General features: G+C 41.0%; 1 protein-coding gene across 1 annotated transcript; it reads right to left on the reverse strand.

Annotated features, from left to right (window-relative positions):
• Positions 1-27,874: 27,874 nt before the first annotated feature.
• HTR1B (5-hydroxytryptamine receptor 1B) lies at positions 27,875-31,368 on the reverse strand. The gene is made up of 2 exons (XM_030448601.1): positions 30,113-31,368; positions 27,875-29,026 (listed from the first exon to the last, which is right to left on the reverse strand). Exon 1 carries the CDS (start codon positions 31,313-31,315, stop codon positions 30,176-30,178), a length of 1,140 nt encoding a protein of 379 aa, XP_030304461.1. The 5' UTR covers positions 31,316-31,368; the 3' UTR covers positions 27,875-29,026; positions 30,113-30,175.
• Positions 31,369-72,089: the final 40,721 nt, after the last annotated feature.

The raw sequence follows: 72,089 nt of genomic DNA on the forward strand, positions 1-72,089 counted from the left end.
GTTGGTGCTGCTTCACTGAGTTTGGATTTGAAATGTTCAGCATGCCATTCAGGAAAGCTATAATTATTAATAGGTATTTTTTTAAAAAAGTCATTGGTGTCATGCTTTATTTTTTTCACAGCTTTAGTTCTGATGACTAAGGAACTGCCAGAAAGAAGAGAGAGACTGTTTTCACAGTGTCACACTTGGAAATGTTTAACCAGAACTTTTTGTCTTTGACTTGAAAAAAGCATTCTGAAAAGTCCCGCTTTTAATGGGTTTTATAGTCACACTGACTTATGTACAGAGAGTAAAGGTCAGGTAACAGCTATGTCCAACTAAAATTAGAGAGTGATGACATCAGAATCTATGACTTAGTTCTGAGTCTTTTGCCCAAGCCATTCACTATCAGGGGCTATATAATTCCATAATATTTTACACAATAAATGCAAGCATTGTGCTTCATTGGCACATCTTACATCTCTATTAGAAGAAGATAATTAGCCCATATTTTTTGTGTACAGGATGAATATGTGCTATCTGAACCCAGATACATGGTGTATATTACAGTTATTAACAGTGGATTTGAATATTTTGGATTTGAACTTCACTGGTAACCATTCTAATGATTTACAATCATTCCATTTATCCACTGAGGTTTTTGGACAGTCAACCAATAACTGAAAGGTATTTACTTTCTGAAGATGTAAAGCAATTAGTATATGTACTGATCCTAGTGTAGGCTCATTCTTGATTGCTCACCCAAGCACTTCCATATGCAAATATTAATCTCTAAAACAAGTCAGCAGATGCCTCACTTACTAATTCTTTATGAAGTGTGGACACATCATAAACCACATGGCAAATACTTAATAGGGTTTCAAGTACATTTGCAAAGCAGGCTGCTAGAAGCAGTTTGTTGCATTTAAATGGTGGAAAAGGTTGAGCTTATTCTAAGCTCTATATTATGTTTGACATTTGGAATTTAATACAAAACAACAGGAACAAACTAGAAGATAGCTCTGGTACCTATTTTTAGCTGGAAGAATTCCTTAACACACTGCAGCTTACTTGACAGGGCCATTTCCTGTTGCAGGACACTCCCACCAATAAAGAGAGAAAGACTGGGAAAGCCAGAGATGAGAAATTAAATCCCTGAAATACTTTTTTTTTTGAGAGCAGGACAGGAAGCAGTGAGGACAGGCATTTATTTTTGTTCTGAGTGTCTCGGTTCTAGGGAAATGAGCAAATGTAGTGTGAGTTGTATTGGCAAGCAGTGAGTCATTGATCCATTTTCTTGATAAAAGTATGGAAAAAGTTCCCTTCAAGAAGGAAATAAACTGCTGAATTTGAAGCTTTACCCTCAGCTTGACTAAAATTCTATTTCTGCAGCTCTGTTGTTGCACCTGACCATGTGAGTCACTGTAAAAATTAAAAGTTTAAATATATAATGGAAAAGAAATAGTCAAGGAATGACAGCTAATCAACACCATTTTCCCAATATCCCTTTTTACATTGCATTTGTGGTACCTGATTTATTGTTATTAAAGGCAGTATGTGGTCTCCTGGTTTCACAGACTCATTCCACTGAGCTCTGTAGATATTTGCTGCATACTTTGCCTTTTAGAAACATAAAAAAACTATAGGCATGGTTCCCTGGCAGCATGACATGTATGGAAAGCTCTCTCTTATGTGTTTTTCTTGCCATTACTTGAATCCCCTACAACACCCTACCACCTTAAGGCAGTGCTTCCTACTCCGGGAACTTACCCATGGGCCTGCTAGTGACAAACTTACGGCCAGAAGAGAGGTCATCAGGACCCAACCTGCACCCTCGTGCCATGAGCTTTCACCAAGGAGCCCTGGTGAGGAAGAAAGGTCCCCTGTAGCTGGTGTTTCCCATTAACCCAGAGAAAGGTGAGCCCCAAATTGTACCATTGCCTCCTTGACCTCCTCTAGGACCTGTATCTTACCAGTTCCTCCAGGTGTCTGAAAAGTGGCAGTGCTAGCTCTGACACCACAGCCTGGGGTCCCACTATCATTTCATTAATCTTATTTGCAGCCTTGAAATCCAGACCAAGCCATAAGACTATACAATTTGACCTTTCTCAGGCTATTGAGGCAAAGGAAAAAAAACCAACAAAAAAAACCCAGACCAAACATTCGACACAGCTCAGACCAAGGTGGGGGCTTTTTTGCTTTGTGATTTCAAATCTGTATAAGCAAGGCAGGATTCAGAATCCGACATGGGATTTATCTACTCCTCAAAACAGTGTTTCATGTTTCTCTCTGAGCCTCCCTTTACCATAGAAAAATAATGAAAAAGTAACTAGAAATAAGCAAAGAGAAAAACACATCCTGGAGAGAGAAGGAAAGCACAGAGGAGGAAAGGGAAATGTCAATATAATCAGAGCTGCAGAGATGGAGCTGTTCCAAGCCTGTATCAGGGCAATTGGTCATTCAATTTGATCTTGGATTTGTCAGGAGCATAAAGCCTAACCCATCACTCACTGAGAATACCCTGTTTCTTCTACACTGGCTGCATTTTCAGAAAAGTCAGCATTTTCCTTGAGAAAACTTTTACAGATTCTCTTGGGTACTGAAGAATACCAGCCTTACCAAAAAGAGTCTTCCGTTTCTTGTTATTCCCAGCCTCTGACTCCTCAGAGTGTCATCTGACATCTCTCAAATAATTTTTTGTCAGAATGTGACTTCTTGATTAGGGTTTTTTCCCCTTTTATCCTGTTGCTTTTGCCTTTTTGTCCTTCACACTGAAAGTTTTCACTCGTTGTTTCAGCACAGCTCCCTTTATGTTTTTCTTTCTATTCCAGCCATGTCTTGTATTTAATAGGAGACATTTCCAAAAGGGCTGAGGGTCAGACTTTCAAGTTTGCAGCACTTAGCAATTGTACATGTTTCAACTGAACATCCATTCTGACAGCTTAAAGGTTCCTGGTTTCACAGCCCTTCTGCAGACAGACCATGGCCAGACAACAGGATGCATTGCTGCAGTACAGATTGCAAAGGAAACCCTGGCAAGCAGGAGCAGTCATCTGAACTTTAAACCCAGAATTTCTGTGTCAGTGTCTGGGCAACATGATCTTGCCCCTGCCAAGCAATTCAGGTCAATATTGTGGTGGAGTTGTCCCCTCGAGTGGGGAACTTGAATTACATCTTGACTTGAGGCTAACGTGGAAGAGGGATTTTTCCTTCTTGGCTCGCTGCACATTTTGAAAGAGTGTGACTTTTGCAACAACATTCACTTTCTGGTTCTGAAGTTAGCACAGAAGCTGTGTTCTTTAAATATGCCTGGTCAGCTGTCTTGGCACAGAATCTCTTACATGGAGCTGGAGTATCTGTTAATGTCACTGTACTTCACCAGCAGCCTAACTCTAAATCTTCGTAGTTCTTGACGACTTTTATTATTATTTTCCTTAAGACTGAAAGTGAAAAATTCTATAGGCAGATCGGGATCAAAGTCGTCACCTTCAAAGCAAAAAGAGATTTGGAGGCCCAAATTCAGTTCCTGAATGAAGTTCAGCTTTGGGAAGTTTTCTTTGCCATTTTCGAAAAACATGCCAAGTATGTTTTGCAATGGACACTGCCCATTACAGATTTGTTGTCACATGTCATAACCTTTTCTGCATTTTTGCTGCTACCTATATAAAATGATCAACATATTTTGCATAATGTGTCCACAAATAAAAGCAAAAACTAAGTGTTTTATAAATCATCTGACATTCCACCAGAATGCTGTTTTCTTAATTCAGATGACTCACTGTCATATTAATTTGTTAGCTTGTTCATCTAATAAATGTAACATGATCTATAATAAGCGACCCATTTAATTTTCAGTTCTAATTTTGACTTTTCAGAGCCTCCTATTCCATTTTTTTTTAATTCTAGGTGCCAAAGGTTAACATCTTACAATTAGACATTTAAACAGAAGTGGGCCATAGTGACTGCTAAATCAACGAAGCAATTATAATTGTGCTACTTTAAGCACTTCTTCTAACTTTCTATAAATACAAACTTTCCTCAAAGGTTTCAACACAGTTCAGTTCTAAACTAATAATAACTATAAGTTATTAAAATAATTTCAAATAATTCTGAAGTTATGAGTAACAAGACAATTACCAGAGAACTCTATAGCAGTGTAAATTCTTTAGGTATTTTGCTCAAATTGGAAGACCTTCGGATTACATAAAGACAAAAAATTTACCCAGAAAGTACCTTCTTAGATCAGATATTCTTGCTGATTAGTACATCTTGGTTAATCATATACTGATGGAATGTGCCATTGATGCCATTAGAAAACATCTACACTTTAATAGTGTTCAAGATTGTTGCTGTCTGACAAGCTCTATAACTGCTTTAATATTTTATAGTAATAGTATTGCATTGATTCCTTGTAGGTATTTTTCTCTTTATTGAGCTTGTGGATCTGCTACAGGTTCTTTGTTATTTGTGTCCAATGCCTTTGAAGATGTGTGTGCCTTTCCTCTTATTCTACACATTTCAGCTCTTCTCCCTCTCTTCCAAGAAGGGCAGCGTAAATAAACCATTTCTGAGGCCATAAAAGCTGTGTAAAATGTCTGAATGACAAAGCAATGAACACTTTGTGACTGGAGTCAGCACAAGTATTTATTGCTAAGCAACAAAGACTGATGTCAACGAGTTTTGTCAAATGCAGATGGTGAGTAGGTTTGTTGAAAAAAATGAAATCAGTCCAACATAACTCTTTAAAGTGGATTCTAATATAATAGAAATAAAATGCACTCAACTGGTCAGAGTGAAAGGTTTCACAGAGAGGAATGATGTTAATTTAATAATGGTTGCTGCTTGCTTGGCCTGTATTTTAGAGAGTTGCTTATATATGAGATTATTCCTAATTTATGTCAGCAAGTCTTAGGGAAAGAAAAACATCTTCAAGGCTTCCCCTTAAGTTCTTGTCTTATCAAAAGGTGTAATTCAGGACATTTTTGAGAACAAAGGAAGGACATAATGTGTGGTACCTGATTGTTGGAGAGGGGAAAATTTGGAATATTCAAATACAATCCTACTGGTAATTTTTGTCTCTTACAGTGCAAAAAAATTCTAGTCCTGTCCAGTAAATGCCTCCATGTTCTTTCTTTGAACAACTCCCCAGCTGTGACTGGTGAACTGAGATTGATTATGTCACTGAAAGGTCCAATGTCTATACAACTTAAATACCTCCAGGGATGGTGACTCCACCACTGCACTGGGCAGCCTGTTCCAAAGCCTGACAACCCTTTCAGTGAAGAAAGTCTTGTTAACATCTAATCTAAACCTCACCTGGTGCAACCTGAAGCCATTACTTCTTGTCCTATCACTTGTAACTTCATTGAACAGACCAATCCCCACCTCTTTACAACATCCTTTAAGGTAGATGTAGAGAGCAATAAGGTCTCCTCTACACCTCCTCTTCCCCAAGCTAAACAACCCCAACTCCCTTAGCAGCTCCTCTTAAGACATATGCTCCAAACCCTTCATCAGCTTCACTGACCTTCCTTGGACATGATCTAGTAGCTCAATATCCTTTGTGTAATGAGGTGCCCAAAACTAAACACAGTACTAGAGATGCAGTCACCAATAGTGAGTAAAGATCACCTCCCTGGTCCTGCTGGCCACACTATTCCTTATCCAGGCCAGGATGCCATTGGCCCTCCTGGCCACCTGGTCAAACTGCTGGCTCATGTTCAGCTAGCTGTCAATCAACAGCCCCAGGTCCCTCTCTCCTGGTCTGCTCTCCAACCTCTCCTCCCCAGGCCTGCAACACTGTTGAGGGTACATATCTGCCACAACAGAGAACTTATTTATCTTCTTATTTATCATTTGATGATAAGTATTTCTCACTATAAACACTTATTTATCATCTTTGAGCATGCTGATGAAAAGATGGCAGTCATTACACAGACCCTTTAGGCAGAGCTCACTTTCAAAATCAGATGCCAATTTTCCTTATTCCCACAGAGAGTTGATCAGAGCAGCCTCAGTCTGAAGTCACGAGAAGTCTTGTCTCTCTGCAGGCTGGGTTGGAATAATGCAAAACCAAATAACACTTGATTATGCTGGATTCAATCTGCTGGAGTTTAGTTCATCAAACTGCTAAAATAGTTTGCTGTTCCTCACCTCAGGTGCAGCCTTCTCCAGGAAGGAGCTAGCTTCTTTCCTGGAAGCCATCTCACCCACATACTTTGCTCATCATCCCAGAAACAATCTGCTGGTATTCAGTTTGGGAGATCAGGTCTGCTGCCCTGCTCCCAGGTGTCCCTCATCTCCTGTGTACAAAAACCCAGTGCTCAGCACAGAATTCCTGCTCCTTGGCCCTAAATGAGGTGATATGGAAAGACAGGCACATTCCCATGTTCTCAGCCTACACACACACAGCCAACCCTACATCTTGTTATAGAAGGTGTCTTAATTTGCTTCACAGTAAGGATGTTGCACCTCCGACAACTCATCAAAATAGTCTGAATGAAAAAATGTAACAAGTATGAAAATTACTGTCTTAACTCAAGTGAAAGCAAGATCAGCCAAAGCTCATGTGGGGCTCAGATGGGAAAAATTATTTTAGTTGAAGGTATTTTTATTTCTCTTAGTTGTTAGGCAACCAGCCCTCTCGTATCACAGAGCCACAGCAGAAAGACATGAGTGACTGCTTAGAATTAAGTAAATGCACCTAGTAATAATATTAATCAGTTTTGAATAGTGACAGCATTTGAAAAGGATTTTAGGAAAAAATTGTACTCTTTTGCCACTTGCTTCACTGCTTTGATTGCCTTGAGTTTTGGGCTTTTGAGGGGCTCAGATCTTGCCATTCAAGTTTACTTTCGTTGCTTGTAGATATTCATAAGCTAGTAACAATAAATGATTTTTCAAAGCTTGAGTTATTCAGATAGCTCACTTTTAGCAGCTTACTGCTGCATATTTGACCACGTGATGTGTTTCTGGTAAGTGATCAGGCAGGGAAAAATCCAAAGCAGCAAAATGGTGAACTGGTGAAAGTGGTAGTGACAGATGCATACTAACTGATACAACTTGAGAATTGATATTTTTTGGTGTGTTTGGATCTAAAGATATTTTCAGGAACATTCAGCCATTGAGATATTTAGGATATAGTGAGAAATATCAGTTGGGCAATGCAAATGTCGTTTGAATTTCAGGTGCTTAATTGCAAACTTCTTTAGGAATCTGTTTGGATCAGGAAAACTCCTGATTTTTGAACAGACCTATTCACTGTGCTTTTTCTCCTGACTTCCAGGCATGTACAAAAAGCCACAAAATTCTGTTTTCTCCATCTCTAATGCAGTGCTGAAATATCTAGCCTTCATATCGTTTAGTCTTAAAAGCTATTAATGCACTTGGTAAAGATGAAAAGTGAAATATTAAATCTTGTCAAGCCTACTGAAGGCTGTAGTCCATCTTTTTTAAAAAATGTTTTCCAGAAACTCAGTTTTGTCTATGATAAATGCACTTTTCCAAGTGTAGAACTGCAGATCTAGTACTTAGAAAAATCTGTTGTCAGCAGATGGATTCTGAACTCTTTATTTATCTGCAACACATCCAGAGACAACATAAACTTTTCATCTCCATCAGAGTTCTTTGCCCTTAGACAGGTCAGATCATCCGTGGATGTGAGAGCAAAACTACTTTTTCTGTGTCCATTTGGATTTCAGTCTTTCTGCTGAACCTGCCAACAAGGACTTGAATTACTGTCAAAATATGACAGTGAGTATTAAATATTTAGCACTGTGGGCTTGGATTTTTAATTCATAAACACTACCCGAGTGGCTAGGCTATTAATTGTCCTTTGAACCAACATGGAGGTGCAGGTTGTTTTTTAAGAAAAGGCATGACCTCACCAGGCCAGATCAGGAGATAATGATTGCCCAGCCACCAGCAGCCCTGGGTACCCCCACCTGGCTGTGGGCAGAGATGATCCTGATGTGGGTAGAACATCATCAGCTTGAGCCTCCACTTCCTAAATCCCAGACAATTTCTCGTCCTCCTTGCAGGGCTTGGGTTTCTCACTCCTCCCCCCAGCCATGTCCTCTGTGTTGTTTCAGCTCCTTCTGACTGTGAGAGGATTGCAGTCCAGCTTGGGCAAATTCATTGCAACCAAGCACTTACAAGTCTGTTGTCACACAGGGTGCCTCATGATGTCCCACTGAGTATATTCCTTCTCTAAAGTTTATTGCATGTGCAGAGTATCTTAATCTACCCTTTCTTACAAGTCATATTCCCCTATAATTTGACTCCTGTACCTCCTGGATCTCAGCTGTAAGGGACATGAAATTCATACTTGCATTTGGTAGAACATTATCTAGAACTTTATAGTTCATTCTGCTCTTTAATTTTGATTGTAGTAAACTTGAATTAGAATACCCAAAGACCTTAACAGCTTTATGGAATATAGAAATTTTCTGTCATTTTGCTCTGAATTCTGAATTAGTTCACTTCATTTTGATTTCATAATGAGATTTTTTTTAAAGGCAAGCCCTTCAGTCCTTGGGAAAAACTCCAAATTTAAGTTATTATATTACTATTATTATTTTAAATAGACTTCAGCAATCAAGAGGTAAGTTGAGATGAATAACCAGTTTCAATTTACTAGCTTTCCTATGGTTATTCAAACCTATCTAGATCTTTTAAATTGCAACCATCTATAATGTTAGCTGCAGGCTGAATATACCATAGATTAGGCAACCCTTGTCTGTTCAGAGCCCTTTTTATTTATGTCATATTATTGCCCCACAGCTATTGAACTCTTGAGCAGATACTACAGTGTTATTTCAACCAAAATCACACGTAGCAAATGGAATATCAAATCTTCCCTCAGAATAAGGCAGTCTGGAAAATTCCACTGAATATGGAAAGATCAAATTCCAGGGAATATCTTTCTTATGTATTAATTGAAAACAGTGTTGGTATATTATAGTACCCTTATAACAATCTAATAGATTAAAAAAACATTAACACATTATGAGCTATTAAAGCCCTGATGCTGACGTGGTGTATGTATTTCTTGGCAGCTGGCCTGTGCTGTGAAATGATCTTGTTCTGGTGCGGAGATGGAGAAGTTTGACAGTCTTGGTCTTATTTCATCCTTTTCTTTTGTCCAGTATGTGTCTTATCCCCCATCAAATTAATAGAGGGGTTCTAATACACACAGTAGTGTTAAGAAATATGAATACATGTCCCTTGGAGAAAACAGGGAATATAATTTCAGGATACAACTGTTAGTTGCTCCTGGATAATGCTTCTAGTTGCTTCTGGTAAAATTCAAACTTTCAGCTACATCAAGATGTATCAAATGAAAGTGCATTTATTTAGTTTCTTGAATGTACTGTATATTGAATTGTCTTGTATCTCAGTAACAAATTCATATCTTGTCTTTTAGAGGAAAATAACAGGCCTCAAAGGAACTGCCTTTCAGAACAAGCATGTTTTCCTAGAGAAGGAAACGAGGAAAAGTAAGTAGAAGGAGTTGGCATTTTATTTCAGAAATCCATCTCTCAGAAGTCTGTCATCTAAAAACTCAGAAACTCGAGTAATTCAGGTAACCCTGCTACAGGATTTTGTTTGCTATTAGGCCCATGATCTCCCATATGTATTGCTGTGAAAGGTTTGAGAGAAGTGTAGTCAGGATGTCACACCAAAATCAGTGATATCTAATAATCAGTAGTGACAAACGTTTTCTGTGCTTTCCCATAGAAATCTTACTTGACATATATCCAGAGATCTTTTTAACACTCCATTCAGCTTCTGGAGAAAATAAAATACCATAAACAGAGATGGATGGTAGTATTGATCTGTATGGTGATGAAAATTAGGACACTGAAATGCCAGATACATTGAAATGCCAAAATTTTGATTGACTTTAAAAAACAAATTCTGGGGCTTTAAAACTTTTTAATTCAATCACTTAAAAAGGTCAACAGAATTTAGCTGCTCTTTAACACAAGAAAAAGGACAAAAAAATGTCAATGGGTCTTTTATATCACCACTAAGATCAGCCTTTAAAAATATGCATCTTGCTTAATAATTAAGATGCTATATCATGCTTTTACAAGTTGCTTGTGTGCTGACATGCACAAATGGGTTTTAATCTGTGTGTGTATATTTATGATTTTTCTTTGTGCCTTCTCTACTGCCTTATCACCTACAAAGAAATAAGCTAAGAAGCTTCAGCTCAGGAAAGATTCAGAAAAAAAATGAAATAATTGTAATTTGTTATCCAAAACCAGCACAAGTGAATACTGATGTGCTAAGGTAAACAATTTGTTAAGACAAGACCTATTCTGTCATTGACATTCATTGACATAATAAAAAATGTGGAAAAAAAAACCAAACCACAACAGAATTTTAATGTTCTTTTAATAATCTGAGCTTCCTTATGACAATACCACGCAGACAGTAACAACACATAGATGATGGCACAAAGCTCTTAATAGTGTCAGTGCAAAAAAAAAAACCTCCAGCAACTCTATTAACGATAAGCACTATTGAGTCTGATAACTCCAGTAACGCATTTACTCAATTGCATGTCTGCTAATTCTGAAAAACACCTCCATATGAGATCAGCATAAAAGAAATGACAAAGTACAGAGATTACAGCAAAGATTTTAAAGAGGAGTAGCTGCTTCTATACTTGCCTGGAACTGCCTCAGCTAACAAGGTTTGGTAAGATGCTATAATGCCGTTTACTGAGACCAGTTATGGTTTCCACAATGATACGACTTTATTTCTGAATTTTGTACATTGTTTGTGGTGCCACAACAATAGCTGATCATCTGCCTTCCCAGAGTCACTGAAATATCAAAATCTCTTGAGTCCATCACTGCTCTCTATTCTCCTTGGATGTCACTGTGCAGTGGGAGATTACTACAACACGTTTAGTAGAAGCTTGTTAGGGTCCCATCACCCCAAAGTAATTAATCACCATTGTGTCTGTTTTCAGCCAAGAGTCTATTTATCATAGTTAGGTATTTCTATTGGACATGTTTGTCATATACCAAGTGTCAGATAATATATAGTAAATTTAAGCTACATTTCACCATGTCAGAATCAAAAAAAAGGAGGAGAAATAGGGAAAGCATCCCCACTCATAGAAGCAATGAGTTAATAATTAGCTAGTCAAGGACTTTGCTCTAGCAAGAGACATTTGTATCTCCAAGGAGCTGAAGTAAAAACACTTATTTTAATTGAAAAGAATGATCTGATAGTCTCTTAGATAATGAAACAAAATAATAAGTTTCAGGAAGAAAGATGAGATCTATCTGGGCTCCCTAGATGATTTCAAAGGAGAAATTTCTTATAAGAGATAAAACTTTGTCCTAATGGTGAAAAAAGTATATGTACAGCATAGGATTCACTGGCTGCTCAGGGTATGCTGCAGGCCTGCTCTGTTGGGTGTACCCTAGGCATGTTTCAGCTCTTTGTTAGGAGACCTAGGTACCACCCTGGTTCATTGCTGAGCTGTGGGGATGTTGCCTTAGTCTTCTACTGAAAAAGTATTTTATGAGGGCCACACAGAGTAGATGACCAAAAAGGCAATAGCATCACAGACATTAGCCATTCCATGTCTAGGACCATGTAAAACCAGAAGATTTTTTACTCTCCTGAGAAAAGGGATCATTTGTGGGGTTAACAAATACTGCTGGGGTGAGAGAAAGCATCCATCATCAGCCCCATTCCTCCTGTCCCCCTGGAGCAGGAGTAGCAGCATGCCCAAACCCCAGAGCTGTCTCGCTGTTGCTGCATGGGCTCCACCTCAATGCCACAGTGGAAGAAACCAGGCTCAGCTCACTCAGCCTTGGGATGTCAAAATTAACTTCTGCCTACTCAATTAATGAGCCTTGAGCCATTGATTGAAAATGTATCAAGTATCCCTAGTTCCTCATTTTAAAAATCTGCTTTTGCAGATCTCAAATGATTTATGCATCTCGTCTGAATTTTCTTTACTTCTTCACCATGTATTTGAAGCACAAGCAGTGTTCCAGTAGTAGCATCAAGGCTGTAGATAGGGTCATTTTTTACCTTCTCTGCCCAGGTAACCAAAGAACCTTCACCTTTACCTTTTTCTTCAGGGCAACTGTGCTTATTTTGGTAATTTATTGACACCACTTTTTCTTAGGTGTCACCTCAATCTGGAATGTAGTTGTAGCATATTTAAAAAGCTTTTTGTATTGTGTTTTTTTTTATTCTGGTGAAGTTATGTTGCCGATCTCTTCCACCAGGGAGACAAAGAAGCAGCTTGCAAAAGGAAGACCAAAGCAGTATGAAGGCTCTACAGCTTCAAAGTGGGGCTGCTTAGCTCCACAACACCTTCCTGAGGTTGTTACCAAGTCCATTAGAACAGCAGTTCAGCTACTGTAGTGCTGCTTGCTGACTATGATATGGTCAAAATTGCATGCGATCCAAATAAAAATATAACCATTTATAGTGGGAATGAAACAGGACCTGTGACAGGAACGCTCTTTGTTTGTAGTTCTAGAAAGAGCTACAAGATAAGACACCAGGACGCAGAGTTTGGGAACATGTAGCTTGGTTCTTTGTGTTAGGGTCAATAAAGTGTGTACACTGAAAAGAGGGTCATCTGTGGAGATCTTTGTGTCAGCTCCAGTGATTCCTCTGAGCATTGATAGGGTCTTCAGAATATCTCATAAGTCAAAGGAAAAGGTAACAAAGCAGAAAGCAGAACAGAAATGGTTAAAAGTAATTAGGAATTTCTTCACTATTCAGGAACTCAACAAAAGTTTCTTAGAAGACAACAAATCTCTGAGTAGGAACTGCTCTTTTCTACCTGGGATGGATTTCTGAAAAGCTGAATATATCTGTAAAGGTGGCTTCCGAAGGTCATAAGAGATATCTTTAAAGAAAGCCCTGGTGTTCTGTCTTACCTTTACTTACTGTATGGTGAGCTCAGGCACTGTCATCCCAAAACACTGCATGACAACCCCAGAAAACCAGCTATGAAGACCATAGGAAGGAGTTGTCTTTGGAGCTCTACTGATGCATGCTGAACTCAGCATCTGCAGATAGTTTGGGGTTTTGTTGTTGGTTTTTTTTTCTCGCCAGGCTAATTATCCATGAATACTAAATTTAATCATGATCAAATATTTTCAGATTCTGATAGCTCTCCTTCAAAACAATATAAATTAAAAATGAGCCTAAACACACACTCCTGAGGCCTGGGCAGGTGTCCTCCTACAGAACTGGTTTAAGAATAATTTTCCTTGGTGATTTAAGGTGACCCAGATGGCCTTTTGCTGAAACAGGCACTCACATCATCCATTGTGGGTTGATGGGAATGCCTCGTGACTTCAGGAAAGTCAACTTAACCTGACAGAAGTACTTCATACAGTGTTTCAAAAAGATCCCCAAGAGAAATGTCTCACTGAGTGATCTAAGAGAAGTCACATCTTCTTCACAATCAGTCACTGCTTAAATTAAAAATCACAGTTTTAATAAAAAAACAAAGAAACAAAAAATAATCATCAAACAAACAAGGCCTAGTGAAAAGTCTTGAGTCTACACCCATAAACAGAAGACCTGAGGGCCAGAAGCACACATAGGATCAGACAATCCGGTAGTTGAATGTCCATACTTATAAATTATTTGGCCTGAAAGATGAGTATTTTAATCCCTCTAAATCTGGTTTATAGCTCTACTGTCTTTGTTAATGATGCTTTAAATACTATCAACTTAAGCTATAAACTTGGTTTGTTTCAGTGGAACAGACACACAAAAGCTCCTGCTTGTTTAAATCAGAAACAAGATTGGGACATTTATATCTCTGTAGAAGAGCTTCTGGAAAAATGTGCAGGGAATTGGTTATTAAAAGGTAAACAGATTGATTTAGGATGCCAGTTGTTCTTTATAGTCCAATCTGGGTCAGAGTTAACAGAGCATCTGGAGCTGACGTCCAGTTTCCAATTCACTTCATTGCTCCTCCTTATGCACTCACAACACTCTTGGATGTCAGATGGAATGCCAGATTGTGTTTAGGAATGATGCTGAAGAGGGTACATAAGGAGACCTGCTGTCACCCTTGGGAACAGTCAGCCACAACAACAGTCCAGACTGCAGATACCCCTAGGAACTGTAGGGGTAGGCACCACTTGATGCTCTCTTCACCTTTCTTTGGGACCTGTGATGCTGCAATGCAGGCACTCATGCTGTAGGTCTGTGTTGCCAGACCCAGTATATGCAGCTGGCAGGCAATGCAAGCCATCCCAAAAGAGAAAGAACAGCAGGATGTTTGCCTCTTCTGTAAGCAGGGCCTGCAATAGGAACATCACCTTTTCGTATAGGCTTGGTGCTCTTCAGACTCCGAGCTGTAGATCGCTGCAGCTGTGATGGTTACTTCTAAGGGCTTCACAAAAACAACACTTAAAGGCAAGGTTGTTGCCAGTAGGTTTAAACTCAGTATACACAACCTAGAAAATTTGTAGCGTATCCACACAACAACAACAAAAAATCACTGAGCTCTGACTTATCAGGGCAGAAAAGCATTTCATTCTTTCATGACTTCAATACAAAGAGAGGAAGAAGGTATTGCAACTTTCCTGACACTATTGAACTTTCTGAAGGAGCAATCAATAGGGTTTCACACAGCTTCCCTGCCAATCTGATCTTGCTGGGGGAGGACAAGCTCAGGTTCCCACAGGCTCCCTGTGCTGAAGGCCATGGAGGAAAGAAACATTTGCCAAGCAAGCATTTATGCAACAGAGACGAGACAGATAAAAGTGCCATTTTAGCCCTGTTTTAGTCTCTTGTTTAGCTCCATGTTTTAGTCTCTTGTTTTACTGAAAGTCATAGCTTACTCCAACATTTTCATCACTAGCAGTCCATCTTTCAGTGCTGTCTACAATAGCTAGCTGACATTCCTCTACTCTAAAATGTGTGTCTTTTGTGCTCATCTCAAAATCCTCTCAAGACAGTCTCTAATTATTTCCTTGGTCAAGTGGCAAAACTGGTACTTAACCCATGCTACTATTTTCTTCTCATCATCAGCAGAAGCATTCTCAGTTGGTGTCTGAAATTTGGTCTTCTCCCAGTTAACCTTCTCCCTCCACAACTACTTCTGTTAGCAGAGCTCTGGAGATGCTTATTCCTCTTCTCCATGTCCTAGGACTCAGCAGAAACTTTGTGGTCTTATTCCCTCTATGCTTTTTGTCTATAAATAAGCTGCACCAGTAAATAATAAAATCATATACCCTCTCCAGGTCACTAACCAACAGATTTATTACCCATCCATACATTTCTCTCATTTAGCTTGAACTAAATTAATAATCCGTAGTGCTGACATTTCCTCTGAGTGCTTTGACTTAAGGCTTTAAGCTTAAGTGCAACCTATCCAAAGCAAAATCCTGCCTTCCCATTACGTTTAGCTTTACCATGGTGGGAAATGCCACAAAGACTTACGATCAGGAATCATCTTAGATTTGGCCTCCTTATCCTTGCCTACCTTGCAATTCTTTCTGCAGAACACTTCACAGCTGAAACTTCCAACTGCATCACTCACTGTCTCAGAACTTGCTTCCCTCAACTTTCATTTCTATGGCTTTGACAAATATCATCTTGCCTTGCTTCTAGCCTGTCAGCTGCAAAGTTAGTTTTCTTTAGCTCATTGTTTTGACTATGCCATTCTTCTTGTATTCTGTAACAAACACAAGCAATTCAGAGGGTTTTCAAGGCTTCCTCACTGATCTAACCTCCCTCATTTACTGCATTTTCACATTTGAAGGCCACATTCAGGGAAACAAACTTACCTCACCTCAGATTTCCCCTGATGCACCCCACCTAAAGGAATAAATTTCAAATATCCAGTGATGTGTGAAGCCAGATGGCTAACAACTGAACAGCAAAACCCAGCTTGCTTGCTTGTTTGGTCTTTTCTACAGGCTCAAGTGTGGAATTATGCTTTCCACCTCAACTAGAAACCATGTGATGCCAGACTGGCCAAGCCAAAGGCTATCATAACAGTTCTTACAGAAGGATACGAGTGCTCCTGTAGTCCAGTCATAGTATAAATTTGCTGATTTAATCTCTAGAAATGAATCAATAAATATAAATTCCCCATATTCCTAGCATTTCCAGATGTGGTTCATACTTTTCTGTTGTTGCTCAAGAAAGAGTCAGACATATTCTTACTTATTTACTGCTTTGTACTGTGGAAGTGAGCGAAAGTTTCATCATTGACCTCAATAGGGCTACAGTGGGTTTACATATTTAAAACTTTGTTTAGGACTAAAATCTATACCTTAGAAGACTGTGCAAGAAGGGGCAGCCTTTCTGCTAGAGTCATAACTTCCTGACAATGACAAATCTTCTCTTGATGACACTTTTACTGACATTTTCTGTTGTCTGATGCATAATAGCAGTCATATTCAACCCCTTGGGGTATAGAGGTCCAGATGTCTCCCAGAGCCAATAACCATTAGATTGTCTGTCACTTGATGTCTTCACTTTTTTTTTTTTTCTTCACTGGAACAAATTAATCTCAGTCATCAGAACTCCATTCCCCTCCGTCAGCTATCAGTTTTCAGTATTTTCCCTGGATTAAGCACATGGCATCTTTCCAGTGACACAAATCAAGCCTTCCATTGACTTTGTGGGAGTAGTTGTTTCTCTAGCTGGTAATTACAAGCCCAAATGGTGAACGCAAACATGAGGCAAGAAGCTAAAATAATCTTTATTATATGGGAAAAAAATTAAGAAAACCAAGAGCTCAGCTGAAAGAGGGCTCTTTATTAATAGGCATAGTTTTAAATAAAATCAAACGTAAGTGAAGATTTAATTTAAGGACTGTACAAAAGTAGAAAGAAAGGGCTGGCCAGAGCAAAATGCAAACAAAGAGAGATCAGGAAAAAAGATAGCTATAAGCATTAACAATAATAAAAAAATAGCAAAACTGAGCCGTTTCTTGCTTGCACCTACTCAGAGTTTGATTCATGGTCAGAGGTGCATTCAGGCAAATGTTGTCACCCCTTCTTGCCTGTATCATGCAGTTCTAGAAAATGAATTCTTCAGTAGGAATTTTATTATCTTCCATAGATCTTCTCTCATAGTTTTTGAAGGGGGTGTAGCAGCTAGTAAAATCTGAAGGCTATCAATGAATTCTGAAGATGTTTTACTCACTGATAAAATTTTTTCTCATTTGGGTTTGGTGTGTGTCTGTGGCCTTCCTGCAATATGTTTTTGTCCAAGTAATTATTTTCAGATGACATCCTGAATGATTTTCTCTTTACCAAAAGACAGAAATTGCCTTCTTTTTCATTTCTTTCAACCCTCATACTCTGCCCAGATTGTTACTAACACTTCTCTTCTATCAATTTAGACGGGAAAGCCCTTCTGGCTCCTTTCTGTGGCTCCAGATTAATGAGTTTGGCTCTTCCCAACAGCTCACACTGTGCACCCAGCTGACAACAGGTATGTGGCCATGCACGCTGTGCAGTCAGTGGGATCTAAATATGACTCTGGCACAGCAATCTGTCCTCACTACTGACTGCAAAAACTGGCACGCCACATCAACAATAGTTCAATAGATAGACTTTTGACCTTATACTACTGTGGCCCTTAAAATCTCTGCTTGAAATTTGGTCCCCAGCTGGACTAATCTCTGCGGTAATGTACAGAAGAGGACCGGACACATCAAAAGATATTACAGTCATAATAAATAAAGTGTTGGAAAGAAAGAAGACCTATAGAGATCAAAGGTGACATTACGACTCTTCCTCAAAGATGAGACCAAGTGTGCAGTCAACCCCAAATGCATGATTACCCCAAAGGTATAGGTTCCTATCATGTCTGGTCTGAGTTAAAAGCCAATAAGGAGCCCATCAGTCATACTCCCAGCTTTTTACTGTCAGTCAGAGAATTTCATAGTCATCATTGATCCCAAGAAGATATATCTTCCATTCCTGATGTCGTGGTAAACTGCTGTGCAGCTTCTGTGGGGATTTATCCTACTGCTCTTAAGGTAGCAGAAATGTAATATTCTGGATAACTCAGCCCTTTTTCAAGATGTCCAGTACCACAGTTTGAAGGTGTGTAACAAAATGGGGTAAGGAGTGCTTTGTTATATGTCAGATGACTAGCCAGATTTATTGTTTAACAAGATTATAGTGTAAAAGAAAGGTACTTTCTGACTCTTCTCAATACCAAATATTTCATCTGGAAAAAAGCTGAACTTTTAGGTCTGGCCTGCAGCAGGCTAGAAAACAACAACAGGATCTGAAAGACTGAAGTATTAAAAATCCTGTTTGTCATCCTATATCACACTTTCTGCAACTGTGGATGAGGTGGGAGGCTGCAACTGTCATCATTTTTTGTTTCTGAAACACTAAGGGCCAAATCATGTGAGAACTCTGATGAATTCCTACTCCCTTGGAAATTAACTCTCCTAGGACTGACATTAGCATGTTCTGAAAAATGTATGATGATAATAATGCTTATTTCCCCAAAGGCAGAAGACTGATATCATTGTCTTCCTTAACAGAGGGGATCTAAGGCACAGAGCTACTCAGGGACAAAACTTACAAGTAAGCAAGTCAAAACTAACCTAGACTTTTTACTGCTCCCACATCCACTTGATAGTCCCTCTTGGGCAGCACCTTGATAGAGAGGCCCAGGGCATCCAAGGTGTGGAGCAGTGGCCATGAGAATGGTGCTGTGGTGGATGATATGGGCTTGGTGCAGGGAAAGAGCACTGAAAAATACAGCTTGGGCAACTACTGTGGCTACCAAAGCCTCAGGTGCCTTGTGAAGGTGATGAGTGGCAAAACATGAGGAGCAGACAAAAATTATTTTCCCTAGGGCAGGAGGTCTCAGCAGTTATGTTGAGAGATTGCTTTGCACTGAATTGCAGCCTTTCCAGGGAAAATAAAATTTATGAAACATCTTCTTATATGCAGTGAAGATGGGAAAACAAGCTGTTAAGCTGTTCAAAGAGGTCAGGAAATCAAAATGTGTTTATCTGTCTGTTGTTTCTTTTGACCAAAATATCATGAAATAAGTGTCCAGACACTCAAACACATGGCTGGTACTAAACTCAAGCTGCCCTTCACACAGACACCCTCCCCTGCCTCTGGCAGATGCTGACTAAATGAAGGAAAAAGCATTTTTCTCTATCTTCTTTATTCCTGGGCTGCTCGCCAAGTCCTTTCCCAAATCCCTACACTTCTCTCTTGGGAAAGCAGGATCTGATTTCACCCCTTCCCTGACAGCATCAGCTGATCCCTGCTGACCTGAGGTGGGCTGCCATGGCAGGAAGCAGGATAGCAACACATCCATCCTCCTCCTGCCCCCAGCAGCTTTCCCAGCTTGGCATAGGGCTGCCTGGATCTGTGGGTCAGATCCCAGGCTCCAGCAGTGTTGCCCAAGGCCATGTGGACTTAGCAAAGTGAGCAGGCACATCATCCCCTCCATGGTGTGTAACATATAGCCAAGGAGTTCACTCCACAAAGTCCTAAGCTTTCTAGCCAGAGAGCTGACTGATTTACTGCTGTAATATTACTGTCTACTGGCAGTCAGGGGTTTAAATCATTCCCAAGCAGTGAATCTTGGTCACTAATGGAGCACATGCTCCCTCAGTCAAAAGGAGTGGTATCACCTCCACCGCCTCCAGCAGCCATTTAGGCATTACATAAAAGTAAAATTGCAGTAATCTCAGATATTAAAGGAAATCAATACTTGCCAACGTGAACTGTGCAACAGTACTGAAAAACTGTACTTCTTTACTAATCTAGTGGCTCAGGGAAGTCTTGTGCTAAATGAGTCTTTTAGCTGTGAAAGTTTTCCTTGGGACTCAGACGCACACTTACTGATAAATGCAGGTCCTGCAGATTAAGAGCTACTGCCATATTCAGGCAATCTTTTAGAAAAGAAATAATTTTCCTTGTCACTATTGACAGCATCCTTTTTGATATTGCTTTTTCATGATGTTTAATTTTGCAAGCCATTGTACAGGAATACATGAGATATTTGGCAAGGGAAGGGCACAAATCTTGTGTTTGAAAAAAGTGGGTTCAGAAGTTCAACTTTTCTAACAACTGAAGAGAACACTTAGAAGTATTTTAAAAGCATTAAAAACATCCCCTTTTTTATTTCTTTTTCAGCAATACAAACTCCAGTGTTGATCTGATGGCTAGCAACAACTTCTTGATTATATGCATTGTGTTGATCTCTTTACTATCGTTTTTAATGATGGGTCTGAACTCTTATCCTTTAAGCAGGAGTATTGCCTCTAGCCAGTTCAAGGATTTAATCCAAGTACATTACTCAGGCAAAAATCCCTTATGTAAAGGAAGTTGAAAGAATGTAAAGAACCTCATTCTATTAAATTAACTAGCAACCATGCAGCTTGGAAAAATCTTAGTGGAATCCCTTTAGGACTTTACTCCAGGACTGATTAAAGGAACTCAATTATATTTGCTGACAAAACTCTCAGAATATTTTGTGTACTGTAACTGAAGTGTGACTGAAACCTGTCAGTCAGGCAGAAATCAATTCACTGTTCCTATAGCAAAATGTAAAACTCCCAGTACTACTCTTATTTAATTGAAATACATACTGCAGTTTAAAAGACTAGTTGGACAAGAGTATTCTACAGAGTGTTGACATCCAACTGTTTTCTGCAGGAGCTGAGTTATAGCAGTGCCAATTTATGGACTAGTGAGAGGGTCTGTGATTTAATTAAAGACAGAAGAGATAAAATCCTTCCTTCATAACTGAAAGCTAATGCCCTCTAATTGTGTAGAGATGAGGAAGAATACAGAGAAGTGTGTGTGAGCCTTCTTTCTTCATAACACCCTGGAGTCTCCTGTTCTGGGAAATTGCAGGATGACTGTTTTTTCAAATAGTCACTTCTTCTCTATGCATAGAGAAGTACTTAATAACTCATAGCATCAGGAACTGGGCCCTAGATTTTCAAAGCAGTCTACCAGCTCCAGAAAAGTCATTCATTCAGTGCTTGCTCTGAAAGACCCAAGGTGATGTTTGCTTTGAATGCAGTCTTTATTGTACCATCCAGTACCCATTTTTAGTTGCAGCTTAACACCTACTAGAGAAGTCGTGCCTGGGAAATTGGCAGAACAGCCAAGGCTCTTAGCTACTCTCTACCTGATGCAGAAGCAATGTAGGGTGGGCTGGGTAATCAGCATTCCTCAATACAGCTAGAGACAAGAAAACTGTCAGAAATGCTTCCTCAGGTTTTTCAGGCAAGGTGCAATCAGACTGAGCAGAACTGCATTCAGAGATCTGTTGTTTCCTGTACTAACAGCTGTACTCTCAGTGTCCCTGCTTTCCCTTCCCTTGCTCTTGAGTTGCCCTTCCATGAGAAAAAGAGGAAGCCTCAAGCATCATCACAGCTATCTTGGTAGCTAGAGTAGTGCTTTTGTCCAAAAGAGGCTTCAGATACTTCCTGATGACAGTTTCTCTTTTACTGAATGTTTTCTAATTCTATTATATCATTTCTGAGGCAGGTTTGACTCTTGTGTAGTGTGCAAGATGCAGGACATGGGAATTTACAGGGTGATAGGATTCTGTCTTCTGCCTTGTTTTCTATATGTAATCTTTGGTCTCCTCTGAGGTTGTTTTCACAGAACAGTGTCCCCCAGTGTGTCTAAAAGAAGCACTTTTATTATTTATTTTGTTTTTGTGGACAGGATTATTTCTTTCCATGTTACATGATTTTGCCTTCCTCTGCCTCATTCCTCTGCTCACTAATTTTCCAGCCTCTCCAGGGAAAACCCAGGTTTTCTGTCAGGCCCCAGATCGCCTCTTTAGACTGAGATCACTTCTTACATTTATTCAAAACCAAGAAAGCTATTGGCCTTTATGTTTTCTTGAATGTAAATACACTGCTAAGTAGTATATTTAAGTATGTATTTACATATATTCCCCAGGAACCAATACTAGTTACCTTACTGGTAACCTCACAAAGAACTAATGGCAGGTCCTGTTAAAATTTTAGCAAAAGCACTACTATACAAATGAAAGAGACTGTTTAACTTTTCATGATGCCTCCTTCAATCATCTTTTCCATTAGTGTGGAATTCATCAAAGTGCAGAAAGTGCACAAAGGCACCAGATCTAGCTGTCTGACTTGCAGCACAAAGACCTTTATTCTTCAAGGTCCCAAAACAGAGAATAGCTCTGAAATATTTGTTTCTGAGCTGTTGAAGATTGCTTAGTGGCCATCTAAATAATCATGCTTTGCCTACAGTGTCTGTAAATTCATTTAGCATGAAGACTTCACAATGAATTCTTTATATGCTCTTGATATATTTTGGTAGTTAGTTTCAAATTATTTCAACCTATATTACACATTTAGTCTGCTGACATATGGAACAGTGGCTGACAACTATATCCCTCCTCATTCTTTCCTGAAATGGATAAAATGTTAGGTTACATTTTAAAAAGCTCATCTGCCCCCCTACAAAGATGCACAGAGACAGTGCTAGGTGGGGGAAGCGATATTATACCCTCCCTCAGCTCCTTCCAGATCCATCATGGAGGGGCCAGAGGGACATCAAAACCCCATCTACACATGCCCAAAAGAGCACAGGGGCATTAACAGCAGGTGGTTCTCGGGGACACAAATTCAGGACTCAGAGGATGATACAGGCTATATGGGTCCTTCCCAGAGCTGTTCCAGGGCAGCCTTAACTCCTGTGTCCAGGCATGAAGCACATCACAATGTGTCAACAGGAACACCTTTGAGGGGGCTGGAGGTTACTACCTAAGGGTATGGGACACATTGTGAGTTGAAAGGGAAAAGCATTTGGGGATAGTGCAAAACTTAAAGCAGGATATTTAGTGGAGGAACCAAAGGTGGGGAGAGGGAGAGATGAAGGTCATTTGGAGGACAAGTATAGGAACAAAAAATGGGATGGAGTGATGAAGGAATAAAAGAGGGTGGGCCTCTGTAAACAAAAGCTGGTTGATATAGTTGCCTGGCCATAGCCTGTACCTGATCAATACAGCCTGTCATGTCTTCTTATCAAACTCTACTTCTAACTGTTTCCCTAGGTGACAGTCTCTGTTTCGTTTGCATCTGTGCAGCTGGAGGCATTTGAGACAGTAACAGGATCATGGGTGGGAGGGCCTGAGCATCTGTAGTGCAAAAAATGGACAAATCAGAATCACTCACAAAGATCAAGCCAGAGCATCTGAAGAGTAGGGGAAGTGCCCTGAGATCCATGAATGTGTGTGCACACAGAAGGAGCTGTACGTATGTATGTATGTGTATATAGTATACATACTATTTTTTCTCTTACCAGTGCATCTCCACCCTGATTAGTAGAAGAAATGGGCACTATGGGGCCACTGGTGCTGTTTATGCTGACGTGAGCGGTGAGTGTGCCTGTCTCTGTTGATCTGTGTGGCTGGCAAAGTGTTTGCATGTCTTGCATATATATATATTTATATATATGCAAGTACCTGGAACATGTGCTGAGCCTCACTACTGACTGGACCTGGGGCATGGAGCTGGGCAGCATCACCTCTACCAGGTTATCAAATTCAGCTCCCCTAATGCAGTCCTCCCAGCAGCCAGATCTGTAACTGTGCTGTGTTGGAGCTAAGACCACCCAGCCCTATGGGAGAGATAGCCCCTGGGGCCCCTGGACATATGGGTGCCTTCATCACCTCTTACCTATAAACTACTCCTGAAGCTCTTCCTGCCCTTTGCTCCTTGGCAGACCCTTTGGACCTTTCTGGAATCAAATAGATGAAGATTTTTGGTATATTCCTTGTGAGTTAGAGATATCCACACCAGAATGAGCTTAGTACTTGCTAACACTGGTGCTTTCCTCCTACTGTCCAAACTGTTTTATGGTCTGGCGTATATCAAATCTGTGTCCTTGAATCCTACAGCAGATTTTTTTTTCTAGGACCAAATTCAGAGAAGGACAGCCTTCTCCTGAAGATAGGAAAAAGGAACCTGGATTGGTTTTGCACCAATTTTCTTAAACGTAGCGAAAACGTATTTGAAAGCAATGTTTCTCGTAAGTTCAAGGTCTGGATTCTGGAGGACTTGGACCAAAGGAGAGTCATTTTCTAAACAGAGAGTGCAAGCAGAAAAGAGCAAAAAGTAATTTAAATTACATATCTACATGAAAAAGAGATAATGAGTTTGGGTACTGTGTGTCTTAATATAAAAGAAGATATGAATGTATAAATAAATGTTAACTGGAACATATATGGGAATATAACGATTTTTAGAAAAAATATTATGAAACTACTATTAGGATAGAGGGATTCCTGAGGTATCTGGATAGAAATAAACATCTAATTTAATTTCCACTTCTCTAAATTCTTGAAATGTATTTATTATTTTTTCCCCACTCCATACTAAAAATGTTCCAAAAATCTAACATAACCTCATTAATGCTGACATTTTCCAGATCTTGTTTTTTTATGTTATTTTAGCTTTTGCCTTTGTTCTGTATAAGAAAAGAAATGCTGAAAAGGGGTTATTTTACATAATCTTTCCCTGCTCCTATTTCTCTATGAACACTCAGCCTAAAAGACAGAACATAACATTAACCAGCGAAGGCCCTGCAACCATGAACTCTGTCTGGTTTGTAGCCTTCAAAGCTTTATTTGGGTAAAGACAATAAAAAGGTCTTGTTCCTTTATATGGATGACTGCAAGGAGTTTGAGCTCTGTGAAGAACAGCAAAGATTTTCTTTCTCTAGCTCTTGAAAATGACTCAGTAAGAGATTTTGATCTCTATATTGTAAATTTGATATCCTGTGGATCTCCTCACCTCACCTTTTTGAGTTGCCCGTTACACTGCACCTTTCAAGCTTAATACATGACTGATTAAAAAGCTTAATTCTTTGCTTGCTTTTCTATGTGATCATTCTAGGCTTAAATGTTTCATGTTCTTTATTATTATCAGCCAGACTCACTGCTGTAGGAGTTCACTTAAACAGCCTCTGTGTTTTGGTTTAGGCACTAATTGCTGGAATATGTAAAAAAAACCTCTTAATACAGACCACAAACCTTTCTGCCCTGATGTGGACAGGCTTTTGATGATATATCTCAAATACGTGTGGTTCCTCTAATGACAGAAAGGCAACACATGAAAAGAAATTTATTGAATAAATGCACACTTGTCATTTTTCTACATGTCTCATCATAGGTATGGTTTTGTCTCTGAAATTGCCCACTTGTCTGCTAGGGTCATGAGAATTAGGAGAAGTGACTCAGTGGTTTTTTTCCTTACATCCAGGTTTAGGCTTGGAGATTTTGGAAGACTTCCTTGCCCCCTTTCTTTGCCCACAGGATCTCTCTGGTGGAGAAATCCTTACTTCAGCCTCTACTACATTTCAATTTGAATGGGATTTCACCATTTGAATACAGAATTGCCCTGAGCCTTGCTGCTCAGTCCTAATTGCTACTGCAAATCACTATGTTTGTTCTTCAATTTTACTACTTGTTGCTTTTTTGGGGTTTTTTCTATTTATTCACTGAAAGAAAGAATAGCTTTAGACTAATATGAATTTTCAGGCTAAAGTGCTTACTTCTGACAATATCCAGTCCTTTCTGGCCATAAGGGCAGCAACTTGGAATGAGAAAGCCATGGGAGCACTCGGGCAGATTGGCCTTTTGCAGGCAGGAGCAGAGGAAGGTGCAAATTGGTTGCTCTCATCTGGAGTATTAACTTGTGTCCCTACTCAATGTGGTTCTGATGGAGGCTGAATGCCAGGCCAGTTTCTTCAAAGGTTGTAGCAGTGACTATGGCATAAATGTCCAGAGAATGAGATGAAATCCCTTTTGTCCCATGGAGCCTTGGCACATTAGTCAAGGCATTTTCTTTTTCTTATGTATGCAGAAGAGGTAGGACTTCATAGGCTGTAAGAAAGTTCATTGCAAGGAATTTCCTCTCTCTGTTTCTGTATCCTGGATGGGGCTTTGAGCAACCTAGTCTGGTGGGGGATGCCCATGCAGGGAACTAGATGATCTCTAATGTTCCTTCCAACCCAAACCATTCTATAATTCCAGATTCTGCATCTGTGTTTTATTAACTGGAAAAATGACAAATGCATCTTAAGAAAAATTTCAGATTACTAGGAAAATAGTACAGCTATGAGGCTGCAAACAGCTGCTCCCACAAATGTAGCTACTCTTAAAAAGGTGAATGTCTCTCAGCTCCTGCAGTCAGCAACCCCACTGTGCATATCCCTTACCATGAAATGCAGGAAGCATGAGGTTTGCAATCATTTGATCAATTTCAGACCTGTGTCCAGTAGAGATTTCTCTCAAACACAGCATTTGATCTCTCCAGAGAGTACCAAAACATTACCACCACATCCCTGAACCCTAAAATCTTTTCAAACCTCAGTTCAGTCAGGACACACTCTGCCAGTCACGAAGAAGCCAATAGCTCACAAGGGGTACCCTTCCTGCCCTAAAACACACTGCAAATCTCAGAACGTGGTTTACATAATTATATTTCCCAGCACTGAGTGGTGTTTGCCCTACATTCCTTCTCTCACTTCGAACAGATGCTTGGCCTCACTCTACCTTTCTCCCCGAGGGAACAGCTTTCTGAAGCTGCTCAGCCAGCTCAAGGCCATGAACGAGCAGGTATCTCAGCAGGGCTCTGGTAAGCAGCTTCTCCTCTGGCCACTCATCAGAGCAGCTCTCATATCTTCTCAAGAAGGAGTGTGGTTATCTGAATTTTTTGTTTATGTGGAACACCCAGAGCCTCAGCACAAAGTCAGAAGAGTAATTTCTTGATGAATTAGCTTCTTCTCAGCAAAATCCTCCCATCACAACAGGGAGCTGGGAGTATTTGCTGGCAGTTGCTGAAGATGAAGGTTTAACACTGTGAGGACCTGGAAAGACCAGCTCCTAAACCTTGGGCTCTCCAAGTCACGTAAGTTGGTAAAGCTGAGAGAAGAAAACTCAACTCTCTACAGAAATTAAACAAATTGACAGAAATTGACAGTATCAATTTCCATTTTTTAAGACATATAAGAAGCCTGGTGATTTCACTGAGAATTTAGAGTAAATAAAATTCATTCTGCAAGACTGGAAAATAAGAAATGAAAAAACATTAAGCATCATTTGATGCTATCTTCCTTCCTTTTTTTTCATCTCATCAGTGCAAAAAAATGAACTTAAAAGGAATATAAGCATTCCAATCAAGTAAACTATTGTTTGAGAATTTCTCTAATCACAATTGTCTTTAATAGTTCAAGAGGGTACTTTCTAGAACCATAGTATTGCAGTTCTCTCCACTAGACATAGGCAAGTCTTCTGGATCTCTTGAAATTACTGAAAGTGTTTGTTTTCCACTACTTTAATTTGTATCTTGCAGACTTCTGCCCATGACCATATCTTCCTCTTTATGGTTAATGGGACTTTCAGAGGCACAGTGGGTCAGGTTCTTTCTTTACTATTAAATTAGGTAAGTAAATCCCTATTACTTGAATGACTTCCTGAAGATAACAGGTAGACTAATCATGGAAGATTTGTCCAGTCTTTATAACAGCCAGATCCAGAGCAAATACATATGGTTTTGAAAGAACATTGTTTATAATACCCACCAAGTGCTAAAATAGGTTTTGTTTATGGTGTAAAAAAAAAAAAAAAAGTAAAAAAAGCCTAAAAATTTAATCTGGCATTATAAGAAAATTGTAAGAATTATGCCTAACATTTTTGGTTAGTGTTAAAGAAAAGTTGCCTGTTAAAAATCTGACCACTGATCGAAGCTTGCAATTTCAGCCTTCAACAATTGTTTTCTTGAGTGACTCATCAAATCAGCATTACCTAAAAAAGTCAATATTGAGAAACCAGGTAAACCAATAAATACTCCTTTCAGTGACACAATTGCTACCAAACACTCTTGAGAACACAACAAAGCATTTTATTGTTTATGCTCATTTTCATTTACACATAGGAGGAACAATCAATGCAGTTCTATCACAGCAGGTGGACCATATCCTGAAACTCTAACTTGGACTGCTGAATATGTATAGACCTGTCAGAAGGTCTGGTCAGAAAAAAAAATATAGGGGGGAAGTAGGGAAGAGAGTAATTTCACTAACATCAGTTAATTCATGATTCATCGGTATTTATTTTGCAGGTGATACAGCTCTTCTGAAAGAGCAAACTGCTTCATTTCTTTACAAAATACACTTAATAATGTAATTACTTAGAGAATTCTAAATTTTGTAGTGGTTCATGCGGTAAGGGTGTGCAACTGACACAAAATGGGAAACATGATTACAACGTCAAACTGCTACTTCTATTCCCAGCTGGTTTATGGAAAAGGTCGTTGGACTTCTTGGTTTCTGCTCATGAGTTATGGAGTAGAAGCAAGAAGTATTTACTTTCTAAAGGCAACTATGAGGACAGACTATAGATATGCAGTGCAGTTGAACAGGTCTACAACTCTTGTTTCTACAGCATTTGCATTTGCTATTGTTTTGAAATACAAATACAACTTTTGCACACTCTCACTTCTCACACGTGTTCAGCTGAAGGAGCCATTTACAGAATTCACTGCAATGATCCTATTTTAAAAGCTGCTTTTTTTCTCCTCTTGGCCTCAGAAGTGAAGGAAGCAACTCTTTCCACTGAAAGAAAGAAATTACAGGTGTGCAGAAGTACAACTATGCTACCAACACAGACGGAGACAACTGTGCTCTTGTGCACACCCCTACAACCGGCCGGAGAACAAATTAAGAAGTTAAGCCTGCAAAATAAATGGAGTTTACTCTCAAACTTTTTTTTCTTCAGTCCAGATGAATTATAGACCTTGATTCAAGGCTGCCCTTTTTTTTTCTTTTCTTTTCTTTTTTTTTTTTCTTTTTTTTTTTTTTTTTTGCAACTGATCTGCGTGACTATTGGAAGAGCATCTCTGCCAGAGTCATTATACTGAAATGCAGAGCTGAGCAGTTTGGTGGCAGTATGTATTGACGTTTTTGCAGCATCATGAGTCTGGCAACTGGGCTTGGGGAAGTTTCAAGCAGTGGGTCTTTACAATAGCAACTTGATTCTGCAGACAAAAAGCAAAAGATTGGCAGAATTATTAAAGGATCACAATAAAGGCAAGTATGCATTCTGCAGAACGGGGCTCTGAGTTTAGCTATTAGCTGGCAGCCCCTTCTGTCAGAGGCATAGAGAGGCACAGCTTTTCCGCGTATGAAGAACAGAAAGGTGTCGAGCCTTTCACGATGGCTAAAAGGCAGCTTCCCTCTAAGGATGCTTGCTCCCAGCAGGAGCCGTGAGGGAGGCCAGAAAGTAGGCTGAACTTTACAAGCAGCCTTACCTTGGGGCCTGTCCTACCTTCCCTGCCAAAAAAAAAAACCAAAAAAAACACCAACTCGACGCTGGCATGGGGACTGCATGAGACTCCCTGCCAAGGGGGCTGCACCCGCGGCTGCCGAGCGATGCCTCCGGCTGCCAGAAGGAGGCGGCACCGGGGGACAGCCGCGACGGGGGAGAAGGGAGGGGAAAAAGGGGGGCTGCCCTGCCCCAGCCCCAGCCCGGCCCGCTACTTCCCGGGGAGCCCTGCAGCCAGATGGGAACGCGAGGGCCGTTTAGCACTAATTGGTCTAAACATGGTCATTAGCAAAGGAAATGGCGGCAGATTGGTTTAATAGGTGGAATAAAGAGCAGATTGTCGTGAGTCACTCCCTTCGAGCTGGGAAGTTGGGGGGGAGGAGGGAAGTGGGGGAAGAGGGTGGGGAACGGACGGACGGTGGGGAAGGACGGACAGACGAGGACACACACACACACACAGTGTGAAATGTCAGCAGCGTGCAGCATGACCGCCAATGGCAAAGTGGTAGAATACGAACAGCGGGAGTGCCGTGCCACCCCGACCCGCAGCATGGCTCGGCTCGGCTCGGCTCGGCTGGCAGGGAGCCTTGCACGGCGCTCCCGCCCGCCCGGCTCGCCCCCAGCCCTCCGAGAGGGATAGATCCGAGCCGCTCCAGCCCGAGACGGGATGGAAAAGCTATTATGTGGTCTTGTACCTTTTCACCCCCATTCCCGATTTGAACCCCACCCCCGCCACACACGCTCCCAGGTTTTCCCTACCCGAGCATCGCCGCCCGCCGTGGCGGGGGCGCGCACCTACCTGTGGCGTCGGGGACGGGCGTGCATGGAGGCAGCCCCGGAGAATACATCGCATTCCAAATTTTCAGCTTGTGCATCGGAAACGTATGAGTTTGTGGAAAGCTTGTTTGAAGTCTTCGTTAGACATAGTATAGATGACGGGGTTGATGAGGGAGTTGAGATATCCAAGCCACGTGAAAAAGTCAAAGATGGCCATGTGGAACCAGCAAGCGTCCTTGCAAATAGGCATCACCAAGCTGATGATGAAAAAGGGCAGCCAACAGACGATGAAGGCTCCTAAAATAATCCCTAAAGTCTTTGTAGCTTTCCGCTCTCTGGCGGCCGTGAGCTTCTTTTTTTCCAGCAGGGCATCCGAGACCTTCACCTTCACCTGGTTCATGTACACGGGAGAGCTCGTTTCGCTGGATCCCTCGGGAGCCTTGGAGTTTATGGACGTGACGGAGGAGGACGACCCCGGGGAGTCTGTGATTAACTGAGCCCGCGTTAGTCTTTTACCGGCTTTCTTTGGCGTCTGCTTCAAAATCCGCGATCTGGCTTCCACGTAGATCCTCCCGTAGAGGGCTATCAGCAGCAAAGTGGGGAAGTAGAAGGCTCCCACCGTAGAGTAGACGGTGTAGAGGACGTGGTCCGTGTTCACCACACAGTTAGAGACTTTCTCGGCCTTCGCCTGCCGCCAAAACAAAGGGGGTATGGAGATGCAGATAGAGAAGACCCACACCAGAGCGATCATGCCTGCTGCCCGCTTGGGAGTCCGTTTCGTGGAGTACTCGACGGCGTCGGTGATCGCCCAGTAGCGGTCCAGGGCGATGACACAGAGGTGCAGGATCGACGCCGTGCAACAGGTGATGTCCGAGGACAGCCAGATATCGCAGACGATCTGGCCCAGCGTCCACTTGCCTGTCACAGTGTACATGGTGCTGATGGGCATGACGAGGATGGAGACGAGGAGGTCAGTGACGGCCAGCGAGGCGATCAGATAGTTGGCCGGCGTGTGGAGTTTCCTCGTCTGGTAGACCGTGGCGATGACAAAGGCGTTGGAGAGCACCGTGGCCAGGGTCACTAGCGCCAGGACAATGGTGAGCACGATCTTCCAGGGCAGGGGGGTGGCATCTTGGTAGATCCCTTCCTCGGCGCTGCAGTTTCGGCCGTGGTAAGAGTCGTTGGCGGGGAGCAGCGGCGCCTGGCAGGGGTCGACAACCTCCATCCCTCCGCGGCCGCCGCCCCCGCAGACGGCGGGGCTCGGAGCGGCAACGACGGGGCCGCTACCCCGGCAGGACCCCGTCGGCGCTGGGGGAGGGCTGCAGCATCCCCGCGCCGGCACCACCTCCCGTCCGTCCGCCCGCCCGCCCTTCCGGGAGCACCGAGCGGGCTCCGCGGAGCCTCACTCCTCGCGGGCGAGCGCGCAGGGCAAACCGGAGGCCAGGCGTGCCCGCTCGCACCGCCAGCTCATCGCCCCACCGCCTCTCCGCCGAGCGCGGCCAGCCCCGGGCATGGGGCTCCCGCCCCGGCCGCCCCTAGGCGCAGCCCCGCTGCCGCCGCCGGCTCCGCACCGCGTCTCGACGGGCGCAGCGACAGCGGCGGCGCCGCATGCCCGCGGGCGGCGCCCTGGCCCCCCGGGCTGCGGGCGCGACGGCGCGGCTGCAGGGGCAGCGGAGCCGCCCCGCCGGGCCCTGCCTTCACACGCAGCCCGCCGCCGCAGCAAGTTTGCAGCCGCCGCCGCGGGTGCGGGAGGAGTAGGAGGAGGGTCCACGGGAAGCAGGGAGGGAGACCACCGCCCATGGCGCTCCGCCGCGGGCCATGCTGTCGGGCCCGGCCTCGGCCCTGCGCCTGCAGCCGCGGGCAGGGGCCGGTGTGAGGGAGAGGCGAGCAGCCGCCGCCCTTTATATAGCAGGCGGCGCGGCTCCGCCGGCACCGAGCAACCGGTGCCGCTGCCGGGCGGGCTGCCCGCCTGCCCGCGGAGGAGGAGCCGCCGCCTCCCTCGGCCCTCCCTCCCGCACCCACCCGCTGTCCGACGGGGGGGGCTAGGCCCCACGCACCGCCCCACCGCCGTCCCCACACCCTTGCCTCCGCAGGCGTCGGGAGGAGCCCGGGCTAGCCCCGGGCCCACCTCTGCAGCGCGATGAGCGGTGCCACGGTGCTGGGGGATGCGGAAGCCGCCGGCCCTTCACCTGGCCACGGCCCTTCTCGAACCATGTCGGGCTCCCCACGGAGTGCCACGGCGTGGCAGCCCCGCCGCCCCGTCGGCGTTGCAGGTGCCACTCGCTGCCGGAGCGAGGCGTGCGGGAGGGCAGCGGCGGGCAGGGTGCAGCCGGAGCGGGCAGACGGCTTAGGTCCTCCCGTCCTTCGAAGTGGGAGCTGCACGTCCCACCGGGGCACATAGCCTACTTTGCACTTAAAGTTTTGCGCCTCATGGGCTTTATCATCTTTTTTTTTTTTTTTTTTTTTTTTTTTTCCTATTATTATTATTATTTTATTTCTTTTTTATTTTTTTCCCTGGTGTTCTTGGAAACGCACATCCGTGACTGAACAGGTCTGCAGGATGCTTCAGTAATCGGGGGCGGGGAGCAGGAGGTGCACCAGGAGCACTCATTTGTCCAGGTACAGCAGCTCCTGCCGGCGTTTGTTCTCTGCAACCGCAGGGAAGTTTTGCACACAAGGGAGGCGCGAGCTCGTTGCTTGCTGGGTCTGGGTAATTTCTAGCACAATTAAATGTCCCTGTTCTAGCCCTCGAGTAAATCCCCCAAAGATGCCACATCAAACCCAATAAAGAGAAGACAGGGAGCTAAGTCTGCAGACGTATATGTCCACACCTGCACATGCAGCAGCCTGCCTAAGCTCCCTGCAAAGCTCAGCATTCCCCTCTCAGATGCTCTGAGTTCTCTGTGGTGCGAAGGCAAACAGTTCCCTTTTGCCTCTGCCCAGCCTGCTCCATGCTCAGCATCACACGGGGATAGGCACTGCATTATTTTGCCGGGCACTCCAAACTGATGGGCAGAGTGAAAAACCTCAGCACCTCGTTGATAATTCTTCAGCAATAGTATTTGGCACACCCAAGAGGATTCAGCTCAAGAAAGAACAGTAAGAGAAAGCTGGAGAGCATCCATTGTACATAGCCCAGAGAGGTGAGGAAAGTGTAAGAGAAGCATTGAGCTGTAGGAGAGCCAGGGCAGCACAGAAGTGGGGGAAAGCCAGAGCCCTGGAGGTGCTACCCTTTCCCTATTTCAGTACTGGTCTAGGGGCCCTGTTCTTGAGATGAGCTAAACATCTACACATTTCCTGAAACCAAAAGGCAGTGACAATGTTCGAGATTTTGTAAAACCAGCCCCAGTTCCACTCTTTAGCTGGGCTCTCTCAAGAAGTGAGGTAGGGAGCAAATTAATGAAAATGTGGATGCCAAGGTTTGCCTACAGTCACATAACTGATAGGAACATAAAACATCAGCAAGCCTTTCTGTTTTCCCAAAAGGGCTTGGGACTGGGGTTTGGTCTGTTTCCATGTTTTTATTTTGTGGTGCCTCCTTGTGCTCCTTGGTGCCTGATAATTAGTTGGAGCCTCTAAGCTTTACTGCATTAAAAATAATAATATATACCTATATAAATTATTCTGGTCTCTGATAGGGAGAGATTTTTATAATTCTGTTTTCTAATACAAGGTGCTATGGTTTGCACTGCTGCTTAACACTTCTGGTTGAATTTAGTTGTGCTTAAGTTGGCAGCTGCCCTCTGTAGCTCAATATTCTTCCAAAATAAGGCTATGTATCTGAGACTGATTTAAATTTAAAATACCAATAATAACAAGAGCAAGCCTAGACCCTTCATTCAGCTTTGGAACAGCTTTCTTCTTGTGGAAAGGCTCTTCTGATAAAATTATAGAGCCTCCAAGGTTAACACTGTAGCCCTAGCCACAGCCATCAGCCAAGTCGTGTAATGAAGGCAAGTACTATGTGAATGAACAATGAGTTCTGGCCACCCTGCTAATGCCACTGTTTACCCTTATAAAATGTTTCTGTTCTGTGCACAGCTTTTGCTATTGCCCTTCTCCATTACTGATGAATAATAACCCAGAATTAATCAACATTCATTTCTTCCCCTTTTATCTTGGCAAGGAGATGCTTTTTTCCTTCCATGTTTGTTTTCTTCTGTTGTGCTCAATTGTTTCTTATTCAGTCCTGTAGTACTGCTGCCAGTAATCAGGAAAACACACAGAAGCATGCCAGGTCGATCTGTGGTGAATTCACTTGACTTTCCACAAGGATCACCTGGTTCTCCTGGGCTGGTTCACTAAGCATTTGTGATGCATGCTGGTTCCCAGGACTTGGGTCAGAGCAAGAAGAACTCAGGCTTTCAAAAATTACTTTTCCTTTCTTCCCAGCCAGGCTGCACAAGGTTTCATGTCATGCCTGGATTTCTATGGGAGAAGGCTTGATGGAAGCAGGAACCAGATTCTGCCTAGATCAGTACAATAAGTACTGAAGTGCCAGTCAGAAACATTGTGAATCATATGAATTATCACATGAACGATCATATCTCACTGCTGTGCTGTCACTCTGAAGCTTGCATTTAATTGTTTACCTTCCCCTCTCCTAACGAGATCTGAAAAGATGTTTATGGGAAGAGATCCTATTTCCTGAAGCTTCTGGCTTGTGTGCAGAGGCAAGGATAAAATTAATTTCTATCTGCTGGTGTAAGACTATTAATACCTCTTCTATCTAGATTTTAATGTACTGAAATACCCAAACATAGAAACTGCAATGAAAACTGAGATTGTTACTGGTTTATTGCATCACAAACTGCCCATGTATGGCATAAATGTCATCAATGGCTTATAAATAAATTAGAAGACAGACACATAGAAACAAGCCAAAGTACCAGAAAGGAAAAGTCCTCATCCTACAGCCAGATCTTTCCTGGCTGTGGATAATGTTGCCTGAATTTTGGCTTTTGGTTCTTTTAAGGAATATTTGAACACAGGGCTTAGTGTGCAATATAAACTTCACCTCTGCCCTTGACTCAGGTGGCAAGTTGTGTGTAATGCCACATGTAGTCTTCTGCACTGTGGTGAGATTCTTCTTCATATTTTAAATAATGAAATTCTGAGTCCTTCTGTTAGCAAAGATAACCTTCACTATGTAAATCATTGCTCTGCTATTCTGTTGAGTTTGCCAACAGACAAATAACGCTAATATATGTGTGAAATTTCTCAGTGTTAGCTTTGAAATATAGCTGAGGCCATTTAAATGCCAATACTTTTAAGTCACTAGTCAAAATAAAACATCTTGCTTGAGTTACTGAAATTTAATTATAAGGAACAGCTGGGTCTGGTTTTGGTTTTGACTCTAAGGACCTAGAAAAAGAAACAAAACACATGGACACCATTGGCATACCTACCAAGTTGCTCATTGGAAGGGAATAAAGCCAGATCAAGTTATCTCCTTATTCTTACTGGTCAGTCACAGTTGCTGACAAATGCACTCAAAATACCCTCTTTAGAGTATTCAGTTACTCTTTAAGAAGGTAACTGAGGTCAAGCAAAAAGGAACTCCAGTCCTCCCTTACACTGTCTTTGCCATTTCATCTCCAGACACTGTGCCCATCCTGACACATTTTGGTTTGTGGAGACAGAAGTTGAGGCTGGTGTCTGTTCCTCAATCATTTACGAGGGGTTTGCTCTTTAATGATGTTCCTGGAGATTCTCCACAGGAAACCTCTTCAATCTTGCCCCATCTTCTCTCCTTCTATGCTGCCCATTATTCTCCTGCTTTGTTGCAAAGCAGAAAAACTGACTGTGTGAAAAGGCTGTTGCTTCCTCATTATTGTGGTTTCCATCTGAGGCTGCTGGAGCCTCTCATTCACACTAAAATCAGTGCAAATGCCTATTTTCCTGCCAGAAGATCTGAGTGAACAATCACCTCTGCAGTTCAGGCTGTCTCCAGTTAGATTCCCATGGGTTAATGCCCCTTCGGGTCTAAGTCTGCAATGAAATCAATGCTGATACATTGGGGAATGAACCATAGAAAGTAGATGTGACAGCACAGCATAAAGGAACATCTGTCTACCATGACTGAAAGTCGATGGCATAACCTTTAACTCCTGCCTGTCACATAAGAAAAAAAAAAAATGAGAAGAGCACCTGTTCAGCACGAAGGCAGAAGACCCTGCATTTGGACTCTGTAGGGATTCAAATGAAAAGAAAATTTCGTGCTCAGTGCCCAGAGCTGGCAGTAGATAGATCCTACACTTTCAGATATGGACTAGATTCAAAGCTTTGGCCCACTTCAGTAATTTCAGATCTTTCTGCTTCAGAGGTTGAAATCTGTTTAGGGTTTTCTTTCAGGATCCAGAGCTTATTTCAAACAAGTCCCCCCCACACAGGTTTCATTGAATTCTGTATTAAAAAGCCCCAAACAAACAACAAACTCTTCACACATATTAAAGTAGCAAGCTGCAAATGCAAAAACTTGGTGGAAACTTGTTCACTGTAGTGAATCCCAGCAAACATGCTGCTGAAAATTAAGAATCAAATCTTTCCCCTGTGAAATCAGCATATCAATATTGATTTAAGGGGAGTTACAAAGATTTCTTCCAACTAAGGATCTGATTCTTCCACATGACTAATTAATATTTATCTAGGAAAAAAAGTAACATATGCTAAGCCTATTGCCACTATTTCTACGCATGCTCTTATCTTTGTTCCCAGAGGAAATCAGAAACTGGGAGCTTTTGTTGGCATGCAGACTTGGGCTGCTAATTTAAAAATAAACACATTACCCATTAATTTGGGTCCTTTTAGGATGTCAGTTTTTACTAGTTGACAGTTTCTTCCGCAGTATGAGAGTTAATTGCAAAATTTAGTTGTCTGTTCTGCTTGACAAAAGGCTTAGAGACAGACACTTAAATGTGCTGAAATTCAGGAAAGGAAGAAATTTTGAACGCCACAAAGATCTTGTAGGCCTACTTTAAGCAGCTGAGTTGGGCAGCAAGACCAAAGCAGCAGCAAACAGCTATGGCATCCAAATGCCAGAGCTTTGCAAGGTCAGGAGGCCCTTTGGGTGATTCAGGATACTTCTGGTCACTCTCAGCAGCACTTTTTAAGGTAGAGCAATGCTGAAGATCTCAATCTGGTGGCAAGTGAGAATTTCTGCAAACCAATTAAATCTAACATAATCTAAGCTTGGAGTGAGGCTGTTGCAAAAGAGGCTGTTGCTGTTGGTCTAGACATTGCAAAGTGCAAAATCCATTCTACCAAAGAATAATCCAGGCAGCAAAAGCCATCAGTATAACTTCTCTATGTGGAGCTTTCTTTAAGGAAGAAAGCAAAGATTATGAGAAGCAAAAGGCTAAGAAGAGGTAGACAAATAAAATTGTGATGCTTCAAGCTTCTGCCAAATTCAAGCCTGTAGAACATCCCACCAACTGGAAGCAGAACTGTATCTCATTTGACTGAGTAAAACCACCAGATCTGCAGATCTAGATCAGCATCCCGGATTAGCATTGACACAGTGATTTAAGGAAGCTGTAGCCAATGACACTGAAAGATGTGGCCTGTTATTATTTTCCAGTCTTTTCAGTATCCAAGGACTGTTTAACTGACAGGTCTCTCAGAAGCCACTAAACCTGCATTTCTTCATGTTTAGTGTATGTGTGTGTTTATTGGGAAAGGGATCACTTGACTGTAAAACATAAATGTCACCTCTATTGATAAAAGGACATTTTATTTTTCATTCCAGGGAATAAGTCAGTCATCAAAGATTCAGGTCTCAGTTATAGAGTTTTTGAGCCACCTTGCTTCTGGCTATAGCCTTTAAAATATTAATGGATTTTTAAAAATTGAGAAATTTGCAAGATCATGTCTGTATCTGTGGAAGCAGAATCAGATAATTTTATTTTGTAGCTATTATATTTCAGCTGTAAATTGCATGTATTTCCATTTTTTTCCTTGGGAAAAACTCGTTACATCCCTTCCCCTCATAGTCCTGCCTCTACACTCCAGGTGGTTTGCAAAAGCACAGAGAGTGTACAGTTCACCTCTTTAAAAGCCAGCCAAGGCTTCCAAACCCAACCATATTGGTTCTTACCAAGTGCAACAAAAATATACATCTATTAAAAAAAACAACTAAACAAAAAAGATCAACAACACCAACCAAACAACAAAGCAATTAAACAAAATGCAACCTGCAACATGAGATTGTCATGTCTTTCTCATCATCCTTGAACATTCCTGAACTTGGTTCCAGTCTGTCCCCACATCCTCTTACTTCACAACCTTTCATCCTAGTCAAGAACTTTCCTCTCCTCACTTCCAAGCTGCCTTCTCCATTTCTTGCTCCTGTGGCTGGGCAAGGGAGTTCCTACCTGTGCCTCCACCCTAATATTACAGTCCTGTTACTGTAAGTCCTGTAACATTTCCTCCCATCCCTCCAAGACTCACAGCCTCTCTCCTGCTTAAAGCAGACCACTAAATCATGGGGGATTTCTGTGCTCCAGCCCCCCTGTTGAAGAAGCTGGGAAAGCCCCAAGTGAAGTCACCTCACTGCACAAGCTGCCTCTACTTAAGAGTGGAGCTAGAGAGGTTTAGTACCTAAAAATACTGACCTGACTTCTTTCATATTTCAATTACTTTTTTCTAACCTTGAAAGTTGCATTATACATCCCAAAAGCTACATTTCCACACATTTCCATAGCCTGCTCTTGTGGCTGTGACCTCCTCCTCTCTTCATCCCTTTTTAGTGTGTCCCTTCCCTTATCTCACTCCTCCACTAATACCACACTAATAAGCAAATTTTCTTCACATGGCTTTCAAAGCCTCTGGTACATAATCCAATTCTCATCATATGTGAAGGTCAATTAGTGCTTCCCACTAGCCTCTGATCCTGGCCCCTCCCAGAGTTTTATTTGATTTCAATCAGACATCTTCATGCCTCCCCAGGCTGTAACAGGCACAGATATCCTCATTATCTTACCTAGAAATCCTCCTTTGCTGTGGTCCCCACAAAAACATGCTTGATAAGAGTCAGGCTGTTGACTAAGCTATGACTGCTACCTATTCTTCCTGGTAGTATTTTACTCACCTATGTTCTCCTACCTGTGTGCCTCTGCTAACACTAATCTTAGACCTACAGTTCTTTTCAACAGAGACTATGAATGTGCCCTGAGTGCTTGCAGAGCCTTGAAAATAGTGCTAAAGGTCCTGATCCTGGGCTTTGAGTGGCTTGCTAGAAGAAACTGCTTTTGTATCAATAATAAGCATTAGCATCTTCTCTTTTGTTGTTTTTCTTCTGTACAATTCAGAAATCACTGTCAGTGATCCAGGAACAACACAAGGCATACCCTTAGCAATGAATGACTGATCCACAGAAACTGACATGAACAGTGCAGCAGAGGTTTCAAAATAAGATCAGCCAGAAACTGCAAAATCTTAAAATTCCTCATTTTCTGTTTGAAGAAAACGGAATGGTTTGCTACTTGGAAAAGATAAGAACTGTCCCTTAGTTCCCTTATGCAGCTAGACAGAAATAAAGGTAGAAGACCAGACTACTAAAAGTAATATGCAATTGGTTGTTACTTCTATTGCAGCTCTCAAGTCTGAGCTCTTGATATAAAAGGAGGAAAAATACCCCAAACCAACAACAAAACAAGCCTGCTAGAAAAGATGTTCCCACAGCCTGGGGTTTTGAGAAGCAGAGAACATGATTCCTCTTTCCCTTCTGCATCTGCTCCTTATCTGTCCTGAGAGATCAACTTCTCCGCAGATCAGAATTTGCCACTTAAATTTTTATTATAAGAACTGGGGGTTTCATCTGAAGAGATCCTGCCTAATCCCTACCTGAAGTGAGACACTTAAAGTAAAATTTTAGGCACCTGCACACAGCAGACAGGTTCTCTAATCACAGTGACCCTCCAGGCTTCTTCCTTTCTCCTTTGGCTGTGGTGCAACTACTGACATTTATTCTAGGAAATATCTTGCATTAAAGATAAGTTCCTTGCATCAGTGAGGCAGATTTTCTTTCTGGTTGAGTGCTGTATGTGATATTAGATGTTAATTTACTCCTGTGTTCCACTGTGGTGGCCTATCAACAGCTTAGGCTGGAGTCAAACTGAAACAGCTACAACATGGGATAAGATTGTTAGGAACTGATGCAAATAATGTGAAAAAAAAGTAAAATGGACTTATGGTGGAGATCATACATACCTAGACTAGTGGAAATATTTGCCTGAAGAGGTCTGGATAAAGACAAGGTCCTTGACCAACACATCTAGTATTTATCCATAACCATAATTCATACAGAGGTGAAAGAAAGTGATGGGGTGCTCCTGTGATACCATCCTTCCCTATTTGTCAATGATCTAAGGTGAGAGAATAGAGGGGTGTAATGTGAATACAATAGTTAAGGACTGTGACAGGGGGGTGTTAGGGGCATACATGCCTTCACTCTGATAAAACAAAGGTCACCATAGTTAAATGTTGTCTTAAATATATATCAGAAATCAAAAGCACAAGAACAAAATCAAAAACAAGATTCTTCAAAGAGGGAATCGTTCTCTTGATTATAAAAATGTTCAGAGACTGAGGTAGACTATATTAATAAAGTAAGCATTAAATGTTATTTGTTGAGAAGTGAACAATCATAGTAGCAATATAATGCTAACATAGGAGGATGGTGTAACAGGATAGCAGACTGAGTGTATCTACAGCCTGTTCTAAGAATTAGAAGCTGCCTATATCTGTATATAACAAACAGATATAACAAAAGTTGGGGAAAAAAAATCTACCTGTTTAAGGCTTCCTGCAACCCATGGTCAAGTAATAGATTTTTAAAGACTCAAGTAGTATTAGGGCTTTCTAGCATGACCACATGCCACACTATTTCACCAGCCTTACTCTGATTCAAGAGTTTGTGACTGGAGTGAGAATCAGGCCATGGAGAAGGGAGACAGGCAATATATTTCATCAGCCCAGCTGAAATAGCAGGAAGGAAAGCAGACAAATCCTCAGCAATACAAGAGAGGTGCTGATCCATCCCAACTCATTCTCCCATGTCCATTTTCAACCCACTCCACTGCTAAATTGCTTCCTGATAAAAATGTCCATCTTTTTGAACATGAACTTGGATGACATTAGTGTTCAGCAGATGAGTTGGTCCTTGCATGGTTTTGTTCAACTAAAGAGTACCTGACATCCAATGGAGCCTGCCAATAGTTCTCTGCAGCCTGCAATCCAACAGGCTGCAATAAAGCTTCCTTCTTAATCTCTTTCCACAGGTAAAAAAGAATTGATGGATTCAACTCTTTGTATCTCCATTCCTCCTTTTTTTGATATTTACTTCGTGGTCGCATTAGTTCTTCCTACACCATTCTCCCACGTTGTTTGCCTTACATTACTTCAAGTTAGTGTAAGAAGATTGAAAGATAAAGATATAGATAGATATCAGATATATATCATATGCACATATACAATTATACATAGATTATATACATTGATGTATATATAATAAGATATAGATTATATAGTATGTGTGTGTGTGTGTGTGTGCTAGGTATAAATATGTGTGAAGGGCAATCACAAAAAAAGGAAGGTAAGAATCTGTTGTTCATGATTATGGTGGTTAGAATAAGAAATAAAGGGCAGCTGCAGTCAGGAAGTTTCTTACAGCACATTTGGAAAACCTCAGTTTACTTCAAGAATAGTGAAGCTCTCAAGTTGTCATACTTTTAGGAGAAACACAAAATAGAACTATTATAACACCAGAGCTGCACGTTTTATTTTGGAAAATATATATAGGTTAACATAGCTGTTCATAGGCAAATTGCAGATTCTCTCTCCCATGTAATAAACTAATCAGTGGAGCAAGGTGGGAGGCAATTTGAAAGAGGAACTGCTTCTACCTTTGCTGCACTGGCAAGGAAAAGCCACAGGCTGAGCTGATCCAATACTGGCACAGATCTGCTCCCCAGGGAAGGTCAGGGTGGATGACTTCCAGGAGATCCTTTTTCAGCAAGTGTTTCTCTGTTTCTTTGCATTAATGAAGCAGGACCTCTGGACATAGCCATGAAGGAATTATAAACAGTAATGACCAAATTTTGGAGAAGTAGCCTTAGCTATCAAGGTAATAAAGACTTTTTTTGGCTTTGATACAGACTTGCCACTTTAAGTGGTGTATATGAGTGGGAGTGGGGAGAATCACCATTTTGGCTAATATCCCAAAAGGATTTGGATCTGTCTTGTCATGCCACTGGCCAGCACCATGTGTTAATAAAATAATCCTGATTCTGGCTTATCAATGCCTGATTCTGGCAGTGTGCTGTTTGGCATTCAGAATGAATTGCTGTAAAATAACAAGAATAAGGGAAAATACGGACTGGACTAGTGAAATAAGAGATAATGAAGGATTCCCAGGAATGTGGAAGAGCCCAGCAGAGAACCAGGAACAGCAGCATTTCACCAGTCCCTGTGGCTAAAGGGGGGGTTATAATGTGCTAGAAAGCAAAATTGATGGACTAAAGCCAGTCTCATTAGTTTATTGATCAAGGCAAAGTTTTGCCTTAGCACGTATGAAAGCAACGTGTTGTAGTTCTGTTACTATTATTGCTTTTCCTATAGTTATCCAGTACAACCCAATAAAGATTGCTTTTGTGCTAGGAAACCCCTGTGGATCCTGTGATCTTCGTAAGAATTTTCATTTAGCAGAAACACTGAATGGCTTTTTTTCTAGCTTTTTCTTTGTGCTAATATAAGTATTTGTATGTCGGGACAGCTCTTACTAATCTAAGGATTTAATAGGAGATTCAGTTGCAGAGGCATTTTTCTGAAAAGCAGAAAGATATTTATTTGCTCCTCAAATAGCCATGAGGAGTGTTAAAATGAAGAGGTTTGTAGTTTGAGATTAATATTGGGTTTAAAGGACACCTGACCACTTTGGTAGAAGTGGCTTTGTAAAAATCAGAGCAATGAAGTAAAGAATAAGGAATTACTTCATTTGTAGCAGAAAAGTCAGAAATCTGAGTCTTCAGTAAGCTTGGGAATTAGCCTGAAGTAACACATTTGGGTTCAGCTTCTCACTGATAACCACCTCTGATGGGTGACGTGACTGTATGGTGCAAAATGCATTTTTGTGCTGTGAGAATCCCAATGAAATCTCAAACCTGTTCACCTTGTTGGCTCCCTCATTAGGGAGAATAAAAGATTCACAATCTCTCTCTGATAAGAGGAATTTGGGGGTCAACATTCAGCCCTTGGTACACGCAAGGTACATCATCTGTGCTGATGAGTGCTGCTAAAAGCATTAAAGCCTGTGCCAGGGCAGGACAGAGGATTTGGTGCTTCATACGTCCCTCTGCTGCATCAAAAACCAGGGACACTTCCTTACCCTACTTGCCTTTGGAACTAAATATTTGAAGTATATGTTAAGATTTTCCCTATCAAAATATCTCTTCTGCCAGAAAGGATCCTAATGGAAATGAGATTCCAACCCGTCTTGCAAAATTCAATAATGCTAATTTCTTACAAAAGGAAGCGCTGATGTTCAACACTGTGTTAATGAAATGGTGAGACATATCCATCTTGAAAGCGCTGTGGGGAAAGGATGCTGAAGCAAGTGATTAGGGAACAAGAAAAATTGAAAAGATACATATTTGTTTATAAACCAGTGGTAAATAGGGGCAGTAGGCTTTATCTGCATCTCTGCAAATTCGGATTTACTCCTCACTAAGGAAAAGGATTTACTCTTCATTTGCAGTCACCTAAGTTGGCACCAGAAGGATAATTTAATGAATCATAATCAGGCTTTTCCAGATCCAAACTGGAAAAAATACTGCAGAACCTCACCATTGTGGCCTATAGAAACGTGACATTTTAGCCTAAAAAGTTTCATGAATTTGTGTTCTGTTACCAATTGTCATTCTGTTCTCCATGGGTTTTGCAATGCTAGCTGCATTATTTTTACTTATTGTAATATTTGTATGTGGCAATGGAAGTCATGGATGATATGTAGTCAGAACTATGCCTGTAAGACCAGTCAAAAGTAGGAAGTTATATTGCACAGCACTTGAGATTTATCTAGCTAATAACAACATGGTTATCTGCAACACTTCTTACTGTGTTTAGTTTAATTTTGTTGCTTTTATCTTATACCAGAAAGTTCAGTGGTATAGCCAGCTACGAGTAAGGCAGTGGCAGCTCTGGGGATTTGGGTATTTCTATTCCTTTGAAACAGTCAGAAAATATTTTTTTGAGATAATCTTTAAATTCAGAATTGCACATACAAGAAAAATTGTGGGCGTTATCCATCAGTGCTTTTCTTAATAAAACTATTAATTTGTTTGTTTTTAAACTTTTTTAAGAAAAAGGAACTAGCACACACTCAGGCATGCAGTGTTTTGTCAGTATATGCTGCCTTGGGATTCTTGTCTCAGAACAGAAAACTGAGCAGATTTTTTCCATGTGATTAGGAACTTCTGCAAATCTGCACCCTCTTCTTCATCTCCTCCTTTTAACCATGTGCTGTCTTGCTGGAAACTACTCCCTTCCCCACTCTTAACACCACCAGTTTCCTCTGAGCTACAATCTCCTTGTTTCACCTTTCAGTTCTATCTTTCATTCTTTGTCCTCATTGGCTTTTTTTTTTTTTTTTCTTTCCCCAGTCACTCTTGGTTTTTTGGAAGGTCTCCTTGGCACGTGCCTCTGATAATCTTGAACTTTACACCCTCTCCTGTCACTGCGTCATTTCTCTCCCTGTGCTTCCATCCACACACTCAGAAATCAATCAGCACTGATTACTTGCTACATCTACAAGGGAGGAAGTTTTGAAGGAAAAATTGGAGGAATTCAGACTTCAGAGGGGGTCTCATACTGTTGGATCAATTTGGATTGAGAATGTTGGAGTAACTTACTGTTCTCTGAAATGAATGTTCCCACTAGTCGATAGCTGAATAACTCAGAAATGTTCAGAACACATTTAATTTCAAACCATTATAATGTCTACTTTGTTCTCTGGGAAGAGATGTTGTTATTTTAATTATTGTTATTGCTGGCAAATAAAACATTGGAGAAATCTAAAGGTTTGTGTTCACAATCTGGCATATTCAAATAATACAGATGCTATCACAGAAAATTATTTAAATGCCTAATCAGCCTATAGCCACAAAATAATAAGATGTTAAGCCAAGGAATCTTTGGGGTCACATTGATTTATTCAACAGTAGATGCATTTCATATGATCGCAGCAAGCAAACAGAATTGATTTAGAGCTGCTATTTATGGAGATTGGCTCACCAGGAGTTGTAACCATTCAGTCTCCTGGAAGATTTTCTCAAACTTTATTACTAAAATACAATGCAGACTGCCAGACTGCTATGATTATTTATCCTGTTTGTGGTACCAACAGATCAGTACCATTGTGCCTTTCTGGTAAACTTGATGATCCTGTTTCTTTGTGGATTTCAGAAGAGTTGCTTCTTATGGGGAGTCCAGCTTGCTTCAGGAGAAATCAAAATGCAGGGGTGAGGAAACTGAGGAAAACAAAGTTTACAATGAGTGAAAATTGAAGTCTGGAGGAGGTGAAAGCAGAACACTGGAGTGTGGTGTTTTCAGCACACACTTAATTCTTAGGGACTCACCCACCATTTATAGGAGACATATTTAAAAAGCAAATTAAATTTTAAGCCCTCGGTTTTAATAGATAATTTTGGAGGTTTGCCAAAAGGTTTTGAAATCAGTTTGTCATGAAAACACACAAATATAAAAAAAAATTTTCTACATAACTCAGGAAAGGCCTGCTTGGTGTACTGTATCACATTGCCTTTGAAATGTATCTGTAGGGCAGATACTATACTGAGAGCTCGTCTTAGCTTAGGAAAAGGGTAACGTAGGCTTGTTCTTGTGAGTTGTGTGGTTCATCAGAAAATGTTATAGTATCCAGTAGGAGCATTTAAAACATGCATTCTTTGAATTGCAGTTTGCAAAAACAACAGTTGGTGGCACTTTGAAACAATTTTTATTTCTAAATGTGCATTTGCTGATTGTAGGTGTGTAGGGGATTACATTAAAATCTTAAATGACTAGTCTACAGTGATGCAAATTACCATAACGATATAGAACTTATCAGCTCTATTGTGCACGATGCAGACAGCTTGCTTGAACAGAATCTGAAGAGCTCCATTGTAAAAACAAGGAAAGGTGCTCAGGGAGATTAATTCTTCTTTAAAAATGTCAGAGAGAAATTACCAGAAGACAGTCATGACAAAGCCAGCAGAGGAAATCACTGCAAACTCCATAGTTCACTCCAGTTTGCAGAGGAACTGAAGCCTGCACTGGTACAGAACAACACTTGTTCACCAAGTTTGCATTTTAAAGTTCTTTTTGTTGTTGTTGTTGTGGCAGGTAGCATGGATATAGATTTTTTTTTTTTTAACCAGCACCTGCTAGGTAAGCAGACATTTCCCGGGATTTTAATTCCCAAGGAATGTGAGGAATAAGCTCAGTGAGAGAATGCCATGCACATTCCAGAGGAATCAAGCCTTTATCCATGGTGTTTCTATCAATCAACTGCAACTACACCACCTGCACAGTAACTGCGATGTGTCTGATACCATTGAGAGAAACCTGGGCATTCCTGGAGATGGTTTGTGTCCTGGTTTTGAAAGATACTCTCTCTGTTGTCACATACCATGACATTTAAAGTAGCTGAGAAGCAAAACCTCTTTGCTTAGAGGTATGAACCTTTCTCCAACAGGCCAGTTTCTTTTGGGTCATTCCTTATGCAGAAGGGATGCATCTCCACTCGGTCAGAGTAAGCCCTGAATGCCAGGATGACTTGTGGCATTAGCTGCAGCCATTTGTTATGGAAGACCAGACCACAGCTGGTGCTTGGCAGTCTTTACAGCCTGGCCAAAGGAGTTTCAATGCCTTCTGTTCCATCTCTAATTCTTGCATGTTAGAAATGAGAAGTCTATGTCAACAGAGGACACTAAATCTGGAGCTGCTGCTGGGATCTGCCCCTCCCCATTATCATGTGGATCAGTTTGAAATGATTCCTGCTTGCTGTTTTGGCCCAAAACATGTTGGTCTTGACAGCATAATCCATAAGATATTCTTATTTAGCTTTCTAAATGGAATGTTTTGCAGTTATTAATAGTTCTTTCTATTGGTCAGTTTGGGTTCTGTGGCAAAATGCTTCCCCTGGCTTCAGACAAATATTGCTTGATGCATTTACAAATATGGTCTTGCCTGAAAATATTTTTCTGGTTTCCCATTCAGTTCCACAGGGTTGTTTTGTGCTGAGGGGAGAGCTTGGCATATCCAGCATGATAAAGCAAACCTCCTTGTTATGAACAGTAATGCTGTCTGGCATCCTAGATTTTCCATAGTGTACTGCTAGATTTGGTGTAACTGTGAGCTAAATACTGATTTGAAATGCACTGGCTTTCGTATACTTCCATGTATCTCAACTTTTGTAATGCTGCAATGTTGTAATGTTTTGCTTCTGCTACATTCTTGTGATGCCTAGGCAGCCCAGCAATGCCTACAAGTTTCATGCTTTGGTGTCTTCGCTTGATTCCCCCTGCACACCCCTCCCTGCAGCAGAATACTTGCACTCTGAGAGCACAGCTTCAGCTTCAATTTGAGATGTTTTGGAGCTTTTCTAGACAGTTTTCTCCAGTGCCTAATTCAGTAATTTGTTCCAGCACCACAAGAGATGGTTTGTTGATAATAATGTTGTTCTTTTGTATGCCCGATCTTGTTCTTGCAGAGGCCTCAGAAATCCTTTGTTTAGGGATTTTGGATACCCGCATAGATGATGAATCAGTTTTCACACACTGGTGCTTTCAGTTCAGGAATGGATACAGAAATACCTATTTCCTCCCTGACTTTTACCCTGCACGTAGACTATGACCCATCTGCCTTGGCTGCTAGCCAAGGTAGACATTTCTGGCTCAGTAGGTACTCTCCTTCATTACATTTCTGACCTGCAGGCTTGATTGCTTTTATCATGTGAGATATAATTCTTTTTATCATGTTCTGTCTCTGAACAGCTGTATCAGTTGCACAACTGGGGTATCTGCTCCCAATCTGTGACTGGCAAATTTGTTGCTGCATCTGGAAGCTTGAGGCTGCAAACTGAGAATTCCTATTTCTGATCAGTTTCTTTTCTTTTTTTCTATTTTTCTATTTTTTTAAGAGCATCATTTCTTTTGTTTCACAGTCCTATTTGTAAACTGTCATTGCTCACAATTTCTGACCTGCCAACCATTCCCACAGACTGGCTCTTTTGAATAATTTATCCTGTTATTAATACAGGCTCTGAAATGGCTCCTCTCAGTAGGTGTAAATCACTGTCCCCTCCAGTGCTTTCTTGAAACTCTGTTCAGGGACCCAATTTCTTCCTTGGCCCATCCCCCAAGTCAAGTTCTGTGATCCCTCAACATCATGCTCTATTCCAGTGGGTGCCTGTTCTCAGAAAAGTGACAGGTGGATTTTACTCCAAGTGAGTAAAAGTATACAATATTTTGCTCTGTCTAAGGAGGAGGGGAAATTTATCACTCCCTGAAAACATCCCAGCCCCTTATGCTGTCACTGAAGAGAAAGAGATGCCTATGGTGGATAAGAATGCCCTGTGTTAGCATTTGAAAAACATCTTTATTTCCACTGACTATAAAGCTCCCTTTATGAGGAGCATATGTCATTATATTAAGTGGACTTGATCACTCTCACCATCCTTTATTCCTTCTTTCTCTTTGTCCCTTCCCTTCCTCTCATTACTTCCTCCACAGGCCAGATGCCAAAAATGCTGGCAAGGCAGTATCATCTCAGCTGTCAGCTTAAATTGTCAAACTGGCTTCCACCTCTTTCATTTCAGAGAGTGCTGCAGTTTACATTCCTCTTATTTTAGGCAGTGATAGTATTTTAAACGCAGAACTATGTAAAGAATTGGTGGTAACACTGAACTGCTTAGCTGCAAAGGGGTGGTTACAAGACCAAGCAAGGAAATGTTTTCATAAATCCTATGAAGGCATATTCTCACCTAGAAAAAGCCTGTATTTCTGCCAAAATATGCAGAATCCCTGGCATCAGCCACAAGACCATTGTCAGACTTGATTGGTCCAGCAGGGAAAGGTTTTTGCTTTCATTTTCTGTGTGTTTGGTGCCAGCATATTTCTCTGACAGTGATGTGAGCGATGACCAGAGGAGTTCATTGACTGCTGAGATGTCTGTGCAGGGAATCTCTTTTCTTCTTTGGCAGAGGTGAGTGGAAGCCTGAAGTTACTCCCAAGGAGGATGGGTTGCCAGTGTGCTCAGCTTTTATAAAGCTCCCCACATTGCATGGGCTGATGCTGCTTCAGAATTACAGGTGGTGGGATGGGTGACTCCAGGCTTCACTCCAGTGCCAAAGCTCTGAGATTAGAAACCTGGGAGGTGTTCTGGTTGGGGAGGCTCACCTCAAGCCATGTTTCTCTTTTTTTAATCAAAAAGGCTCAAAATCTGGGATTTCAAGGACACAGGAATCCCTGTTTATGATTTTGGTAAGTAGGTGATAAATAAAACATTTACTAAACCAGAAAAACTATATAAGCTTGATGTTCACTTCTGTTGTGCCTGTTTTGTTGAGCACTAGGAGGAAATAGCATGAGAGGGTAAAAATATTGATTATCCCATTTCTATATGGACCTGGTTGGGTATGTTCATGGCTTACTTCCAGACATTTGAATGTCTGAATGATGTGGCTGCATTGAGAGATTTTCTTGGTTTTCTAAAAATGGAGAACTATAATGAAAGAAGGACCACAGTGAGACAGGCTTCAGCCCTTAATTTTTTGTTTTTTTTTTAATTTATCAGTTTTTATCAACTAATCAAGAACAATCATGAACAGGGAACCTGGGTGGACACAAAAATGGGACTGGTTTGCCACAGGTAACCTGAGCGATGCTTTATAATCTGAAGTAATGGAAATTGCCAATTGTGGAGTTGCTGACCTTAACAAAGAAAGAATTCTTATGCTTCTTATACCATCCTGACTCCATAAATTAAATTTAAAAAGAAAAAGGAAAAAAAAAGTGAACTGTGATGAATTTTTATTTGTTAATGGAGAAATGCTGCAAGAACAGCATGTCTCATAAGCAATATAGCAAGTGTCACTGAACACCAGGGATGAGAAGGAAAACAGAATTATCCTTTGGGAGATGGAGTCTATTGGGCAATTGAGTATTTCCTGCACAGGAAACCTCTTCAAATAATCAGGGTGGGTTAGTTTGCTTGGCTTCAGTATTGAAAATATTTCTTAGCATTCACATTTTTTGCAGACCTAATACCTCAGTTTTTCAGCAGTCTTCCTAATTTCTCTGTTGTCTGCCTGAAAATATTTATTTACACTCTTTGTTGCATCCCCTCAGCATTCTGTTCTGATGTAGATCTCCTTGCCCAGGTGATACCAGCAATCTGTTTGTCTCTGCAGGTTTAAGAATGAAATACAGAGTTATTTTTCCATTTTAACATGAATTCAGCTGCCAAGGCCAGTGTCTTTGTTATCCCACTCTAGCAGGCATGCATGCTAAATCCATTATTTATAGGAAAATGTCCACAGATGATTATCTGTATGTCATCAGCACAAATTTGCCTACATGCTCCTTCAGAAATAGGTTAGCATTATGTAACCTCACCCAACCAGCTCTAATACTATCACTATGTGTATGTATGCAGTGTAGCTTGAAAATAAATGAAGACATTTTAATGGAACATTTGTTTTCAAGTAACACCTGAAATGTTACAGTTGTGTGTCTCAAAGTATTAAAAGCTGACTTACAAGGTGTGATATTTTTATTGTTTGCTGTTTGGGAGCCAAGCCTTAGTTGTCTGTTAATGGTATGAAAACAAAGCACTAATGATGTCCCAGTAAGAAGATATAATAGCTGGTTCTTATAGGTGGTTACCCATCTGGAAACTAAAAAAGCTTTACCTAAACTAGAAAACTGTATTTGCACTGTGTAGACCTAGCCTTAGTATTGTAGTCACAGGTCCTTTTGCCTCATCTGCAAAATGTTTCCTACCTGGGGGAACATTGGCCCTCTCGTTGAGGGTTGCTCACATAAGTATCTTTTCTATCCAAAACCAAAACAAGCAAGCTAATAAACAGTTTGGTGCCTGTTGACCCCCTTCTGGCCAAAAGGTCAGCAGAAATGCTAAAAAAGCTTTTGATGTCTTTGAACAGGCACGAGCTTTTGCGGACACTGTCAGATTTTTTATTTCACTTGTCTTCCTGGGTGAGACAGTCACTCAAAAGTGGGATCAATGCCTTTGATCAATACCTCACCCAATATTGTGAAAGGCCATATATCATTGTCTCCCCATGCCAGGGTAACTTGCAAACAGATGCTCCTTGTAGTGGAGTTGTGCCCAGAGGATTCGAGGAGGAAGGGAATGCCACTTTGCTGGGCAGGCACAAAATAAAATAGTCCACCTTTACTCTTGGAATAGGAACGAGATGTTACAGCAGTAGAACACGGGCAGTAAAGGCTCGTGAGGGAAGTGGTAAGTGAAAATAATAGCAAAGGAACGGCCGAGTCAGGCAGTGCCATTGAGCCGCTGTTCCCTGAGGCTGAGAAACGTCTGTAAGAGGCAGCTCATTAGAAGAGTGCAGCTGTTTCTACCACCTAAAGCAGTAAGTAGATTTTTCAGAGGCTCTGGTGCCTGAATATTTCTGAAAATCTCCCCATAACATGACTGTGGGAGCCACAGGCTACTGACTGATTCTGCAGGCTTGGCTTTTGCTTAGCTGTTGACATGAAAGCTAAATCCATCCAGAAGTCTGTGCTTCCGTGGGGCCACTTGCAGTGTCAGTCAGTGCCGTTTCCCCTCCATGGCCATTACCAGACCCTGTTGTGTCCTAGATGTGGGAATTACTGATGTCATCAATGGTTAATAGCTAAAGAAATCATTTCATTTGTAAGTACACCCAACTGACAAGCTTTTAATCACATCCCAGGCAGGCTTGCCAGCTTGCATTTTTGGAGATGTAAGGAAATAATGTTATTGCCTGGTATTTGTTTTACAGCACTGGAGAATGAGAGTGGGTGTCTTGCTGTTTTATCTAATGCCCAGATATGAAATACAGCACTGCCTTGTCTTCAAGTGTTACTCTGTTTCAGTACACTTTTTCAGGAAAATGCCATACATTTATTATGCTCCATATATACAGAAAGCTGTGATCTGTGATTGGATTATTATATTGACTCACACTAAAAGGAAAACTCAACTATTTATTTGCAAAAGAAGATAAAAAAATGAAATTAAATTGAACTTCACAGAGTGGGATAGATTTCAGGGGCTGTGAAATCAGAGAACAAAAGGAATCATTGTGTCCTAAATATTTTATTAATAACTATTCTTGCTTTAAGTATAGCATAACTGGGCTATACTTTTATACTGGCATTTGGTTTGCTTTAGCAGCACATTTAATTTCTCAGTTTCTAATGACAAACATTGCTTTCAGTGAAGTCAACAAGAGAATAGCATCAGGAAGGAATCTAAACTAATACGACCCCTTTCATTGAGTGCCATGAAATGTTTATTAGCTATTTCAGTCTGTGTGTGAGTGCATTCATCTGACTGGAATATAGATACAACACGGGATAGATAATGAAACTGTTTAGGTTGCCCTGTACCCAAACTCCTCAGTAAACATTTCTTCTTTAAAAACCAAAGAAATATTCTGATGCACTTTCTGTGATAGCACCATGATCCAAATTAAAAAGATACAATTATGGATATATAACTCTTCTCGACCATTCTGAATTTTGAATTATAAATCATAAGCTTACATGTGACCAATTTTCTTCAGTTACTGTGAGATGCTGTCAAGACAACACCAACTCATCTGCACAGATTGCAGTTATATTTTTCTTTTCATCCATTGTGGGTAAATGGAGCCATGATAACCTGCAAATAAAGAATTATGGTGGCAAATCCATCAGCTGAATCCTTGGCTCACAGGCATAACTATATTTTAACAATAATATAAGATTAGCTGGACTTATTTCTACTTAAAATTTACAAGTGAAAAATAGATATAAAAAACCCCCAAGTATTTGAAACAGGTTTGTGGTTTTTTACAGCTTTTTCAGTAACCCTAAATCAGATCACAGCCATACTTTTGAGACCAAAAGCCTTGACATGACTAAGTCTTATGCAGGAAAAATCTTACATTAAAAGCCAAATTATATTAGATGATACCCGACTAGACTGTGATTTCTGTATTCACATGGAGTATCTTTTTCTCCCAAAAATTCATTGGATTCACCCTGTTATTTGAAGAGCAAAATACTTCTAAATGTAATAATAGCCCATCTAAGTACCACTGTGATGATCCTGACCCACCTGAAGATTAAACAGGACCGGGTCTGCTATTCCAGAGAAACTCTCCTTCACTGTTCATGTGTTCTGCCATTGCTATAGATGCTATTACCACATAAACACACAAACCATACCTTGAAAATATCCAGTTGATAAAGAAGAAGAAATATGTCAGTGAATGTAGTGGCTAAATGTTGTTTTTTTCTAAACAGTGACCTTAATCTTAAGCCAAATGGTCCATATTTTTATGTAGCACCTAATTGGTCTTGAAATCTCACATTGCCCTCCAAAATACAAGTTCTTTACAAGGCAGCTTTGATTAAAGCTTTTATTAAAGGTCTTCATTTCAAGATAAATGAATGGAAGCTTAAATCTACATCCCAGTCCTAGTTCAAGATGCCAACTTAATTGAATATTTTGAATCTCCTGCTTTGTCAATATGCACCTTCTAAAATGTGAAATCTATTTTGCAAATAAGAAAGCAGTTGTCTTGAAAAATTGAGTAAGTAATACCAAATTGATGCTTGAATAATTCAGGAACTTTAAAAAAGAAACTTATGAAATATTTCCAGCTATGGAAAATCCTTATGTATCATAGATCGAAATCCCCTAAGAAATTTGCCACAAATATAGTATCATATATCTTATGAGAGTATTCTTCAGCATTGCACCAATGTGTTATCTGAAGGGATTTTGTTTGAGGAGGTTAGAGGTAACAACTTTTTATTTAATCATGAAACATTTATTGCAATGTTAACTACAAAAGAGCCCACTCCTACTCCATAACCATTAAAATGCAGGAAGCCACCTTCTCAATAATGCAGAATTGTTGTGTATTAAAAATTTAAATCTATAAATATTAATAGAACACAGGTCAGTATCTTAACCAACAGAGGTAGTTGTACACACAGCTATAAGTTTAAGCCTTAAGGGCTGCACATTTCTTATGGCATAGAGGAAAATAGAAATGATAAAAGGCCGCTGTCTGATAAAGAAAATGTTGATCTTTTTTTCAGATGAAAGATAAGGACAAGAAATCCTGTATAAATCCAGGAGTCTGTGGTTGTCCTTTGGGAGGGATATGTTTCTATTTCCATCTAATAACTCAATGTGCTGGAGTCAGCTTTACAAGGGCATGGCATAAAGGTGTTTCTAAGTAACAGCAGTCAAAGTTGCCTTCTGTAGCCTTGCTCCTTTACACTATTTTGACAGTATTGAGATGTCAGAAACATGATACTGCTTTTCAGTCCCTTAGTCCAAAAAGAACAGTCCAGTGTATGCTAAATGTATTCAATATCAACAGAGAGGTGGTTGCCATTTAGGAGGTAAGAAGAAAACCCCTCTGTTGTTGCAGTCCAGGTATTTATCAACCCCAGGATTGGGGAAGCTGAGCAGGTTGTGGGAGGGCTTTAAATGGTGCCCCTAAGTATACAGCAAACCTGAAATACTGGAAAGGTACAGCTCCTTAGCAGCAATTCCAAACAGCAGCATCAGCTGCTTCTGGATGCAGGTAGCATCAGCCTTATTTCTGGCTAGGAAAAAACAAACTCTTCATTGTAGTAGAGGCACTTTGCACTTTGCAACCTGACCCAAATTCACATCCCTTGCACGCTCTCCAGTTCAGCCAAGGCAGCTGGCTAGAGAGCAGTGGCCTACATGGATGACATGCACAATTTGACAGACAAGTCACAAGCACACCACAGGTCTATCAGGGCTGTGTCTAGAGGTATGTGTCTACTTCTCCATATGCTGCTCTCCTAGTTTGTTGCACTGGGAAACCACTTGAACACAGCCGTGCTGTTACACAGTCTTATTTAAGCTTGCCATGCTGGTGGCTGATTAACCACAGCTTACAAACACTGTGTAGCACTGCAAATGGAAGCAGAAACAGATCTCTGCTGTGTGCAGCTGAAGGGTGAGTTGTGGTCACCTGGGTGTCCACCCCAGCTCCCTGGGACAGGTCTGCTGCCAAAGGTGCAGGGTGGAAATGTGTCTCCGCCTGTAGTGTGCATCTCTCAGGATACCTGGTGGGGTTTTATGGTTGGAAATGAAGTAACAGCTGGTTTACACTGTATTTTCCAACTCAACATAATTGGTTAAGCTCATTCAGAAGTATTTATTAAGGAGGGGCTGGAGGTAGGGCAGAATGTGTCATTGCCATGGTGTCAGGTGGGAATTTGTGGTACAGCTCTGAAGTCAGAGTCGCTGGGAGCCTCACCAGGACCCTATGACCACAGCTGTGCCATGTCACTTTGCTCAGAGTTTTGAATTTTATTCCCTTAGATTGCAGTGATCACAAAATTGCCTGTTACTTGTTGTAGGAGTATGTGAAGGTGTTCCTGAGTGTACACACGAATGCACTGCAGAAAGGGGTGTGGATCTCGCTGTTTTTAGACAACCTTCCCTTTTGTTGCTGTGGTCAGGTTTAGGCCCAGATGGTACCAACCAGGCCTCTGCTCCCAACCCCACCATGGGATAGGAGGGGGATAAATCCACCTAAAGGCTCATTAATCAAGACAAGGATAGACAGGTTTTCACTCCACAATTACACTAAAGGGCAAAACCAGACAGACTCAACTTGGGGAGAAAAAAATATATTAATTTAATCTATCAGGAGAAAGAGAAAACATGACCAGACCTCAATACCTCAGTATCTTCCCCCACCCTACCCTTCCTGCCCCAGTTCCCAATCTCTTCCCTCAGAGCACAGGGAGGGGCAGGGGGTGTTTAGGGTCAGTTCCCCACACGGTGTTTCTGCCGCTCCTTCCTCCTCAGGGGGAGGACTCCTCACATTCTTTCTTCCCCCGCTCCAATGTGGGGTCCCTCTCTCTCACGGCAGAGAGTCCTTCAGGAACCCCTCCGACATGAGTCCCTCCCAGGAGGTGCAGTCCCTCAGGCACAGACTGCTCCAGCCTGGGCTGCACACAGAGTCATGGCTGCTGCGGGAATAGTCACCTCCTCTGACACGGGCTCCTCCATGGCTGCAGATACACATCTCACCCTCTCCCTCATCCTGCACAGGCTGCAGCTCCATGTCTGCCCACCTGTGACACTTCAGGGGCTGCAAATCTGCATCTTCCTTGCCACGGTCCTTCAGGGACTGCTCCACTCTGCTCCTCCATGGGCTGCAAGGGGACAGCTGCCATCTCACCATGGCCTGTGGGGAAATCTCTGCTTGGGCACCTTCTCCCCCTCTTCACAGAGTTGTCTATCTTCCCGTATCTTCTCAGCCTTGGCCATAGGCAGGGCCAGAATTGGAGCCAGGGGAGCTTCAAGCAGCTTTCCACAGAAGACACTTGTGTAACACCCCACACACACACACCTTCCAAAATACCACTGTACTAACCCAAGGAACACTTTCAGAAACAGAAACAAGAATTGGCAGACCCCTGATCTGTCCAAGGAGGGCATCTCTTTTGTTCCTATGATGATTTATTGCCCTGGCCTGTTCCAAGGTTACCCTCCCTCAGATTTGTGAGAACATAAATGTAAAAATGGGATCATCTTGCTGCAGTTTTAAGTGGTTACTTTATTTGGGAAATGTTTCCTGGGTATCCACTATCTCAGGAAGTCCACCAACGGAATTGCCTCTGGGTAAAAAGATCGAAAGGAGATAAAGGAAAGGAAATAATTAAGGCAGCTTTGACAGAATGGGGAACCCAAGGGTCTATGCACATCTGGTGGTATTATTTGAGACCATATGTCAAGCTGGGCAAGGCTGTATATCCATGTTGTGAAGAGCAGGGAACATCCTGAAGACCTTGGGGAAGGAGGAAAGATATCAGCTCTCTGATATCCTTGTTAAGAAAGCATATAAGGGGGACTCAGACATCCTTGAGAGAGCAATTTTTGCCCTCTGAGCCAAGGGAAACAGCACAGGCCATGAGGCAAGATCCTCTGACAAGAAGGTAGGAGTCTCAGGTAGGTGCATTTATGCATGTTTTGTTTGGGGTTTTTTAAATTTTATTTTTATTTATTCCTGTAGGGTGTTGGTTCTTCATCCTATCCCCCTCATGTAGAGTAAGAAGCTAAAGGCCAGAGCATAGGAATAATTCTTCAGCACAATATTCAGAGTTCATCTTCTCACATATGTTGCCCTTTGGCACAATCGGGAAAGCACGTGTTTTCAGTGTTTCTCAAAATGACAATGTTGAACACCTTCCCAAACTGGTCCACAGGATGTTCACCAGCCCTTCCCCTTGATGAAGCCATAAACATCTGAGATCAGAGAACCCACACCATGGCTTTTCCAGGCCCTCTAAGCAAGGCATCAAGCAGACTCATTTCATCCATCTTCAGCAACATCCATTGTGCTAAGACTATTTTTCTAGTACACTATGAGTGCACATGAAGCTTTCAAATCTCAAGGCTTTGAGAAGTATTCTCCAATGTTTGCTCTGCTGGAGCAAACATTCTGCTACTCTGAACTGGCTTGAAACAATCCTGGTCCATTTAACACATTTAAGAATAACTTTAAAAGAGATTGTCACAGTTTAATGCTGGGTGGGCAAGTAATTGAATGGCAGATGCTCTCTATTCATCCCTCTCTCTTCCCTGATAAAGAAAGGAGAGAGAATAAGGGAGAGAGACTAAACTACACAGATTTAATGAAACAGTAATGTTAAAAAGGGAAAAATTATTAAATATATGCAAATATACAGAAAAATGATACTCCCTTGCCTCAGTAATGCTCACATCATCACCAAGCTGCAGGGCAGCCCTGGTAAAGTCCAGGCTGGACTACTGGAGTCAGCAGCAGTCAGGAGCTGGAGACAGGAACACACAGATCACAGAGATTCAGGCTGGCATGGATCAGGATCACAGGCAGACAAACGGATGGAATCCTCCCAGGATGCCAAAGCAAAACAGGGAACAGGTGAAGAAGGGTGAAGGGGAAAGTAAAGGCATTTGACCCTCATGATCCCTCAAATTTATACTGAGTATGATGTGTATGGGTTGGAATAGCCTGTTTGGTCAATTTTGGTCATTTGTCTTGTCCATTCCTCCCTAAAGATGTGACCCCTTTACTTCCTTTCTCTTTCCAAAGTATAAGATGTTCCTCAGAACCAAGCAGTGGCCTTGGTTCTACTAGCTGTAACTATACATTATATATACATATATATATAGAGAGAGAGAGAACTGTATGTTCTCTAGCTGTAACTATAAACATTCCACATTATCAGTCCTAGAAGCAGACACTGATTTAGAAACTTGCTGTTAATTTCAGCAAATACAGCTACTTATGAAAGACTTAGCTGAAAGCAAAATTACAAGACAGAAAATTCTCTCTATCCTGGCCCAAACCAGGACACAGCTGCATGGAGTTTTCTCACTGCTGTTCTTCTGGCACTTACCTCCTTTTGGAACTTTCTGTCTTGTTCCTTATCAGTGCCTATAGCTGGTGTATTGTTCAGTCATATTCTCCACATCTGCTGAAAGCTCAAACATCATCAGAAATGGGGGAGGGAAAAGTTTTTATGTTTGTTAGTTCGGTAGTTTTGATGTTGTTTTGTTTGATTGGTTTAGTTTTTATTTCTACAAAGTCCAAGCCTGGTGTACCAACAGTTAAGAGAGAAACAACAATGTATTCTCAGGAAAGTCACCACAGATTCCTGAACTAGCTGTGCAGGTAATCAGTAAATAATATTAACAACGATCAGTTAGATGTGACTTCCATTCACAGCAAAGATTTCATTACAAAATGAAATGCCCCTGTGTGATCCATCCATGTGCCTCAAAGCATGATTTGATGTTAGGTCTGAATTCAATTTTATACTAATGAAAGTTGTAAATAGTTTTACAAGGCCAGTGGAATGAGGAAAATACAAACACAATGGAGACTACATTCAGCTGATGAAATGTTTTGAAATTAGAAACACTGGTTTGAAACAGAATATTTGTTGGGCAATCTGGGACTGTTTAGAAAGATTGAATTTAGTTTTTTCAGTCTGAAAGCAAAAAGCAATTTCGTAGCTGTATGTGGGTCCTAAACTTCTTCATCTATGTTTCTAAAGGTTCTTGATATGCTACTTTGTGGAATGCTCCCTTTCTTTAATGGTGACAGCTCTGCAGAGAACACAGAGGTCCTGTCTGTATAACAAATCGTGTTTCAGGATAGAAGCCACAGCCAGTGCTAGATCTCTGGTCTCCTGAAATTTTACCCCTCTTATATTAACTATTTATATCCTATTGTTGTATTTATGCCATTTCTGATTACAGTTTTTTGAACTCTGCAACACTGAAGCCAAACATGGCACATGAGTAAATCTAACTTGGAACTTGCCAGGAGAAGAAAATCAGGATGTAGCAATAGTCAATAAGTTTCAAGGATGAGGTTAAGTAGTCTGAGATTAGAAAGGAACCGATCAGCAAAGCACTTCTAATTGATTTGGTGTGGACAAGCCAACTGCATTAATTTGTATCCAGCACCTGTGCAAGAAAAAAATATCAAAACAATAGCAAAACCTCTTCTTTTGTATGTTTTACCGGCCCCAGGTTCCTCTTATGGGTCCTGCAGGACTTCTCAGTTTGTTCCATGTCACTGATAATTTTCACTGACTCAGGTTCACACAGTCTCACATAACTGCACCCGATTAACATCACTGCCATTTTTTACCTTTTTGTCATCTCTTTAATTTACTGCTAGACTTCTTGTTCTTTGATCCACTAATTGGAACCTTTCTTCTTTTTCTCAATTTAGAGTCTGATATTTTAGAAAAACTGAACCTAACCAGGTTTTATGCCCTGTGCTTACGGTCTTTTTCTTTATTATTTATTTCCTTCCTCCTCCTGCTCTTGGCACACTGTTTTTTACAGATTAAGAAGCTTGTCAAATGTCTGTTTTTGGATAATTATCATTAATAAATTAAGCTCTGTCAATCTGCACACCCTCACAGGAAGAACATAGGTTTGGATGTGAGAGGGATGTGACTCCATTTATGGGTGCCAGTTTACGTGTCAGTGCCAGGGATTCCCTCATCTCTGGAAAGCAGACAGGTATGTTTAGTGTTGTCTCTTCTAGAAAAACTCTGGGAGAATTAGCTGGGCTACCAAATTCACTAGCAAAACCAGTGGGATTGCTCCAGGGCAAAATGTCATCTTGTGTCTGCGTGGTATTTCAGAAGTGCATATTCTTGCATCCTCTCAGTATTTCTTCTTTCAGAAGAGTACAGGGTATCTGACAAATAGGAAACTATCAGTTTGTTGGGGTTTATATGCTGAAAGTACAAAATTTGTGATGGATCTGAAGAGTTACATTCTTTGTCCCTTATTGGGTTCTCTCCTTAATTGACCTATTTTTTCTCTTAGCTAAGAACAAAAAGATTTGTAGAGTATGCCTATGCCAAAGTACAGCCTAACACAAAGAAAAACATTTAGAAGAGATAGCAGCTCAGTCTCCAAATCTACGTAGATTTGTTGGCATGGCCACATATTGTGCTGAGACTTCTGTGTGGCATTTCCTTCTGAGCTGGCATAGTCTCTCCTCAGCACCTGCCCTACCTTTGCAGAATAGCTGGGCATAGCTAAAACATGCCTTTGTTTTAACAAGCTCCAATTTATATTTCACAAAGAAGCAAGATGTTCATAAAAGTATTGGATTTACAGTGGCAAAAAGATGCAAAATGAACAAACATTGTGTATTATATAGTGTTATAAATAAAGAGACATTTTATTTGGAAGAAGACAAGAGAAGAATGTACTTACATGCATGTCCTAGATATAACAGCATAAATACTGAAATTTTTGCATTTAAACATGTATCACAGCAACAAAGCAGAGATTCTGTGTAAGGAACATCAGTAGGTTTACTGTATAATAGCTGTTATTTAAAAATTATACACATAATTCCATAGCATTCACAATGATTTACAGGATTCCATTTATATGCTTTTTACAATTCACACTATTTGCTATAAGAACTGGAAGCTGACTGGAAACCATTAGCACCTATTTATCAGAGTGTTTTGGGCAGAAGTCTTGAGACTCAGACTGCATTTAATGCTTTTGAGAGAGTTTTGTAGGGACAGAAGAAATCTGCCCTGAGTTTCAGAATTAATGAAGGACAGAAAGAAGGAGACTAGAGTAGCATAGCAGTTCCTCAAGCAATATTCAGTCAACTGAAACCAGAGAGAGAGGTGGATTCTTTTCTTTGTTGCTTACCATGAACAGAAGAATTGATTGTTCAAGATGCAGCTACTAAGGCATAATAAGAGAAGATGGCTGAGATATACCCAAAAATGGAATTTGACCAACAATGGATATAACACATGAGATGGAAAGAATGGAAAGTCATTTTATAGTGGTTAAGTGTAAAGCCCTGTGAATGATCTTGGCATTAGAAAAATGCATAAGGAGTTGAAAAAAATAAAATCAAATAAAAGCTGTCACAGAGTAAAAAGTATTGAAAAGCCTGAAAAAAAAATTTTCTCCCTTGTTTCAGTATTCTAAAGTGACATTTCAGGCAGATCTGTAGGGAGAGATGAGAGATCAGGGGGAGATGAGACTTTTCAAAATAACCATGCAGATTTTCAAATACATTTCTTTAATACCTTGAACAGAGACAAAGTAGTATTACACTTTAGTAAGCCAAACCTTATAATGTAGTATTTTACATTTATAATGTAGTAGTATTTACATTTATAATGTAGTATATAATGTATAAGTAATGTTATACATTTACAAGTTAGATAAACTGTGTAAAGTGTTGCAACAATGCTGATAATCTTCAATCCAATAACTGAGCAGACATCAGATCAGCAAAGAGGTATCAATGGCACTTATTCGGGGGGGTCACAGGGATGCACTGTAACATACAACTGTAAATCAGTTACTGTTCTCAGGGGCAGTGTATGAGGTTGTCTGAGTTTTTCCATTATATACATCATCTATACTCCACTCTCAGCAGGAAATCCAGACTATGGTACAGAATAGTACAAGAAACTACGTATTTTGCTCTGGTTTCTAGAACAGCCTGGGTTCACATGTTTGCTAAGCAGGGCACTGTTTGATCTTAAACATAGCTGGAAGATTGTCGGTATTTAGCTGTGTGGGAGTAACATCACATTGTCCTTCCTGGGTTTACTGCAAAACATGCACATAACAGGCTAAGAAAGTTTAGTTCAGCTGTATGCAACGCTGTCATACAATCATAGAATCATCATGGTTGAAAGGACCTTCAAGATCAACAAGTCCAACCATTAGTCTTACATGTAGGACGACCTCTGTAACCACTAAATCATCAGCCAACAGTAGGACCTTACTCCTACACTGTTCCCCTGGTCCTGGCATGCTGAGTCCAGGCTTCTCTCTTGTAAGCCCAGTTTTACCCCCACCCTTCTTGGAGTCTAGTTTAAAGACCCCTCTATGAGTGCTCCTAGCTCCTGACCCAGGATCCTTTTCCCTGACATACATTAATTCAATGGCATACAACAACTGGCATATATTAATTCAAAGTTTTATGAAGGTGTTACCATTATTAAACCCATCAGGAATATATCTCCCTGCTGTTGTCTTCATGATTCTGTAACTTCAATGACTTATTACCTCAAAATTCAGGACGAGGACTTGACTGAAAACATTTTAAATTGATAAAATGTCTAACCAGTTTCAAAATGCTTAGAACTGGCCTTGCTAGTCACTACCAATATTTTCATAGATTCATAAAAACCAGAGCAGGACAGTCCTTCATATGGTCATTTAATGATTTAAACAGAATCAGGAGCTGTCATTGAGCTCAGTGATTACAAATTGCAACCAGGCTGGTGAAGGGACTCGAGCATAGACCCTACGAGGAGAGGCTGAGAGAACTGGGGTTGTTCAGCCTAAAGAAGAGGCGGCTCAGGGGAGACCTCATCGCTCTCTACAACTACCTGAAAGGAGGGTGTAGCCAGGTGGGGGTTGGGCTCTTTTACCAAACGACTTTCAACAAGACAAGAGGGCATGGACTTAAGTTGTGCCAGGGGAAGTTTAGGTTAGATATTAGAAAGAATTTCTTTACGGAAAGAGTGATCCGTCATTGGAATGGGCTGCCCAGGGAAGTGGTGGATTCTCCGTCCCTGGAGATATTTAAAAAAAGACTGGATGTGGTACTCAGTGCCATGGTCTAGCAACCGCAACGGTGGTTCAAGGGTTGGACTCGATGATCTCTGAGGTCCCTTCCAACCCAGCCAATTCTATGATTCTATGATTCTATGATTCTAAATCACATCTTAGATCTTAGCAAATATGGTTCCCAGTGTTGAAAAGTTACTTTAAATACATTTTTAACAGGGGGGGTAATACTACAAAAGCATATATTTTCTCATTGTTAATTTTTCCTACTTCCTGGGCTACACAGTGGATGCAATCTTTTCCCAGATGCTGGGTTTTATTCAGTCAAAATTATTTTTTCTAGCAGGATGGGCTCTCTCAAGGTAACCCAGAGTCACAGCAAAGCTGTTTCTCAGAGCATCCTGTTACCCCACAAGCTGCATCCAGCCTATGAATGGCTCATTTTGCTCATGTCTATTCCCAGGTGAGGAGCTCTTCCACTTAACAGATGAGCTAATGAGGAAAAAAATTGAATTCTGTTCACAGGTTAAAAAATGGCAGGTTTGAGCACTTAGTTATTCTTCTTGTTCTTTCTGTGTGATTTCTTCAGAGAACAAAAGTTTTATTTTTTGTTGGTTAAACTACCTTGCAGCCTGAACATTGTAAAGCAGATTGTCTTCCAAGTATGTAATGATCTCTCTCTTGCCCTCCTACTGCCATGTTTACCTGCCTCTGAAGTACCATTGCTAACTCTCTTGAAGATTTTTGCTAAGGTGCTATAAGTACTCTGCTTATTATACTTCTATTCCTTGCTCCAGAGTGCATTTTCATGCCATAACTGCTGCTGCTGGACATTTATTGCTTTGAACATCTTTGGGCTTGTAAAATTCCACTGGCCCTGTCAGGCATTGACTGGAGAGGGACTTAAGAGGAGTGACTGATCAAGCATTTAGACCCTTCTGTAGTGTGACAGGACACCCTTATGAGGCTTACAGAAGTATGTGAAGATCCATATTCATGCTTTTAAAACCTTAACGCTTAAAATCTCCTGGTTAATCCTAAATGAAGCTGGTAAATAGTTCTTTAGTGGCACAGAAACTAGAGTTTCTTCCTCAGAAAAAGCTCAACTCAGGGTGCAAAAGGCATGATGCATGGCAGTGCTACTCCCTTCTTGTGAAATTTGATGCCCAGTATAGGTGGCAGTTTCTCTGCTTATGCTGGGTTTATCATTAGATGGGAGTACACCAAAAAGGCTGAGCTGGTAGCTGCTAATTGCACAGTGCTGTCAGGTTGGCAGGTTTTGATGGATAGGGTATACTGAAGTCTCTTACACCTCATCTTCCACTTTGACTGAAGTCCCCTCACAGTCAAGCCCAGGTGGAATGGGTTTTGTGTCCTCTGTGTTGAATTTTAGTGCTTATCTGCAGAAACTTAGGATGATACGTGATGAACTGCAGGGCTTTGAGGTTTCAAAATTCTCCTTTTATGTAGGACCCCATATACAGACAAGATGTTGGCTACCATTCTAGTGTCATTAGTTACACTTCTGCAGTTTAATCAGCTTGTTCTTGGTCTTGATCCACCAAATTCAGGAGTTCATCAGTAGGTGTTGTCTGCCTTAAGAAAATGTAAAGTAAACATTACTGTGTCATTTTCTCATTATCTAAATGCTAAATATGCATCTTTTGGTGATACCTCAGCTACATACAAATTTCAGCCACAATAATGATCAGAGGGCTGGAGCACCTCTCCTATGAAGAAAGGTTGAGACAGTTGGGGTTTTTCAGCCTTGAGAAGGCTCCAGGGGAGACCTTACCGCAGCCTTTCAGTTCTTAGGGGGGGCTCATAAGTAAGATGGAGACAGACGTTTTTAGTAGGGCCAGTAGCAATAGTAGAAGGGATAAAAATCTAAACTAAAAGAGGCCAAATTTAGATTAGACATAAGGAATAAATTTTTTTAATGAAGATGGTGAGACACTGGAATGTGTTGCCCAGAGAAATTGTGGATGCCCCACACTTGAAGGTGTTCAAGGCCAGGTTGGATGTGGCTCTGAGCACAAAAATGTCTTTTTTGAGTGAAAAATGTCTTCGCCCATGGCAGGCAGGGTGGACTAGATGTCTTAAAGGTCTGTTTTAACCCAAACCTTTCTATGATTCTATGCTGCTTATTTACTGTCTCAGAGTTGCATAGCAGTGGTAATTCAAAAGTGTATTTGTCTTGTGATAGTCTATGCTACAGTCATCCAGATCTCATACATATTTGACTCATAGCACACTGTTGACATTGTTACTACCTTCTGAATAGTTGACTTTAGCTTCCAAATATAGCCTCATTTAAAGCATATAGGTGAATTAAAATGTATATACAGCTAGAGACTGTTAGCTAAACACACTATGAACTGAACAGACATTTACTCAGGAAAGGTTCAAGAGCATTTTGACTCTGAAATTTTTAAGGAAAACACCTGTGTAAGCAGTTAGCAGTAGAAAAATGCTACTTTCATTAGGGCATGGCATGGGAGGATTTGGGAGGTTTGGGTTATTTTTAGAGGGGACAAGCTAGGTGCAGGTGCATATAGTGGTTGCCTGGTAACACATTTGGATTACAAGATAGCAGGGTCATTGATGTAGGCTGATTTCATCAGTAATACAGAAAAGAAAAAAAATCCAAAGCCAAACCCACTCCAAAAAATTGTTGCTTGTCAAGTTTTTCAGTGTTTTGTGAGCAATTCAGTGATGCCAGGCTTTCAGAAATGTATGTTCTAGAAATGCAAGATCAGAGCAGCAGCTTGTTAGTCATTGTTTTGTTGTATCTATAAGAAAGCCAGTTTTGCCTTTGGGCTTGGATTAGATTTATTTTCATTTTCCTTTCATGTCAGTTTACAAATACACAACAAGCTTTCTATGGTCATCTGCTTTAATAAATATTTGTTGATATTTCCTTTGTAATATCTTTGGACCCGATCCTAAGAGTATTACGCATGCTGAAAGAAAAATTTATTTAATAAAATCACCCATGTATTGAGTTACTACCTCCCATCACTAAGAGTAGCAGAATTTGTTCTACATAAAGGTAGCTTGTCTAAGCACGTGTACTTAAATCTGTATTTTGAGGTTTCTTAGAGGTTCAACTTCTTCTTTAAGTCTTTTAACTTTCCCAAAATCTTTAATTTCACTGACAGGAACTAGGAACTCATCCTACATCATATCTTGTTTGTTGCTAAGTTTCTTTAAAGCTCTGGCATAAATAGGAACAGATAGTGATTGATGATGAATCACACTGGCTCCCGAGTTACTTCTGCAGTAAAATTAATTTTCCTGGGTTTCACATGAATGGACTCAGCCTGTGACCTCACAGGTGTGATCTGTGCTGAAGTACGATGTAATGAATCACAAAGGACACTGTCACAAACATAGTAGGAGAAATTCTCTCTGGACTGTCATGAGGAACAGCCTCTCTTCATAAGGAACAGAGGGACAGTCAAACTAGGGAGCATTACCCACCAGTGCAACCCACTCAAATAGCAAAAATCTCAGCCAGCAAAAGAAAGGTGTTCTTGTCCTAGGCACAGGTACTGTAATTCTTCTGATTTTTTCTGGGGAGTGGAGGTGTGTGTGAGGAGTGATGCATTTATTTTCTGATCCTCTTGTTCAATAAATGCTGGTATCCATCTTTGGTTTTCCTTGACTCCGTTGGAAGATGTTTACATCATCAGTAGTTTGTCACATCTGCTAGACAGACTTTTGACATAAGATGTGGAATGTAAATCCAAGTTCCTGTGGAAAGGCAAAGGAATAAAATGGAAGAATCACCACTACTATCTTTTTTCTAACATCCCAGTCCTAGCTCTTATTCTTTGTAGGTGGTGGTCTGCATTCTCCTTGAAAAGCAGAATCTCTTCACACTCATCTTTTCCTCAAAAGACAAATCTTGGTCCCTTACACACTTTCTCATGTTTGTGCCATGTTTTGGTCCAAATTAAATTACAGCTTTTGATGGACAATATTTTCTCAGTATGAATAGGAAAACATGAAAGATCTAGCTTCATTATAGAAATGAATCAATTAAACTATTGCTTCCCCCAGGTATCACTCCAGCTTTCCTGTAGAGAAAGTTTTGCAGTCTATATTATTATTTTTTTCTTCTGTTTTCTAGTCTTTTTAATTTGCTTCGCTATTTTATTTTTTTATCATTATCCTTTAGTGTCTGATTTCTAATATTATTTCATAATTAAAATAGGAGAATCCCCTCCCTATATTCCATCTCCACCAAAATTAAAAAGAAAGGTTTTCTCTTGAGTATTCTCTTTTAATTACCCTCTCAAATTTGATTTATGTTTCTTTTGATGCTTAAAGTAATTTTGCTTGCCAGCAATTAGAGATATCATGTTGTACAACAAACTGTTCCAAACACTGGGGGAAACCTCAGGAAAATAGTTTCCATGGTGTTTAGTCAGACCCACGAAACTGTTGCTTAGCAAGGAAAATAAGATGAGGGTATTCAAGAGCAGCAAGTCTGAGGGCACTTGATGTTCTAAGTTTCAAAATGCCTGCTTAGCTGTACTGACGAGATCTTCCAGCCAGCCTGATGATGTATTTTGTCACACCATGGATGGGATATTTCACCAAGGCAAATTCATCAAAGATTCTCAATATGAAGGGTAGATTATATTTTTACTCTCTTTCCTTTTTACTTTGACATTTATGATAAATAAAAGATGCTGATAGCATAATTTATGAAAGGGTAGATATGCAGAATTCCCTCCTTTAAAGCCCACCCTCTCTTCTTGTTGCTCACTGCTCTCATGCAGGAGGATTTCAGTATTCCCTGAAAAACATTCCCTAAGTCTCTTTGGCATTGGCTCAAAGCTGCAGTCTCCCAGAATTTGGAGGCTGGATATTGACCATCCTGGAGTAGCAGCTTAGGGAGTCACAGTTAGTAAAATGTCTTGCAACTCCTTAAAGCAGGAAATACAGTTCCTTTCTTCCACGACCCAGGGAAAGGAGGTAAGAGGGGAATCTGCATGTTGGACAGGTTGACTTATAAACTACATAGGAACAAAAAAGTTTTGTTTTATTTAGATGAATTTGGAGTCAAGTTGTACTCGGGGCAATCTTGTGTTTAGGAGTTCCCACAGGACAATCTGTCACTTCCTTCAGAAATTGTCAGCCCTCGCCCTTGTCAAAAAAGTTTATCCCAAAGAGAATGGAGTGATCTGGTTTTGTTCCTGCTTCGATCATGGGCAATTTGACAGATCTGGAGGCCTTCCCCACATTTGCACAAGGCTGTACAATGCCTGAGATCACTGATTCCACCAGGGAACTTCAGGACTCACCCTTGTCCTTAGGCCCCCTGCATCTGAGGCTCACAGAATGCCACATGACCTATGGGGCAGTGGACCCAAGGGATAAGGGATGGATAACTCAGTCCTTTTCTGTCCCCATGCTCCAGTGAAATCAATGAGCACAGTTTTGATGTCTTGCAGCATGGCTGCTGATGGGCACTCTTGCCTCTGCCCAATTTCATCACGTCCCTTAAGCAGAGCCCAAGTGTTACACAGTTCTCCAGGCTCTTTCTCACGTAGCTGTGGTTTTAGCTATTGCATTACACAGATTTATCAGCCCCTGTTAACTCCATCCCCTATAGATACAGTCGTGCTTTTCACTGTCAAGCTGGGAAAAAAAAAAAATTAAATGCGTTAAGCCAACTTCTGCCCACAAGTGCTCCATTAATTCCATCAAATCTATTTTGGGTCTTATTTCTGCCATCAGTTCTGCCACATTTCATGCCAGCTCAAACCAATAAGCTAAATTATTAAGGCTCATAGCCTTCCTCAGTTGATATGGGCACTTTGTGAGCAGCACAGGACAAAGGTTAGCAGCAGAACAAAGCAGTGGAAAATGAAGCACAGAAGGTATGTAGTATAAAGATGTCACTAGATTTCTAGCTAGTCCTAGCATTAATGCACTTACTATATTTTCCACATCATTTACACCACCCTCTTGCCTGTGAGTTTTGTAATCTGAATCTGAAAACTCAGCCTGGGGAGAAGGACTGCTCTTCTGGAAATGGGGAGGCTGGTTTAAGTATTTGAGAACAAATGCAGAAATCATGGAAATGGGGAAAGGGAAGGCTTGGAAATTCAGTCTGGGAAAAGGAAGGTGTTCCATTTGGTTTTCCTCATGCTATAAAATTAGTGTAAAATAAGCAAGATTTTGGTGAGCAGCTTTAGTTTAGAATGATCCCAAAGCTATTGTCAAATGCAGCTGAGATTATTTTTAGAAGCATCTACACTTTCCACTGAAGAATTATATTGTGCTTGGGTCAGAAAATAAGAATGAAAGACTGGATTTGCTCCTTCTAAATTGTGGAGCTAGGTGTCAAGATATCATTCCACAACAACCAAAGAGATTTTCAGTCTTTGGTGTGCCTTTCCAGCTCATGACACCCAGGGCAGTGACCCTAGCTCCACCTGCCTTTTCCATGATCTCTTACAACTGATTGATTCTCTTTCATGTGAGGAATATGATCTTCTGTATAAAAAGACCTCAGCACACCTCAACCTGACCTTTGTGCTAACTGGGGAGAGAGCAAACAAGAGGGGTCTGACTAAAATAAACACAGAGGGTAAGGGGTAAGTGGAAGGATAAACGAAAACTGAATGGATTGGAAGATACTTGCATGTTTTAGGGAGAGAGATTAAAAAGAAAAGTGGACCTGTATGGGAGTTTGTCAGCTATCCAGACTCTATGGGATGTTGGCAGAGACATGACCTAGGAACAATGTGTATGTATGAAGAAGTTCATGGGGGACACAAGATCTAAAGAAAATAAACAAAACCAGCTCTGTGTGAAAGTGGTGGAGTGCAACTGAGTCCCTGCCATGATATTTCCACATGGTTCAATTTTGGTTTCTTCATCCTTTACACCTTCAGGGTATTTCCCAAAGAGGAAGGTACTTCATTAGCAAGTCCTAGTGGTGATTCATCTCATTTTACACTTGACACCACTTCTGCATGGTGCTTCCAAGTAGAGGGACAATGACTAATTTCACTTCAGAAGGAAAATATCACCTTTGATATCAAATAATTCTGATCTCCTTATGAGTCTAGATTTAGTATTTATAGACCTACACACTGTTTTCCTTGTTTAAAAAACACATTCCTTCTCCAAAATCTGTGTCAGCAGTGTGAAGGGAAGAACTACTACTACTTACTAACTTGTAAGATTAAATTCCTTTTATCTTCCTAACCACTAGTCTTCACTTCAGTAAGACAAGGCAGGTTAGGAGGTCTCTGCAAAGGACAGCATTCCAGTTCTCATCTTTTTAGCACAGATTTTCAATCTTTTGCTAATCTTTCTTATTCCCATCTGCACCCTCAGAAGGACTATATTTTGAGATAGGCTAACCAGAGGACAGTATTCCTAGTACAGTAGTTGTATTTTGATTTATAAATGGGCTTATGATCTTTTTGCTTCTTTGTACCAGCCTTTTGTAGCCTAACATTTGCTTTCTGATTTCCAGCTCTGTTGAGCAGTGATCCCTAGAGAGCTGTGATTAGTAATTTAAAACTTAGTGTAGCATTGAATTTCATATTTCCACTTCACCACAGTGCTTATTTCCCAACATTAGTCCTTCTAGTTTTGTCTGGGGTTTCTTCACCTATCTAATTATGCTGCTTCTCTGTTTACCACCCTCTAAACTGTTTATCACCCTGCTACATGCATATGAATATACTTGCTGTACCTCAACAGTCACCTGGTTTCTAGTCCATAGCAACAAGTATCTCCCACCTGGATCAAGCTGAATTTCTTTATCCATTTGATGTGAAGGATTTTGTCACAGGCAGCTTCAAAATCTAAATAAATACTGCTATTAATTTTCCTTCTATAAAATATTTTTCTGGCATTTTGGAAGACTGCTAAGTAGGACTGATGATGATGATCTCTTTTCTAGCTTACTCACTCTTAGTGAGGCTTATGGTCAGGAGGCTTTAGAGCCTTAGAGCATATAGCTATGCTTAAAATTATTTCCATAACCAATTTGCAAAGTACAAATTCAATAGATTAGAATTTTTCCAATAAGAATATATTTATCAGACATGAACATTGTATTTTAATAAGAATAAATGCTTTTGAAAATTTAATGCTTTCGTTTTATTTCTCAATAGCAAAATGTGTAGGCATTGTGGAAACTTATGCATTCAGAGGATCAGCTTCCCCTCTGCCAAGTAATTTGTGCAGACATTAGGAGAGGCCACATGGTGTATTGTTGATCTTTTAGAACAAGATATCCATATGGGAGATCTCAGCACTACTGATGTTTTCAGTTACAGCAATCTTGTTTCTCAGGAAAATGATACTGACATTTCAATGAGATCTTCTTTGGGACTCCTCAGTTGACACATGGGCCTCACATTTTCCTTCATTTATCAGCACACTGGCATACCTCAAATGCCCAATGACTCTATATGCTTTATTGTTGATTTGGCATTTAAGTACTTTGGCATATTTATTAATTTAAAGAAAGTTTCGTTAATCATTACAAGCCATCAGTTTGAACAGTCTTGAAGACTAACAGAAAGGGTTGTCTTATTAATTAAAAATAAAAT

This window comes from Calypte anna, chromosome 3, assembly GCF_003957555.1.
Source record: "Calypte anna isolate BGI_N300 chromosome 3, bCalAnn1_v1.p, whole genome shotgun sequence".
NCBI lineage: Eukaryota > Metazoa > Chordata > Aves > Apodiformes > Trochilidae > Calypte > Calypte anna.

Coding starts and splice junctions, on each gene's coding strand:
- HTR1B (XM_030448601.1), bottom strand. CDS start 31,315: ATGGAGGTTGTCGACCCCTGCCAGGCGCCGCTGCTCCCCGCCAACGAC.